The 61,032-nt window shown below is 64.6% G+C and overlaps 11 protein-coding genes across 20 annotated transcripts in view; 5 read left to right on the plus strand and 6 right to left on the minus strand.

Moving 5' to 3' along the window:
* Positions 1-384: 384 nt before the first annotated feature.
* On the minus strand, positions 385-2,508 carry CIB1 (calcium and integrin binding 1). Its single transcript, XM_057422728.1, has 7 exons — positions 2,405-2,508; positions 2,286-2,320; positions 1,710-1,812; positions 1,253-1,406; positions 897-1,015; positions 725-813; positions 385-489 (listed from the first exon to the last, which is right to left on the minus strand). Exons 1-7 carry the CDS (start codon positions 2,453-2,455, stop codon positions 468-470), a joined length of 573 nt encoding a protein of 190 aa, XP_057278711.1. The 5' UTR covers positions 2,456-2,508; the 3' UTR covers positions 385-467.
* Positions 2,509-2,548: 40 nt separating this feature from the next.
* Positions 2,549-3,631, plus strand: GDPGP1 (GDP-D-glucose phosphorylase 1). The gene has a single exon (XM_057422733.1). The coding sequence runs from the start codon at positions 2,549-2,551 to the stop codon at positions 3,629-3,631; it is 1,083 nt and encodes a 360-aa protein (XP_057278716.1).
* Positions 3,632-5,370: 1,739 nt separating this feature from the next.
* Positions 5,371-12,120, plus strand: TTLL13 (tubulin tyrosine ligase like 13). Of its 3 annotated transcripts, none has more exons than XM_057422707.1 (10): positions 5,371-5,659; positions 6,162-6,292; positions 7,523-7,679; positions 7,886-8,068; positions 8,992-9,077; positions 9,198-9,423; positions 9,830-10,019; positions 10,629-10,899; positions 11,321-11,504; positions 11,797-12,120. In XM_057422707.1, exons 1-10 carry the CDS (start codon positions 5,645-5,647, stop codon positions 12,106-12,108), a joined length of 1,755 nt encoding a protein of 584 aa, XP_057278690.1. In that variant the 5' UTR covers positions 5,371-5,644; the 3' UTR covers positions 12,109-12,120. The 3 variants fall into 3 exon arrangements, with proteins under 3 accessions (XP_057278690.1, XP_057278688.1, XP_057278689.1); XM_057422705.1 differs by having other exon boundaries at positions 9,830-10,014; positions 10,711-10,899; XM_057422706.1 differs by lacking the exon at positions 11,797-12,120 and adding an exon at positions 11,622-11,723 and having other exon boundaries at positions 9,830-10,014; positions 10,711-10,899.
* Positions 12,121-14,701: 2,581 nt separating this feature from the next.
* Positions 14,702-16,777, plus strand: HDDC3 (HD domain containing 3). Its single transcript, XM_057422726.1, has 5 exons — positions 14,702-14,994; positions 15,068-15,488; positions 15,959-16,014; positions 16,089-16,329; positions 16,581-16,777. The coding sequence occupies exons 2-5, from the start codon at positions 15,377-15,379 to the stop codon at positions 16,760-16,762; spliced, it is 591 nt and encodes a 196-aa protein (XP_057278709.1). The 5' UTR covers positions 14,702-14,994; positions 15,068-15,376; the 3' UTR covers positions 16,763-16,777.
* Positions 16,778-16,855: 78 nt separating this feature from the next.
* On the plus strand, positions 16,856-23,374 carry VPS33B (VPS33B late endosome and lysosome associated; the record flags this gene model as incomplete). The annotated part of the gene is made up of 23 exons (XM_057422734.1): positions 16,856-16,961; positions 17,058-17,138; positions 17,218-17,279; positions 17,445-17,494; positions 17,648-17,715; positions 17,937-17,982; positions 18,294-18,388; positions 18,730-18,834; positions 19,169-19,265; positions 19,408-19,485; positions 19,741-19,814; positions 20,144-20,230; positions 20,308-20,398; positions 20,580-20,654; positions 21,304-21,368; positions 21,477-21,531; positions 21,609-21,655; positions 21,858-21,990; positions 22,170-22,243; positions 22,742-22,843; positions 22,920-22,995; positions 23,063-23,179; positions 23,310-23,374. Coding segments are annotated over exons 1-23 (1,839 nt in total), but the record flags the coding sequence as incomplete, so codon positions are not given.
* A 59-nt stretch (positions 23,375-23,433) lies between these two features.
* PRC1 (protein regulator of cytokinesis 1) lies at positions 23,434-29,123 on the plus strand. Its single transcript, XM_057422700.1, has 14 exons — positions 23,434-23,444; positions 23,670-23,802; positions 23,998-24,120; positions 24,465-24,698; positions 24,778-24,948; positions 25,106-25,255; positions 25,507-25,654; positions 25,777-25,913; positions 26,163-26,258; positions 26,406-26,552; positions 26,952-27,062; positions 27,323-27,433; positions 27,823-28,008; positions 28,966-29,123. The coding sequence occupies exons 1-14, from the start codon at positions 23,434-23,436 to the stop codon at positions 29,041-29,043; spliced, it is 1,836 nt and encodes a 611-aa protein (XP_057278683.1). The 3' UTR covers positions 29,044-29,123.
* An 835-nt stretch (positions 29,124-29,958) lies between these two features.
* On the minus strand, positions 29,959-36,627 carry RCCD1 (RCC1 domain containing 1). Its single transcript, XM_057422717.1, has 7 exons — positions 36,461-36,627; positions 35,687-36,023; positions 31,539-31,660; positions 31,339-31,443; positions 31,119-31,271; positions 31,016-31,045; positions 29,959-30,317 (listed from the first exon to the last, which is right to left on the minus strand). Exons 1-7 carry the CDS (start codon positions 36,615-36,617, stop codon positions 30,010-30,012), a joined length of 1,212 nt encoding a protein of 403 aa, XP_057278700.1. The 5' UTR covers positions 36,618-36,627; the 3' UTR covers positions 29,959-30,009.
* A 267-nt stretch (positions 36,628-36,894) lies between these two features.
* On the minus strand, positions 36,895-42,335 carry UNC45A (unc-45 myosin chaperone A). 2 transcript variants are annotated; one of them, XM_057422698.1, is made up of 18 exons: positions 42,144-42,331; positions 41,858-42,033; positions 41,674-41,766; positions 41,343-41,510; positions 40,920-41,088; positions 40,583-40,753; positions 40,315-40,486; positions 39,808-40,108; positions 39,611-39,705; positions 39,406-39,547; positions 39,088-39,228; positions 38,794-38,921; positions 38,541-38,607; positions 38,299-38,412; positions 37,798-37,913; positions 37,576-37,693; positions 37,348-37,503; positions 36,895-37,196 (listed from the first exon to the last, which is right to left on the minus strand). In XM_057422698.1, exons 2-18 carry the CDS (start codon positions 41,867-41,869, stop codon positions 36,936-36,938), a joined length of 2,424 nt encoding a protein of 807 aa, XP_057278681.1. In that variant the 5' UTR covers positions 41,870-42,033; positions 42,144-42,331; the 3' UTR covers positions 36,895-36,935. The 2 variants fall into 2 exon arrangements, 1 of the variants encoding a protein (XP_057278681.1); XR_008973969.1 differs by having other exon boundaries at positions 37,066-37,196; positions 37,348-37,502; positions 37,579-37,693; positions 42,144-42,335.
* A 1,930-nt stretch (positions 42,336-44,265) lies between these two features.
* LOC130606418 (protein shisa-like-1) lies at positions 44,266-46,642 on the minus strand. The gene is made up of 3 exons (XM_057422735.1): positions 45,454-46,642; positions 44,670-44,883; positions 44,266-44,482 (listed from the first exon to the last, which is right to left on the minus strand). Exons 1-3 carry the CDS (start codon positions 45,518-45,520, stop codon positions 44,266-44,268), a joined length of 498 nt encoding a protein of 165 aa, XP_057278718.1. The 5' UTR covers positions 45,521-46,642.
* An 81-nt stretch (positions 46,643-46,723) lies between these two features.
* MAN2A2 (mannosidase alpha class 2A member 2) lies at positions 46,724-54,659 on the minus strand. 6 transcript variants are annotated; one of them, XM_057422670.1, is made up of 23 exons: positions 54,397-54,657; positions 54,182-54,271; positions 54,017-54,064; positions 53,749-53,893; positions 53,468-53,639; positions 52,937-53,064; positions 52,685-52,858; positions 52,189-52,375; positions 51,940-52,117; positions 51,644-51,846; positions 51,157-51,339; positions 50,554-50,668; positions 50,326-50,393; positions 50,021-50,186; positions 49,521-49,757; positions 49,312-49,434; positions 49,061-49,175; positions 48,833-48,966; positions 48,584-48,725; positions 48,281-48,414; positions 47,531-47,725; positions 47,347-47,460; positions 46,724-46,966 (listed from the first exon to the last, which is right to left on the minus strand). In XM_057422670.1, the coding sequence occupies exons 1-23, from the start codon at positions 54,526-54,528 to the stop codon at positions 46,814-46,816; spliced, it is 3,336 nt and encodes a 1,111-aa protein (XP_057278653.1). In that variant the 5' UTR covers positions 54,529-54,657; the 3' UTR covers positions 46,724-46,813. The 6 variants fall into 6 exon arrangements, with proteins under 6 accessions (XP_057278653.1, XP_057278652.1, XP_057278650.1 ...); XM_057422669.1 differs by having other exon boundaries at positions 47,347-47,457; positions 54,017-54,271; XM_057422667.1 differs by having other exon boundaries at positions 54,017-54,271.
* Positions 54,660-57,087: 2,428 nt separating this feature from the next.
* The window catches only part of FES (FES proto-oncogene, tyrosine kinase), a 5,621-nt gene continuing 1,676 nt past the window's right edge, over positions 57,088-61,032 (minus strand). Inside the window, exons 5-19 of one of the 2 annotated variants that reach the window (XM_057422675.1) lie at positions 60,800-60,983; positions 60,504-60,641; positions 60,291-60,410; positions 60,087-60,209; positions 59,835-60,021; positions 59,669-59,746; positions 59,255-59,464; positions 58,847-58,969; positions 58,711-58,764; positions 58,460-58,578; positions 58,209-58,303; positions 57,990-58,113; positions 57,729-57,886; positions 57,446-57,568; positions 57,088-57,313 (exon numbers count right to left, since the gene is read on the minus strand). In XM_057422675.1, the coding sequence (XP_057278658.1) occupies positions 57,171-57,313; positions 57,446-57,568; positions 57,729-57,886; positions 57,990-58,113; positions 58,209-58,303; positions 58,460-58,578; positions 58,711-58,764; positions 58,847-58,969; positions 59,255-59,464; positions 59,669-59,746; positions 59,835-60,021; positions 60,087-60,209; positions 60,291-60,410; positions 60,504-60,641; positions 60,800-60,983 (1,979 nt within the window). In that variant the 3' untranslated portion in view covers positions 57,088-57,170. The remainder of the gene's footprint in view (positions 57,314-57,445; positions 57,569-57,728; positions 57,887-57,989; positions 58,114-58,208; positions 58,304-58,459; positions 58,579-58,710; positions 58,765-58,846; positions 58,970-59,254; positions 59,465-59,668; positions 59,747-59,834; positions 60,022-60,086; positions 60,210-60,290; positions 60,411-60,503; positions 60,642-60,799; positions 60,984-61,032) is intronic. The other variant, XM_057422676.1, reaches the window with a different exon arrangement.

Raw genomic sequence — 61,032 nt, forward strand, 5'->3', positions numbered from 1 at the left:
GGTGCCTTGTGCTCTGCTGCCAGGACAGCACATCCCCAGCGCCCCTTGGGTCACTGCTCAGAGCAGTGGTTATTGCTTGGAGAAACGACTCCGTGTGTGGGTTATTGCTCGAATGGCTCCATGTCCCTGGGCAGGGCTTGGTGAGGGGAGGCAGCTCCCTGCTTGCTGCTGAAGGCACGAATTGGTACTGGGGGCAGAGAGGGGACCCCAGCCAGGAGCACCCCACCAGAGCTGCCCTTGGTTTGCGTAAGGAGTTAAAAAGCTACCCTGGGAGGGCAGAGGGGCTGCCGGGAAGGCAGCAGCTTCCAGAGCCACCTCTGAAAGGGAGCAGAAGGGTGTCCTGCCTAAGGCACTGTGCGGTGCTGCTGGTGAGCCAGGTGGGTGCTGCTGCTGGAAGAGGAAACATCAGAGAGCACGAGGAGCTGCAGGAGCAGGAGGAGCAGTTCTGCTGGAGAGCCACAGGGTGCTCACAGGACGATCTTGAAGGAGCTGCAAGAGACACGACAGGTTCTGCACCTCCTCCCTGGGGCACACGCAAGCGGTTTGTGAGCACCCAGTGCTGTGAGGCACAGCATTACCCTGCATGGGATGAGGCTCTGCTGTTATGGGAGACCTCTACAGGGTGGCCTTGTCCTGCAGCCACTGAGAGCTCTGCCCCAACGCCAGCACAGTGATGGGGGCAGGGGAATGCCCAGAACGAGCTGTGCTGCTGCAGCCACTGTACCTGGCGAAGTCCGGGGAGCGGGAGACGACGTGCTGGAACTCGGAGATGTTGATGGTGCCATCCTTATCAATGTCAGACTCCTCCAGGATCTGAAAGGAGAGGGAAAGGCAAGCAGTGAGCTCTGTGCGGCTGGGACCATGCAGTGACTCATGCCCTGCCTCACAGTCCTCACGTTTTGGATGAGCTGCTCCATCTCTGCGTTGCTCAGCCGGGACTCCTCGCCCTGTCCCGTCAGACAGTTCACCAGCTTCTCCAGGTCCTTTCTGTCCAGAGTCCCATCGTCATCAAAGTCTTTAGGGAGAGGGAAGTTATGTTTTGTCACGGCCACAGCAACCCCAGAGAGCCGTGAGGAAAGGGCCGGGCAGCCCGAGGACACAGGAGGCTCCACACTGCACCTCTCTTGGTGCACAGCATCGCACCAAACTAGCAGCTCCAACAGGAGTTTTTAAAGCCCTCTGGGATTCATCCCTGCGCCCCCCAGCATGAAGTGTGTGGACCCCAGGACCCAGCATCCATCCCCAGCCTCACCAAAGATGCGGAAGGCGTAGTGGGATTTGATGTCTGAGGTCGCAGAGTCGCTGAAGGCGCTCAGCATATCGAGGAAGTCTTCAAAGGACATGCTGTCATCCCCGTCATCCGAGGTGGAGAACACATGGCAGATCCGGTGCTGGAAAGGGTTTGCCTGCAACACGGGAATGGCTCAGAGCAGGGCCGAGCTGGTTCCAGCGTGGCAGACACCGGTACCTGTCCCAGTGTGCCTCCCCGGAGCAGCCCCGCGCCGCAGGGATCTGCAGGCTCCCCCATGGTGTGGCGGGATGAGGAAGCCGGGTGTTGGCACGGCAAGTGAACAGCTTCCCGGTGGCTGCTGGAGCAACACGTCCAGGGCAGCGCCCGGCACTGCGACGGGTAAACAGGGCCCTGCCCAAACCCGCCCAGCCCCAGGGCGCCGCAGCGCGTCCCGCTCGCTGCCTGCTCAGCACCGTACCCGCAGCTCCGGCAGCGTCAGGATGCGGCTCTTGGGAACGCGCGCGGAGCAGGCATTCTCCCTCTCCTCCTTTGGCAGCAGTTCACTGAACCTCTTGTAGGCACTTGAAGAGGCAAGAACAAGAGCGGCTCTGTGGCTGTAGGCAGCCCTCTGGGCACGGGCAGCGCGGGCAGCGGTTCCCAGCGCTGCACAGCGGCTGAGAGCCCGTTTCCCACAGCCCCTGCCAGCGGTGCAGAGCGGGATGTGCCGGAGCCGGCCAGGGTGATCCTGCAGCAGCCACGGCTCCAGCCCGGCTCCTGGCACCGCAGCGGCCGGCAGCGGGGCGAGGGGCCGGCCCTCGTGCCTGCCCACCCGGGACTTCAGGAGGGAAGAGCGAACTCCGGCCAGGCCCCGGCCAGCGCCCCCGCTCTGCGGGGTGGCACCAGCCAGACCTTTGCCCCACGAAGCCGGGCTGGGGAGGGAAGGCTCAGCCGGGGCCCGGCTCCCGCGGGGCGTCGAGGGGCCGCTCGTCGGGAGGGCACCCCAGGGCCGAGACAAGCCCCCCGGTCCCGCTCCCCGCCCGCGGCAGTTACTCACAGCAGGATCTCCTGCTTGCTCAGGAACGTCAGCTCCTGCGGGGAGAGCGGGGGTCAGCGCTGGGCCGGGGGGGCTCGGCCCCGGGGCTCCGTCCGCCCGGGCAGAGCCGGTGCCCGTACCTGGTACTCGCCCAGCGCCTCCCGCGGCAGCAGGCTGGCTGAGCCCCCCATGGCGGCCCGGGCCGCTTCCGCCAGGCCGCCGCTCCCACGGCATCAAGCCCCGCCCCAATGCACCCCAAAGCCCCGCCCCGCGCGCCGGCAGCGATGGCGGCGGAGGGCGAGGAGTCAGGCTCCGGTGAACCGGAGCTCGAGGAGTTCGTGTACGGGGAGGAGGACTTCGTGCAGCAGGCAGCCGGGTGGGAGCCCGAGCCCGAGCCCGAGCCCGACTCCGCGCTGTCCCGCTTCGACCGGGCACTGCTGGACAGCTGGACCGACAGGATGGAGCGCGGCTTCTTCCGGTACCGGCTGGGGCCGCTGCCCACCCGTGTCCTGCCCGGCCCCATGCGCCTCGTGGCCCAGCTCAACGTCCAGCGGAGCACCGAGCGCCGCCCGCCGCAGCTGGTGCACAGCCTCCGGCAGCCCTTCGACCCCTGCGCCTTCAACTTCACGCGGCTGCGGCGCGCCGAGGTGCTGCTCCGGCTGCGCGGGGCCGGCGCGGCCGCCCCCGACCCGCTGCTGGTGGCCATCAACGCCAGCCCGCTGGAGCGCGGCCACGTCCTGCTGCTGCCGGACCCGGCGCGGCGGCTGCCGCAGGCGCTCACGGCGCCCGCGCTGCGCGGGGCTCTGGAGGCCGCGTTCCTCAGCGCGCACCCGGGGTTCCGCGTGGGCTTCAACGGCCTCGGCGGCCGCGCCTCCGTAAACCACCTGCACCTCCACGGCTTCTACCTGCCCCGGCCGCTGCTGGTGGAGGCGGCGCCGGCCCAGCCGCTCTGCCGCGGCCTCAGCATCCTGCGCGCCGTCCCCGCGCCCGCCTTCCTCTGGTACGCGGCGGGCCCCGCGGCGCTGCCGGCGCTGTGCCAGGACGTGTGCCGGGCCGCGGAGCACCTGCTGGGCGCGGGCCTGGCCTACAACGTCTTCGCGACGCGGGGCGAGGCGCCGGAGGGCGGCGGGGCCGGGCGCGGGCTGCGGGTGCTGCTGTGGGCGCGGCGGCCCAGCTTCGGGAGCGCGGCGGGCGCGGGCCTGGAGGTGGCGCTGTGCGAGCTGGCGGGGTTCCTGCCGCTGCCGGCCGCGCCGCTCTTCCAGCGCATCACCGAGCGGGAGGCGCTGGGCGCCATCCGCGAGCACCTGCTCCCGGAGCCCGAGCTGCTGCGCCTCGGCGGGGACCTGGCGCGGCTCCTGCAGCGCTGAACCGGCACCGGCGGAGGACTGCGCGCAACGGCCGCGGGGGCGCTCTCTATGGTCCCGGGTGGGGGGAGCCGCCCGGCGGGAGCGGCGCTATCGCCATGGCAACGGGGCGGCCGCCGGCAGAGGGCGCGATGGAGACCGGCGGCGGGGGGCACAGCGCGGCCGCCGGCAGCCCCGGCCCCGAGCAGCGGAGGAGGCGGAGGAAGCGCAGGCGAGTGCGGGCCCGCTCCTTGCGCCCGCTCCTTGTCCTTGGGCCCGCTCCTTGCGCCCCCTCCTTGCGCCCGCTCCTTGTCCTTGGGCCCGCTCCTTGGGCCCGGCTGTGTCCGCCGTTACCGCGGGGCGGTTCTGCCCCGGACCCCCGCCCTCCCGAGCGCACCCCCCGGGGCCGCCTTCCGAACCGCAATAAACGCTCTTCCCCTGAAGCTGTCCCGGTAATCCCGACCCTGCCGCGCCCAGGGCGGCCCCGTGGTTGGGGCCCTCTTTGCCGCGCTGGCTCCGGGTCACGTTTCCCGTTATCCCGGTCTGTGTGTGTGTGATGTGTGAACGTCCCTCCCGCTGTGCCCGGGACGGGGCCGCGGGTCCTCACTGAGCTCTTTGTGGTCTCTCGATTGCAGTGCTCCATCCATCAACCTGACCACCTGCAGGTACGAGAGCGGTAAGTCCGAGGCGCCGCAGGATGTCCCGTGGGTGCCACCGACAGCGAGGGAGAAGGGCTGGTGCCGAGTCCCCTCCCCGTGCTCGCTTGGTTTTTACATCCATCGGTTGCAAGTGGCCTGGACCCGTGTGAGGTGTGGGGTGTTGCGCCCCCTGGACCGAGGTGCCCTGCTTTGGCATTAAATCTGCTAGAATTGGTGACAAGGAGTTGTGGAATCACAGAATCCCAGGTTGAAGGGACCTCGAGGTCCCCTCCTTTCCAGGCTGGACCAGGCACAGCATGACCTAGACTGGATGTCCCAGCACCCTGTCCCGACAAACCTTAACAGTGTCCAGTGCTGGGCAGTCACCACTTCCCTCGGGAGATTATTCCAGTGACAAGGGTTTAGTTAGGAGCAGTTGCAATGCAAGACTAACACCTGTGCACCTGTTAAACATAAAGGCAGTGATGACAGAACATGCAGGATTGGTTCCTGGAGCTTTTCCCTGTGCTGTCTGCTTCCAGTGATGTTCCAAGGAGCTGGTCCCCTCCTGCCGTGCTCCTCTTCATTGCCACAAGCACTCTCTTAACATCCATCAAATACCAGGAGCCTGTTATTAGCTAGTTTGCTAATGGCTGTTCTCGCTATGTGACCACATTGTTGAAGGTCACAGCATGAGGAACATGGGGTTTAGGCAGCGGGATGGGCGCTGCACGTTTCACCCAGGGCCGTGCTGGGGCAGTTTGGTGGTGGGAGGCAGATGGGACCCACGGCAGGAGGTGGTTGGCAAGAACCAGAACCATTTCACAACGGTTCCTGGCATGCAGTGACCTTCATCAACTCCCCAGCCCTGCGAGAGGCCCGGTTCAGAACTGGTGCTGACACAGACCTGCTGCAGGGCTTGTGTGTTCTGCTGCTGGGTTGCTTTTGATTTCAAAGAGCAGACTCGTACCTTCAGAAGGCTCGCGTCTGCCCGCGTGGTGTCAGGCCCAGGGTGGATTCAAGCCTGCTTCTAGTTCAGGAGGGACCCTGAGCATGTGGGCTTCGAAGGCTGATGGCTCCCAGCGCAGCCGCAGCCAGGGGCTGAGGTGGGTTTAGGCAGTAACACTTGTGTTCTGGCCACCTCCCGCTGGTCCCACTGGTGCCCTGCATCTCAGAGGGGAGCTGCAGCTGCAGAGCTTGGTTCCATGCTCCAGCCCTGGTTCCCGTGGGGATTTAACAGACCCTGGTACTTAGGTGCCCTGCTTGGCGCTTGTCACCTGCTTGCTTTGGCACAGTGCGGCGGGCAGCGCAGTGCTGCGGGCTGAGAGAGGTGGGAGAAAACGAGGAGTGGACGGTGTATTGGACGGACAACTCGGTCTCCTTGGAGCGTGTCAGGGAAATGAAACGCTTTCAGGTAACTGCCCCCGTGGAACGGCAGGAATTGCCCAGGAACCAGGGTGAGATGGGGCTCTTAACAGAACAGTGCCCACAACAGTACCTGGGCCCCCTTCTCCACAGCAGTTCTGGAGGTTCACAAGCCTTTACTGCCCTTGTGCCTCTGGTATACGGTGCCATCAGCAGCGCTCTCAGTTAGTGGTGTGAACTGGAAAGCTGCCAGCCCCTTTAATGTAGCATGAAATAAATGGTTATGATGACAAATGGCTCCTTCCTGAAGCTGTGATGTTCGAGGGCGGGACAGCTTCAGGGCTGAGATGGAGGGAGCAGATAAATCACACTGGTGAAGCTCAGATTAAGCAGCTGCCGTGTAACCTTCTCCCTCAGCAGCGGGTCAAGGCACCCGCAGGCCCAGCTCCTTGTGCTGCCGTTGCTTCCTCCACACAGCGGCTTTCCTCAGCCTCCAGGAGGGTCCCTGCTCTTCCTGTGCTGATCCTGGGTTTTGTCTGCGCCTCTTCCAGAAAATCAACCACTTCCCAGGCATGATCGAGATCTGCCGCAAGGACTTGCTGGCTCGGAACCTCAACCGCATGCTCAAGCTCTTCCCTAAGGAGTACAAGATATTCCCCCGCACTTGGTGCCTGCCAGCAGAGTGAGTGATGCACCATAGTGCGGCTGAGAGCAGGGGCATGGAACTGGGAGGTGGGAACCTCCCTCTTTACTGTGCAGCAGGGGCTGGGATGGCGCCTCACCGAGCTCTCACCTCTTGGTCCAGGCATTCATGATCTTCCCTGGCACTCAAGGGGATGTGGAGGCACGTTTCTCGTTTGGCACCTCTTTAATTCCTATTGGAATTAGCCCAGGAAGGGCACAGGACATGGCATGAGGCGCTTCCACCCCTCTGGCAGCGATGACCATCTTCACAGCCCCTGCAGCCCCACCACCCACTGCAGTAGTGGGGATAGGGGAGAGGGCTGATGCTGATACCGAATCACTGGGCTTTGGGGCAGAGGCTGGGCTTCTCTGGCCATGTAGAGGCAAGCAATGACAGAGCTGTAGCTGAAAGAGACCAGAGAGCACTCCAGTTCTGGTGGCTGTGAGGAGACGAGGCTCCCGTTCTTAGGTTTCATTCCGACCATTTCCTGCAGCCCTCGAGGCGGGGCTCCCATCACCTTTCTGCAGCTGAACTCTCCTCATGGGGAGAGTAATTTTGGTACTGGCCCTAAAGCACCTTTGCTGAAATATCAGCTTTGGAGAGCAGTGTTTGGCTGCGCTGTGCTAGTGGTGTGTGGTGCGCAGGAAGGCTCTTGCTGTGTCCTCTCAGTCTGCCCGTGTCTGGAGAAGACAAACCGAGTTCTCTCGTCTTTCCAGGCTGCGTTTCCTGGCCTCGGACTGCTCTCCGCACTGTCTGGGGGTTTGCCCTGTTTATCTCTCTCTTTCCCCCGTCGTGGTGCCCACCAGAGAGATGGTGCTTCTCCACCTACAGCAGAAGAGCCAATTCACCTATGGGCTCGACCCCTCAAAGCCCCGTGCTCCCGCTGGAGCTGCTTTGAAGATGAGCCACATAACAAGGGTGCGCCCAGCTCTGGTTAGGGCATTATGGCCCCCTCTGTGCCAGCGGAGCTAAAATCTTCCTGGCTCCTGCTTGCACAGAGGCCACCGCTTCCTCCGAGCCTCCCAGCAGAGGGGGAGATGCGCACAAGTAACCCGTGTCAGGTCACGTAGGGACCGACTCCTGCGGGCCAGGTATGGGTGCGCTATCCCTCTGCTGCCGGAGCTGGCTCTGTACCAGCCCACAGCACCGCAGTTTGAGCACCCAGCTGTCACCAGGGTTCAGAGGCTGGGGGCCGCGGGCTGTCACAGCCACCCCTTCCTTGCACAGCTACGGAGACTTCCGGGCCTACGGAGGCACGAGGAGAAAGCGAGCGTTCATCTGCAAGCCAGACAGCGGCTGCCAAGGGAAGGGGATCTTCGTCACCCGTAACCCCGAGGACATCCAGCACGGGGAGCACATGATCTGTCAGCAGTACATCTCCAAGGTAACGGCACCGTCTCGGAATGCAGCCTCCCAAGCTCTTCCCGCATCCCACATCCTCCCTGTGTCCCCTGCCCTCCCTTATCCCTGTTTCTGCCCGAGCAGAGGCACAGGGACAGCTGGCGCTGGCCCTCCTCCTGCTGCCGAGGAGCAGCCAGCTTGGCAGCACTGCTTCACCCCACGCCTGCTCCTGCTCCTTTCCCCTCGCAGCCTTTCCTCATTGATGGCTTTAAATTTGACATGCGCCTCTACGTGCTGGTCACGTCCTGTGACCCGCTGCGGGTCTTTGTCTACAAGGAGGGGCTGGTCCGGTTTGCCACCGTGAAGTACATCGATCCCAGCAGCGGGAAACCGGTAAAAAAGGGAGGTTTCCAAGGAACTCACACAGCGTCTGTAAGTGTTGGTACCCACTGTGTCCTAGGGGCATTGTGGAACGGGGGGGGCGTTCCATGGGATCCAGCTTGCTTCTTCCCTGTTCTCCCCACCCTGTACCTCCTCCTCCTCCTCACAGGAGGTACTTCAGGTGACTGAAGCAGATCTGCTCCAGGCCCCATGTCTGGGCTGTTTCCTGGCATTATCACAGAATCAAGGAGTTGTTTTGCTTGGAAGGAACCTTGGAAGGTCTCAAGTCCAAACCTCCTGCTCAAAACTGGGTCAACAATCATCCACCTCTGGTTTCTTGGGGGTTCACCCCACCAGGGGTTGGAAACCCACAAGGACAAAAGGTCCCATGGAGTCTGGGCAACACTCCTACTGCCTCTTGCCTTTATGGGCATCCTCGAGCCTGCACCATTCCTCATCTGCCTGGGCTCTGGGTGCAAAACAGGGGCCTGGGGATTATCTGGAACAGCCTAGGAGAGAGCGGAGGGGAACTGGCACAGCAAGGGGCAGGCTGCGGCCATGCCCGTCTCCACGCAGGGGTGTGTAACCTATAAAATCCCACCAGGAGGTGGCCTGTGGTGTTGGATTGCTATGCGTGGTCACAGGCTGCCTGCCCGCTTGCCCCAGAGCTGCACATGCCCACGCTCCCTCGCCCTGGTATCTGCACATCCTGGCAGCCTTTTGCTCTGGGGCAACAAAGAACCTGCAGGGATGTGCTGCAGCTTCTGCCCCGAGAGTCCCTGGTCACCAGTGGGGCCGTGGCTGCGATGGCGCCTGTGGGGCTGAGGGGGCAGAGGGGGCAGAGCTCTCTTGGCTCTGACTCCTGTCAGGGAGGGCATCACCACACGGAGCGGAGCTGGTGAAGTGGGGCTTGGTGAGTGCCTCCGGGCTGTTGCTACTGATGTGCTGTGGTTCTCTCGCGGTTCCTCTCCCAGGATGATATCTGCATGCACTTGACCAATTATGCTATCAACAAGCGTAACGAGAACTTCGTCCAGCATGACACCATGGGGAGTAAGAGGTATTGTCCTCCTGCCAGATCCTGCAGGAAAGCTGCATCTGGGGCACTGCTTTACCTCCGTCTGCCTTGGGGCAAACGTGGTACCACAGGTCAGCTCTTACCATCTCCTGTCCTCCACAGGAAACTGTCCACCCTGAAAGCCTGGATGACGGAAAACAGCTACAACACAACAAAGCTCTGGGAAGACGTTGAAGATATTATTATAAAGACTCTTATTTCAGCTCACCCTGTTTTGAAGCACAATTACCAAAGCTGCTTCCCAAAGCACACCTCTGGCTCTGCCTGCTTTGAGATACTGGGGTTTGATATTTTGCTGGACAGAAAGTTGAAGCCGTGGCTGCTGGAGGTGAGCAGGAGCCTCTGCTGAGGGAGCTGGGCTGGGGCGAGGGGGGGATGAATGGGATTAGTCTGATTAAAAAGGGCCACCTCATTCACAAAACCAAACAGGCTACGAAGGCCAGTAGCTAAGAAACTGCTGTAAGCTAAGTGGAATCTAAGAGCCCATTCCCTGGATACCCTCTCTCACAGCAGGGAGTTTCCTGGACTTCGGGACTCCTTGACCTGTAGCAGCGTCCTGAATTTACACCCATGTAGCACCCCGAATGTAGTCCCATGGGGGGTGGGATCTGAACAGCCGGCAGTGCAGATGGCAGCTCTGTCACTGTCACACGGAAGAACACCCATGGGAAGCGTGTGGGGAGGCTGGTTGGAGCCAGGAGCTGCCAGGTGAGATGAGCTGCTTGCTTTGGCAGGTGAACCATTCCCCCAGCTTCAGCACGGACTCTCGCCTGGACCGAGAGGTGAAGGATGCTCTTCTCTGTGACACCATAAACTTGATAAATGTGAATGCCTGTAACAAAAGGAAGGTGTTGGAGGAAGACAAGCAGCGGGTAAAGGAACGGCTCCTCCAGTCTCATCAGACTTCCCGTGCATCCAGGTATTGCTCTTCCCCATGGTGCTGCAGGGCCCTGGTGAGAAAAGATGGGCCATGGCAGAGCAGGATGAAACTAAGGCTGGCTGCCTCCAAGTTAAAGCTCCCAAAGCCCATGGCACTGTATAGACTCTCAGATCTCCCAAGCCCTCTGCACCCAGCAAGGAAGAGCCAGGGCTTCTCTCCAGGTGCTAGATCAGAGACACCGAGTGCTCTGGGCACTGTACAGGGTCATCCCCAGTGCTTGGCCCATCTTTCAGTGCCAATGGGCAGTGCTGGTATCCCCTGTGATGCTCGCAGCACAGATCACATCACTGCCTGAGGGACCAAGAGCACAGGGGGGCATGGGGCCCTTCCCCAGGCAGGGCTCCTTCCCCAGGGCTGAGGGTTTCCCCCCTGTTCTCTGTCTGTGTGCCCTTTCACGAGGCTGTGGTACAGGAACCCACTGCCCGGGCTCCTCCTGCCATGCAGAGCTCTTGTCACTGGGTTGGTGGGTGAAGAGACTGAGGGGCAGGGGGGAAGCCTGGGCAGCAGGGGAGAGGGCAGGAAGCGCTCCACCAGCACTCCCTGGGCAGAGGATGACAGGGAGCGGGCTCTGCTGGTCCCCTGCACCTCAAAAGGGCTCCCAAGCGGGCGAAGATGCTCGCGCGGGCCCGGGCCCGCAGGCAGCGAGTGCCCGGGCGGTGCCGTGTCCCTTGGCAGGCGTGAGGAGCTGCAGAGCAGCCAGGAGGCCTGGCTGTGCCAGGCGCAGCTGTACGAGGACGCGCACCTCGGCGGGTACCGGCGCATCTACCCGGCCCACGGCACCGAGCGCTACGAGCGCTTCTTCAAGCACAGCGGCTCCCTCTTCCGGGAAACAGCCTCATCCAAAGCACGGGAGGAGTGTGCCAGGTACGCCCTCACGGCTGGCACAGAGCCCGCCTGCTCCCCTTCCCATCCTAGGAGCAGCTCTGCTGCTTCACAGATGTGAGCCCGCTGGTGAGAGCTGGAGGCGAGGACCCTGCGTGGGCTGTGTCACCGCAGCAGAGACTTCCCTTGAGAGGCAAATGCAGTATTCCGTTGACTTCTGGGCTCTGGAGGCACCGTGTCGTGAGGGTCCTTCACCTTTCCGGGGGGCACAACCCAGTTCAAGGGCATTTCTTACAGAAGTGAGCATCTCCCGGCCCATTTCTTGGCACCTATGACAGCCTGTCCACTACAGAACTCCTGACTGCAGGAAAATGTCCCCGGATTGAAGGCTTCATAAGAACCTCGTGCTGTTGTGGCTCTTACTGAACCACTGAGATTACTGACTCTGACTCTTCTCTGGCAGGCAGCAACTGGAGGAAATTCGCCTGAAAAAGGAGAAGTTTGAAGCTGCCATCATGAAGAAGAAAGCGGAGAGGAAGGAAGAGCTGCACGGGGAGTCAGGAGGGGACAAACCCCGGACCAGCACTACCAGCACAGCTCCTTCAGCCCGCCTCACCTCCAGAAGCAGCAGGATATGGGATAGGAAGGTACTTTCCTCTTGTGGTGGTCTGTGGGGCTCCCAAAGGCAGTGATGTGGCGCTGGGAACAGTGTGGGTCCATGGGTGTCTCCCATGGAGCAGAAGCACAAGGTCCTCTTCATGCAGCACCAAGAGGTGACAGCTTGTGCTGGGAGGCAGCTGCTGCAGTGGCTCCCACTGGGATTTTCATCCCACCTCGCCCCAAGTCTGTAGCTCTCCTTAGGGCTCAGAGCACCTCATGCCTTTGTCTCTGCTGCGCATCGCTTCGTCTTTGCTGTAACTCAGTTCTTCCCTTCCCAAGGCACAGCACACGCAGGTCGACTCCATGCAACCCCAGGATATTGTGGCAAATGAGGAGAAGAAAAGAATAAATGCTCTGCTGCAACGTGAGAACCTTATCCGAAGCCTGGGCATCATAGACCAGCTCTCCCGCCTGCAACCTGCACCCCAGCCACCAGCTGACATGCAGAGGTCCCTCCCTGCTGACTGCAAGAGCCAGGTAACTGAAGAGCACCCAGACCCCTCCTGCGTGGCCAGCGCAGGAGACAGCCATTCCCAGGAGGATGGCGAGGATGGATCGCAGGCATTGAGCATCCCTGGCTCAGTCAGATGAGATCCAACACAGTGTATGGGTACACAGGGTTTTGTGCAGTTACTGACTTTGTCCCTTTCCAAATGGGTATGCTAGGGGTGTTCCCCTCACTGCTGAGAGTTCCTGGGTGCTCCTTCCCAGAAAACTCTTATGTTCCAAAGAACAGACCACAACAATACTGCCTTTTGGACACTGCTGTGCCTAGCACACAGCTAAGCGTGAGGGATGTGGAGCTGCTGGAGCGAATCCAGAGGAGGCCACATTGCTGCTGGAGCAGCTCTGCTCTGGAGCCAGGCTGAGAGAGCTGGGTTGGGGCAGCCTGGAGAAGGCTCCTGAAGGGGAGACCTGAGAGCAGCTCCAGTGCCTGAAGGGGCTGCAGGAAACCTGGAGAGGGGCTTGGGACAAGGGATGTAGGGACAGGCCAAGGGGAATGGCTTTAACCTGCCAGAGGGGAGACCGAGGTGAGCTCTTAGGCAGAAGCTCTTCCCTGTGAGGGTGCTGAGGCGCTGGCACAGGGTGCCCAGAGAAGCCGTGGCTGCCCCATCCCTGGCAGTGCTCAAGGCCAGGTTGGACACAGGGGCTTGGAGCAAGCTGTTCTAGTGGAAGGGGTCCCTGCCCGTGACAGGGGTTGGAACTGGATGAGCTTTAAGGTTCCTCCCAACTCAAACCAGGCTGGGATTCTAAAGGAGATCTGCATGGCTGTCTCATAGTGAGTCTTGGCTATCACACCATTCCCAAACCAGGCTGCCAGTCTGAAACCTGAGCAGGAGAAAGCCCCAAACCCACAGGTTGTCTGTGGGCTCCATCAGGCTCCAGGGGCTGTTCTGGGCACTGATTGTGAGTGTCACCTGCTGAGTTGGGAAGGCCTGGTTCTGGACCTGCAACTAATGGAAAACCTTGCACAGTCCATTACCCCTTCCAGCAGCGCCATCTGCTTCCAGCAAGGCCACCCCCTCCTCCTGGCTGGAAGGGTGGCTCTCGGGAGCACCAGAGCTGCAGGAATTACTCAGAACCTAGAAGTCTTCCAGTTTCTTCCAGGAGATTGGGAATAATTCATTTACCTTACAAAAGAAGCCTAAAATGGGATTTGATCTGTACAAACTGGGGCAGCTGCATTTCCTATACCAGATGGAGCAGAACAGAACCTGAAACCCAGATGCTGCTGGGTATTTTTTAGCAGAGAAGGGTTATCTGGGGGTGGGCCAGATCCTTCATCCCAAATCTTCCCAGCCTGCTCCTGCTCCAGCTCGGCCCAGTCAAGGGCCGGGAGCCTCGGCGCTGCTGCAGGTAGGATTTGAGTCTGGGATGGTGACGGTGACGTGCCCGGGGCAGCACCCGGAGCACTGCTTTGGTGAGTGCCTGTGGGTGACCAGAGCAGACGTTTCCTTCCCGTCTCTCCGGAGTAAGGGTGGCTGCTTTCATTCCTTCCAGCCGCAGTGCCACCGGGATGCACTCGGAGGCTTCACGACGCCCGTCCCCTTCTCTCTCCTGAGACACCCACTCCGGTCTTTGGGACAGCAGCACACGTACAACCCCAGGGCTGAGGTGCAGCTGCTGCCCAGCCTGGGCTCGGGCTCTGCACCCGTGCTCTTGATTCGAGGCAAGAGGATCCCGTACACAGCACGGCAGAGCCTCCGGTCACCAAACAGGGGCTGGCTGCAGGGCTGGGCAGCATCAGCGACAGCCATCACCCGGCCCGGCACCGAGCCCGAGGGGCAGCAGGAGCGAGGCCAGCAGCTCCCTGCTGCTGGAAGCAAGGCTGAAGGCTGTGAGTACACATTACCTTCCTCCAGCTCTGCGTGTCTGCACCGCGGAGGCTCCAGAGAGTGCGCTGGAGCCAAGGGCAGGTGCTGTGGATGCTCCTCTGCTTGCCAGGGTGGGAGGAGCGGGTGGGCTCAGACCCTGCAAGGGGACACTAAACTCTTCTCTGGGAACTGGTGACCACCCGAGTCCCTGCCTGCAGCTGGCACCATCCCACTTAGAGGGGCAGGGAAGCAAGTGGTGGTTTCTCAGGACCAGCAGTTTATGTGTTGGGATGGGGGAGCATGAGAAGATCCCACCTTCCCCCAGCCCTGCACAGCTCTCCCCAGCGGCTGGGCTGCTGTGCACCAGGGCCAAGCACCATGAGGCGTGCAGGGGGCTGCTGACCCCCAGAGCCACCTGCCTGCACCCCAGCTCTGCCTGTGCTCTTCCAGGTGAAGCTGGCAGGCCGTCCCTCAGCGCTGGCGGCTGGCACCCGGGTTCGCCGGCCAGCACCGGCCGGGACACACGCAACGGCATCCTCGGCCGTGCTGCCACCCCGGAGCTGCCCATCTCCCCAGCCTCGCCCCGCGCCGGACCCTCGCCCGTTCGCAGAGTGAAACGCACAGGTAACGGGGCAGAGTGGACCCGCGCTCGGCTTCCGCGCCGCGGGGTTACCGCGGCTGCCGGACGGCGATGGCTGCCTCCCCTCCTCGGCTGGAGCCTGGGCCCCGGGTCGGGTCCCGCCGCACGGCCCGGGCAGCACCGACACCCCCTTGGCTTGCACCATGCGCGCACCCCTCAGGGGCTGCCCGGTGCCCGTGATCGCCGGCGCGGCCGTTCCGGGCATCCCGCCGGCCCCCGCTCCGCCCCCGGCGCAGCCCCGCCCGGTTCCCGTGCCATGGCGGCGCTCCTGCGGCGCGGGTTGAGAGCGGCCGCGCTGCTCACCGGGACCCCGCGGCGGGCGGCGGCGGCGTGGCGGGGGGCACCGGAGCCGCCGGACCCTGCGATGGAGGAGGCCGAGAGCTGCGGGGAGGCGGCACCGGGGCTGCGGGGCCGGGGCTCTCACGTCTCTCCTCTCAGGCCGCGGCGGCGGCGGCGGGAGCTGGGCAAGGAGCGCGGAGCCCCCGAGCGCACGCTGACCTGGTCGGCCATGGAGCAGATGCGGTGAGCGGAGGGGCCGGGCCCGGTGACCTTTCCCCGGTGACCGCCGCCCCGCTGACCGTGCTCATGCCCGCAGGTTCCTGCGGCGGGAGCTGCCCGAGGAGTGGCCGCTGGAGCGTCTGGCCCGGGGCTTCGGTGTCAGCCCCGACGTGGTGCGGCGGGTGCTGCGGAGCCGGGCCTGCCCCCCGCCGCACCGCCGCCTGCGGCAGGACCGGAAGGCGCTGAACGCCGCACCCAGATCGGCACCGGGCCCGGAAACCGGCCGCGAGGTGCGCGCTCCCGACGGCACGCTGCTGTACCGGGTGCCCTGGGGCGGGCCGGGGCCCGGCGAGCTGTGAGCGGCCGCGGGGGCACCGCCTCCCCCCGCGCCCGCTCCGCCTTGGCCATGGACTCCGACGCTGCGCGGCTGCTGGACGCGGCGGAATTCGCGGCCCAGAAGCACCGGGAGCAGCGGCGGAAGGACCCCGAGGGCACCCCTTTCATCAACCACCCCATCGGTGCGGAGGCCGTCCGGCACCCCCCTGCACGGGGCGCTCCCTCCGGCCCGACTCGGGCCCAGCAAAGCACCGGGGCCCGCTCCCGGCTGGGGCAGAACCCAAGTGGCCGAGCACGGGGTGGTTTTGGGGGTCTGCCCACGCTCTGCCACTGCCTTGTCCCCTTGCTCCCCGGTTCTCCCTTGTCCCTGTGACCCGTCCCTCCGGCCTCCACATCCCCCCCCCGCGTTGTCCCCACAGCCCCCCTTGTCCTCACAGCCCCCTCTTCCATCCCTGCTTTGCCCCTACAGCTCCCCACTTGTTCCTACCGGTTCCCCCCCCCCCGTCCCTGGTTTCTCCCTCTGAGCCCCGGCCCCGCAGCCCCCCGCCTGCCCAGCCCAGGACTTTCCTGCTCACCCGCAGCCCACCCCCCTAACCCTAACCCTAACCCGTTCGCTGCCCCACACTCCCCGTCACCCTGCTCTGTCCCGCAGGCGTCGCTCGGATCCTGGCCTGCGAGGCCGGTGTGACCGACATAGAGCTGCTGCAGGTGATGCCCGGTTTCCCCTCCCGCGTTCCCCGCCGCGGGGTCGGCTCCATCCCGACCCGCCCGCCCCCCTGCAGGCCGCTCTGCTCCACGACACGGTGGAGGACACGGACACCACGTTCGCGGAGCTGGAGGCGCGGTTCGGCGGCGCCGTGACGGGCCTGGTGCGGGAGGTGACGGACGACAAGGAGCTGCCGCGGGCCGAGCGCAAGCGGCTGCAGGTGGAGCGGGCCCCGGGCCGCAGCCCCCGCGCCAAGCTGCTGCAGCTGGCCGACAAGCTGCACAACCTGCGGGACATCGCCCGCTGCCCGCCGGCAGGTACGGGAGCACCGGGCCCGCTGCGGCGGGGGCTGCTCCGCTCCCTGCCAAGGGCCGGGCGGGTTCCCGGTGCAACCGGGCGGCTCCGAGCCCAGCGGGTGTGTGTGTGTGGGTGTGTGTGAGAGAGAGAGAGATGGTGCCGGGGGAAGCGGGGGGGAAACCGGGCCGGGCGGCGCTCAGCGCCCGGTGCCCCCCGTGCAGGCTCCGGCTCCCGGCGGGGCTCGTGACGCCGCTCGCGCGTGCCCCCGCAGGGTGGTCACCGGAGCGCGTGCAGGAGTACTTCCGGTGGGCGGCGCAGGTGGTGTCCGGCCTGCGAGGGACGAGCCCCGCGCTGGAGGCGGCGCTGGAGCGGCTCTGGGCGGAGCGCGCGGCGGGGGCGGGACCGGAACCGGGACCGGGGGCCGAGGGCGGTGCGGGGAGCGACAGCCAATAAACGTGCACAGAGCCGATGTCCCGCCTCCTGCGTAGCCATGGCACAGCGCACTTCCGGAGCGGGGGTTCCGGCGGGGCCGCGGGTTGCCGTTCCGGTCCCCGTCATGGCCTCCGCTGGCCGCCGAGACGCGCCCGAGGCGCCCGACTTCGGCATCCTGAAGCGGCTGGCGCGGGACCAGCTCATTTACCTGTTGGAGCAGGTCCGGGCCCGGGGGGGCGGCGGGGTCGGTGCGGTACCGGCGGGGGGCTCGGCGCTGGGAGCAGCCGGTGTGAGCCGCCTGCCCGCCTGCCCGCAGCTCCCCGGGAAGAAGGACCTGTTCATCGAGGCCGACCTGATGAGCCCCCTGGACCGCGTCGCCAACGTCTCCATCCTCAAGGTACCGCGGGGCCCGCGGGCAGATGCCCGTTGCCCGCGCTGCCCCCGGTGCCCGCTCACAGCCCGGCCTCTCCCTGCAGCAGCACGAGGTGGACAAGCTGTACAAGGTGGAGAGCCGGCCTGCCGCCGGCGCCAGCGACCAGTGAGTCCCTCACCATGGCAGTGGGGCACAGGGGCTGGCAGGGCAGGAGGGGGGGCAGGCGCCTCATCGTGCTCTGGATCTGTCCCTGCTGGACCAGGTGGTCCCTGGGCAGAGCTGCTGAGGGTCCAGGGCACAAGGGGCCTCTCACTGCCTCTGCTATGGCAGGTTCTGCTTCCTCGTCCGGCCGCGGATCAGAACGATGCGGTACATCGCTGGTGAGTGCAGCGCCCAGGACACTTGTCCTGCGCCTGGGGTTTTAGTTCCTGCCCCAGGCACTTGGGGTGCTAAGGCCCTCACTGGGCAGGAGGAGCTGTGCCAGGGCAGGGGCCAAGCGGCCTTCACAGCCTCTGCACGTTTCTCACATGCAGATATTGTCAATGCCGACAAGATGTCAGGGAGGAGCAGGAAGTACAAAATCATCTTCAGCCCCCAAAAGGTCAGTGTGACCGTGCTCAGCTGCCCGTGACCCCATTCACTCTGTCTGCCGGCCTTTATGCCTTCCCCCCCTTCTATACACACCAAACGTCCTTCATTTGTAACCCAGAAACGTTCAATTAAACCAAGCAGCACGATACTTCCATCACCAGGATCCCTCCGCCACCAGGGCTCTGCATGCTTGGAGCACGGCTGGGCCCTGAGGGTCTCGTTCTCTTCCAGTTTTATGCTTGTGAGATGGTGCTGGAGGAAGAAGGAGTCTTTGGTGGTGAGTGACGCTGCGGTGGCTGCCCCTTCCCCTCCCTGCGGTAGCTCTGACCTGCAGAATTCCCGTTGAATCCCAGTGCGGGATCCCTGTGCTGGAATGGGAGCGTGGGCAGGAGCTGTGGTTCCCTCTGGCCTGGCTGCCTGCAGGCATGTGCCCACCGTGGCATCAGCACCAATGGGAGAAGAGAGGGTCCTGCCATAAATCTGGCAAAGCTCCTTCTCTGCTTCCCAGAACTCTGACAGGGCTCTCACTCGGGGCTGTCACCCAGGGCTGTGATGGATAACCATCGCCTTCCCCTGTCCCAAACCCAGATGTCACCTGTGACGAGTGGTCCTTCTACCTGCTCCCCCTGGACGAGGACATCATCAGCATGGAGCTACCCGAGTTCTTCCGTGACTACTTCTTGGTCAGTGCGGCGATGCTGCCAGGACGCAGCTCCCCCCTTGCTGTCTGTTGGGCTGGGGACAGGGCAGCTCTGTTCAGAAAGCTGATGAGTGACATCCCGCTCGGTCCCAGGGTGGCTTTTGCCAGAGGTGGCTGCGCCGATGGGCTGTGATGCCCCTGTACACATACCCTGTGCTGGCTCCTTGTCTGCTCCCTGTGAGCAGCTTTGGGGCATCCCAGCACATTTCTCCTGGAAGCCCAAGCCCGGGGCATGCTCTGTCCCCAGCCCTCTCCCAGCCGAGTCCCCCGATGCTTCTCTGGTTCCTCCCCACCAGCCTGCCCAGAGCTCTCGTGGTCCTGCAGGAGGGAGATCACCGCTGGATCAACTCCATCGCTCGAGCCCTGCAGTTGCTGAACTCCCTGTACGGCCCATTCGGCAGGGTCTATGGGATCGGCAGATGTGCCAAGGTACAGCCACACGTCAGGAAGCCTCCGGGCCCTTTAAGGGCACAGCTTAAACCCCATCAGCTGTGTGGCCTCTTCCCAGGCTGTGCTGGGACCTGCCCCGTTGGGAGGGGAACCCAGCTCTCCTTTGTGCCCTGGCCAGCACCAAGGTTGGGCAGGGGGAGTCCCAGCAGCATCTGCTGCTCTTTGGGGTGCTGCAGAGCCCCCTGTGCCTGCTGCAGCTGGGGGCCCTGTGGGACGCCACGTCCTGGGTGGCCCATGTGAGGGCCTGGGGCTGCGGCAGGCTGATGGGAGCCTGCGCCTGCTCCTGGGTGCTGCCACGCTCTGCCCCTTGCAGATGAGCTACGAGCTGTGGCGGGACCTGGAGGGGGAGAGCGAGGGCGATGGCCAGGGCAGGAAGCCTGAGATTGGCAACGTCTTCCTCATGGACAGAGGTGGGCTGGAGCACGGCAGGCAGCAGGCCATGGGGAGCAGCATGGGCTGGCAACGTGCCCGGAGGGGCAGGAGAAGCTGTGGGATGGATGTGGGGTGCAGGAGGTGCTGTGGGGTGCAGCTGGGCACTGGCTCTCATTGCAGACACTGACTACGTGACGGCGCTATGCTCCCAGGTGGTGTATGAGGGGCTGGTGGACGACACATTCCGCATCAAGTGTGGTAGGTGGCCGGGAGGGCGATGGGGCTCTGCAGCCACGTACGTAGTGGAGTCCCCGGTGTTCATGCTGGTACCACACACCTGACACTGAGTTGCGGCCAAGGCTGTTCCCTGCAGGCAGATCTGGTGCTGCTGGAGGCTGTCCATAGCCTGACCAAGCTGCGGGCAGGCAGCTGCTCTCTGCTGCATGCTGCAACAGGGCCAGCATGCATGGCCATGTCTGTTGCTGGCGCAAAGCAGCTCTTCATTCTCTGCAGGGAGCGTGGATTTTGGACCAGACGTCACCTCTTCTGACAAGAGCATTAAGGTGCTGCTCAATGCCCAGGACAAGGTGAGCATTTGGCCTTTATGTGCCTCAAGGGAAGCGGGTTCCCCCTGCTCAGCCTGACCTGGGAGCAGCTGGGTGCTGCTGGGCCTTGGAGCCCAGCATGGGATGGCTCAGGGTAAAGAGGCCAGAGAAGCATGCTCTGCAGGCCCCGCTGGGCTCCTCTCGCCAGCAGAGTCCCTGCGGGCCGGGCAGTCGGTGCTGCAGACATTGGCCGTCCCGGTGGGGACTCCACGTTGTCTCGCTGCTGCACCCACCGGCTCTGGGCACGGGCGGCTGCGGGTGCCTGGAGCACAGGACACGTGCCCAGCACCCGCTGTGTGTGTTCTCTGCAGGTCTTCAGCCAGATTCGCAACGAGCACTTCTCCAGCGTGTTCGGGTTCCTGAGCCAGAAGTCCCGTAACCTGCAGGCACAGTACGATGTGAGCATCACCCGGGTGTGGGCACCCGCTGGGTCCTTCCACACCGCGTCACCACCACCGCGCTCTGCCTCCCGCAGCGGCGCCGCGGCATGGACATCAAGCAGATGAAGAACTTCGTGTCCCAAGAACTGAAGGGACTGAAGCAAGAGCATCGCCTGCTGAGCCTGCGTAGGAGCTGGGGCTGGGCACTGGGGAGAGTGGGGGCCCGAAGGGCTCTGTGAGTCCCCAGAAGGGCAGAGGGTCTGCGCTGTGGGCAGGGGAGTGGAGGCCATTGGTGCAGGTGTCTGTAGTGGGGGGACGAGCTCTGTGCAGAGCCTGTTACTCCAAATGCCCATCTCTGGCTCTGCAGATATTGGTGCCTGTGAGTCCATCATGAAGAAGAAAACCAAGCAGGACTTCCAGGAGATGATCAAGGCTGAACACTGTGAGTGCTGTTCTCTGTTCCACATCTGTTGCTAAGCTCATCCCAGTCCTTGCTCCACAGCTTCTGCTCTGACCCATGACCTCACTTGTCTGGGTCCTGGGCAGCCTCACACCTGTGTGGTCAAAGACAGGGAATCCCAGACTGATTCAGGTTGGAAGGGACCTTAAAGCTCCTCCAGCTCCAACCCCTGCTACAGGCAGGGACCCCTTCCACTGGAGCAGCTTGCTCCAAGCCCCTGTGTCCAACCTGGCCTTGAGCACTGCCAGGGATGGGGCAGCCACAGCTTCTCTGGGCACCCTGTGCCAGCGCCTCAGCACCCTCACAGGGAAGAGCTTCTGCCTAAGAGCTCAGCTCAGTCTCCCCTCTGGCAGGTTAAAGCCATTCCCCTTGGCCTGTCCCTACAGGCCCTTGTCCAAAGCCCCTCTCCAGGTTTCTTGTAGTCCCTTTAGCACTTCCAGATCATTTTATTGGGGTGGGTCTTCAGATCCTAAATAGGGTCAAAGCCACATCCTCAAAGGGCTGGTGAATGGTGGGCTAGGGGCACAGCATCACGAGCCTGCCCTGTTCCCTGAGGCTCGGGGAGGGAGGCTGAGCTCACAGTGCAGCCCTGGGCATGGGTGAAGTGATGGTGCCTCTGGCCCTGCTGCAGCTCTCTTGGAGGGCTTCGACATCCGTGAGAGCACCAGCTTCATAGAGGAACACATTGACCGGCAGGTAAGACCGGGTGGGACGGGGGACAGGCTGCCCTGGCCTCTCCGTCCTGCTGCAGGGACACCGGGGAGCTGGCAGCAGCCTGCCACCGCCTGCTCTGCTCCCACATAGGTGTCCCCCATCGAGAGCCTGCGCCTCATGTGCCTCCTGTCCATCACGGAGAACGGTGAGGCACCCGCCTGCACGGGGCAGGCACTGCAGCACCGCAGCCGTGGCACAGAGCTCACCCTGCTGCTTCCACAGGTCTCATCCCCAAAGACTATCGCTCCCTCAAAACCCAGTACCTGCAGGTGAGCAGTAGCTGGTGGCTCAGTGTACAACAGGCTTGTGTTGGACGGGGCTTCTCTTCCCTACTGCTGCTCAGGCACCTCTGCAGGACAGCCCCTGGCTCTGCCTGCCCCTGCCCTTTGCTGGGCTGCTCTAAACAGCCTGTCCTCCCACGGAGGTGGCACCGGTGCTGATCCGGTTCTGATCTGGCTGCCCCTTCCCCAGAGCTACGGCCCTGAGCACTTGCTGACCTTCCACAACCTGAAGCGCATCGGGCTGCTGACAGAGCAGGTGGCTGGGGAGACTCTGACTGCAGTGGAGAGCCGGGTCAGCAAGCTGGTGACCGACCGGGCCGCCGGTGAGAGCGGCTGCAGCCACATGGCAGTCATGGGTGCTGTGACACAGAGTGTGGCCCCGGTGCTGGCTCTGCCCATGGGGGCAGCAGGGCTGCCTGCACCACTGTCTGCCCTGCTGCCAGTGGCTCTGGGTGTCTCTGCCCACAGGTTCTGAGCTGTTTCTCTTTGCCTTGTTTTCCAGGAAAGATCACGGATGCGTTTAATTCTTTGGCCAGGAAGAGCAACTTTCGAGCCATAAGCAAGAAGCTGGGGTTGGTACGTGCTCATGCGGCTCCTGCTCTGCCCACGTGCCCACTGGTGCCAGAGGAGCTCTGGTCTGTCTGTGCCCGTGACTGTGGGCTCAGCACCCAAGGAGCCATGCAGCGCATGGGGCCAGAGCTGCAGCCACCCCAGGCAGGGGGGGGTCTCCCCTGGACAGGGGCTCACTGCGGTTTCCTGGTCTGTCCTGACTGGGCCCCGCTGGTGCAGTGGAGGGCTGGGCACTGCCAACACTACAGCCCTGCTCCAGCACGTGCAGCTGCCTGGCTCGGGGGTGGCAGCTCTGTAGCCTCTGTCCTGGGATGGCGGTGAGGTGACATTTCATCCCTGCCCTCAACACCCAGGCCCTCTGTTTGCTGGTGCTGAGGCAGTGGGGCAGGAGGTGGGGGCAAGGCTCACTCAAAGCCTCTGTCCCTCCCTGCCTGCACCTCGAAGGGGCCGGTGGAGCCCCAAGCGGGCTTGGTCCTGTGCCCCAAGCACCGCATATCTCTGCAGATCCCGCGGCTGGACGGCGAGTACGACCTCAAGCTGCCGCGGGACATGGCGTACGTCTTCAGCGGCGCCTACGTGCCCCTGAGCTGCAAGATCATTGAGCAGGTGAGCGCCACACGTGTGTCCCGAGCCCGGCCTGCGCCCGGGGGTTTCCTGCTGCTCACCCCGGCCCCTGCTGCAGGTGCTGGAGCGCCGGGGCTGGCAGGGCCTGGAGGAGGTGGTGCGGCTGCTCAACGGGCACGAGTTCTCCGTGTCAGGTAGCGCCGGCACGGGGCGGGGGGGGGAGGCCGGGGCTGCGGGTCCCACAGGCTGTGCCCCGTGCAGACAGCGCGGCCGAGGACAGCGCGGCGGCGGAGGCGCAGCGCGTGGTGCTCGCCGTGTTCCTGGGGGGCTGCACCTTCTCCGAGATGGCGGCGCTGCGCTTCCTCGGCAAGGAGCGAGGTAGGGGCCGCCGGGGGTGGGGCGGGGGCTCCCTGCTGCAGCTGGGCAGCGCTGGAGCCCCCGGGGACGGACGGGGGTCGGTCCGTGGCTCCCGGGCCCTCGCTGGGGCTCAGCGCGGCCTCTCCCGCAGGGTGCAAGTTCATCTTCCTGACCACGGCCATCACCAGCAGGCGCTGGCGGCAGCCAATCAGCGCTTCCGGAAGGCAAGTTTGTATCAGCGGAGCGAACGGTGCGCGCAGAGCGGGTCGGCAGCCATGAGGAAGAGGTGCGGGGCGGCGGCGGGGGGGGCACCGGCACCGGGACCGGGACCATCGGGGGGGGGGGGGGGGACACACTGGGACCGCGGGGGGTTGGCGGCGGGGGCGTGGCCCGAGACCGGCCCCGGCCAGTGGCGGCGGCGGCGGTGGTCGGGGCGGAGGGAGGGGGTGCCGAGGGGGCTGTGTCGTCGCGGCCCCGGCGGTCGCTCATGTCGCTGTGCCGGTGCCCGCAGTGAGGTGGTGGAGGCCGAGGCCGTGTCGTACTTGAACCGAGCCATAGCGGAGCTGCGGAATATCTGGGACGAGATCGGCATCTCCGAGGAGCAGCGCCTGGAGCGCATCTGCACCGTCAATGTGCACATCAAGGTGAGGGCTGGAGCCCAACCGGGAGCGAGCACACGGGGACATGGCCAAGGCTGTGTCCTGGCCGCGCGCTGCCGGGGCTCCCCCGGGGCCGTCCCTCGGCTCGGCCCCAGCCGTGGGCCCGCTCTACAGCCCCGGTTCCCTGCCCCTTCCCTTCTCCATCCCCGTGGCCCGCCTCTAACCGCGGCCGTGCTGCAGAACTTGCTGGACATGATGGTGGCGGAGGAGGAGGGCCTGAAGAAGCGTCTCTTGAAGAGCATCGCCCTCTGCCGGAATGAGCTTGACACTCTCTGCAAGGAGCTCCAGCTGGACCCCGTTGAGGTGAGGTGCTGCCTCCCTCTCCCGGTATCCTGCTGGCGGCAGTCTGTTGCTGTCTGGCCTCTGCCTGGCGTCCTAGGGAGGCCGGAGCTCATTCAGAACTCTTTTTCCTGATGCTTGCTAGGGCTGGAGGCTCTGTGGCTCCTCGCAGGGAGATGGATGTGAGGAGGGCAGGGGCCTTGTAGCATCTCATTTTGTGTGTTGCTGCTGTGTTTGTGCCTTACTGGGGAGCCCCTTACTCAGCACAAGGGCTTGTGTCTTCATTTAAGGAGTCTTAAGTTTTGTTTAAGAACTTTAAGGAGAGCTGCAAGTCAGATCTGCAAGAGCTGATGTCTGTGCTCTTGCAGGCAGAGGAAGAAAGTACCATCCTGCAGATGGAGAAGAATCTGCGTGCCCGCGTGGAAGTGATGTTAAAGCAGAAAAGGGACAGAAAGCAGGAGCTCAAAACCCTGCAAGAACAGGATCAAGACCTCTGCAGCATCCTCTGCACAGCCCCATTCAGCATCGACAGCAATGCTGTGCCCAGCCTGGAGGACCTGGATTGCTACAGGCGCCACGTGGCCTCCCTGACCACCGAAAAGGTAATGGGGATGGGGCGAGGGCCTTGCCAGGGGGCACACAAGGCGCTCACTGGTTCCTGACACTGTTCCTCATCTCCAGGAGAAACGGCGAGAGGAGTTTGTCAGCAGGAAGCGCCAAATCATCCTCCTCATGGAGGAGCTGGACCACACTCCAGACACGAGCTTTGAGCGGGAGGTGGTGTGTGAGGACGAGGATGCTTTCTGTCTGTCTGAGGACAACATTGCTGCCCTCCAGCACCTGCTGCAGCAGGTACTTGGCTCGCTGAGGCAGTGCTGCTCACAGTGGGGGCTGTCAATGGGCATCACTCAGTGATCAGCCTGAGTGCCAGGGGAGCTTTCTGAGGCCAGTGAGCCAGCATCCGCTCGTGTCCATGGGGCCACGCTGAGCTGGAGCTGTCCCCTTGCAGCTGGAAGCCCAACGGTCCCTGAACGAAGCCGTGTGTGCGGAGCTGCGCTCCAGGATCCTCATGCTCTGGGAGCGGTTGCAGATCCCTGAGGAGGAGAGAGTGGCCTCGGCAGTGCACATGGCTGGGTCCAGGGCCAAAACCATAAAAGCTGTAAGGACCATCCTGTACCTCGGTGTGGGAGGGTGGGGGGCAGCAGCTCTGTGTCTCACACTCCTGAGTGGAGATTTTTCCCACAGTTGGGTGCAAAGCAAATAGGACAAGTCCTGCCCTTGTTGTGGGAGCTGGGATTTGCTGTTGGCAACTGCCTTGGCTTAGAAAGTGGTTTATGCAGAAGATAAATCCTGTTCTGTTCCTTTTTTTATGCTGCCTTCTCTAAGGCTGTGCTCTGCTCTTGTTGGCAGCTGCAGCTGGAAGCGGACCAGCTGGAGGAGATGAAGCTGCAGAACATGAAGTCTGTGGTTCAGGCGATCCGGGCAGAGCTGGCTGTCTACTGGGACAAATGCTTCTACAATCAGGAGCAGAGGGAACGCTTCAGCGCTTATTACGACGGTGGGTGCTGGTTCTCCCTGTTTGCTGACTCCCCTGTGGACTGTGTGCTGCCCCGAGGGCTGCACTCTGCTCGCAGCTGGGATCCCGGCTGCTTCCTGAACATGCTGTTGTATTCTCTGCAGAAGACTATACAGAGACCCTGCTTGAGCTCCATGATGCTGAGGTGCAGAAGATGAAGAACTACTATGAAGCACACAAAGATCTGTTTGGAGCTGTCCAGAAATGGGAGGAGAACTGGAAGCTGTTCCTGGAGCTGGAGGTATTGTCCGGGCAGGAGTGTGCTCTGCCAGGCTCGGGGCTAGGTCAGCACCAGTGCGCACGTCTGCTTCTATGTGCAAAGTGCTGTTGGGAATAACCAAGGAGGCACTGAGAACCCCGGTGTGTTGGTGAGGGGAGGGGATGGGGCACTGTTGGAGCACTGTGGTTGGTGCTAGGGACTCTGCAGCAGGGATTGTTCCTCTGGGGCTGGTGTGTGTTGGGCTCTCTCCTGACCTCTCGCCTGTACCAGAGGAAAGCATCTGATCCCAGTCGCTTTGCCAACCGTGGGGGAAACCTGCTGAAAGAAGAGAAGCAGCGAGCAAAGCTGCAGAAGACACTTTCCAAGGTAGGTTCAGCCCTGGAGAAGAAGCTATAGCTAGGCCTGCATAGCACTGAGACAAGCGCAGCACACGGGGCCAGCAGTGTGTCCCTGGGCACAGGGATTCCCCATTCTGGGGGCAGTCTCTCTACACTGCCCTTGTGTCCTCATCAGCTGCAGGAGGAGCTGCAGAGCAGGGTCCAGGCCTGGGAGCAGGAGCAGGAGGAGCCCTTCCTGATGAGGGGGCAGCAGTTCATGGAGTACATGATGGAGCAGCAGCAGCTGTACCACCTGGAGAAAGAGAAGGAGAAACAGGAGCGGGTGAGTGCGGGGCTGCACGTGAGCCTCTGCTGCACTGCATGCCAGCAGCTCATTGATGGTGCATTGCACACCAATGGTTCAGCAGGTGTCTTGGTGGCCCTGCCATGCCGGGCTGGGAGCTGCCCCAGCAGCTGCTCTCTCTTCTCACTCTGCCTGGAAGCAGCTTTGTGTGCAGCCACCTTTCTGTGACAGCAGGACTGGTGTCCATTGCTGTCAGTGTTTGTGTGTGTGTTGAGCCCCTTTGTTGGTCCCAGCTGTGCCAGAGCAGCCCCTTGGCTCTGGGTACCTGTAAACCTGTTGACACAGCTGCTGCATGGCTGTGCCATGGGCTGACTGGTCCAGGCTGGCAGAAGCTGCGCTGCTGCTCGGCTGGGCTGTCAGCGCTGGTGTCTCACACAGCAACTGAAGAAGAGCCGGCAGATGGAGGCAGAGATGATGTACGGCAGCACCCCACAGACACCCATCAAGCGGCGGGTGCTGGGCCCCCACACCCCCAGCAAAATGCGGAAGGTAAAGCTGTGTGTGCAGCAGCGTGGCTATGCTGGGCCTTGCGGGTCACCACAGCCCTGCCTGGACTGGGGCTGCCCTTGGCCCTGGGCAGAGATGTGGTGGGGTTTGGGAAGCTGGGGGCAGGCCCCGGCCGTGGGCACCTGTTCCCCTGGGGCCAAGGGGCCTGTTGTGCTCTGGAGGCTCTGCACAGCCAGCGCTTGCACCCAGGCTTCCCCAGCACGGTGCAGGCGTGTGTGACACGGGCTCTGCTTTCCCTGCAGCTCAATGGCAATTCCACCTCCAGCGTGACACCCAACAGCACCGTGCGCTCGGTTTTCGGGGCAGCCATCCACCGCTCGCCAAAGTCTAAGCTGCCGCCCTCCGGAGGGAAGGTAAGGAGCTGCCCGGGAGGAGAGGGGTGAGCTCTGCTGTCTCCTTGGGCTTCACTGCTCCTCTGCCGCGCTCCTGCAACAGCCCCTCTGTGTCTGTGTGCTGCTGGGCCGGGCTGCTGCCACCCTGGCAGGGTGTTCCTGGGGTGTGAGGGAGGAGGAGGAGGGTGGTGACAGCACCCAGGAGCTCTTCCTCCAGCCCCCATTTCTGCTGTTGCTCAGTGCTGAGCCTGCCGCCTGGGGGGGACCCTCAACATGCACGAGTGCTGCTGCATGTCCCCGGGCTCAGCCCAGTGCCCTGCAGGGCTCCTGCAGCGTGGAGCTGCTGCGGTGCTGCCAGCGCCCGCTGCTCCCTCACTCCTGTGGCCCCTCTCGTGTGGGTTCTCCTGCAGGTCGGCTCTGCTCGGACCCCCGGCCGTGCCGCCGCCAGGCCGCCCCGTCCCGGGCACAGGGAGCGGAACAAGGAGAACGTGTCACAGCTGAACGGAACCGCCCTGAGCGGTGGGTGCACCCCCAGAGCCCCCACCCAGCGTAACCAGAGCATTAATTCTGTTCCCAGCACCTATTCTGACTTTGCGGTAATTCACCTCTTCTCCCCCCGACTCCCTTCACTGGGCAGCACAAGGGGGGGGTGCTCCCCCCTCCCAGAGCACCCCACGGGGCAGCAGCTCTTTGGCTCCACAGCGAGAACTCAAAATTGAGGTTTGGTGGCCAAGGCCAAGCCCTGCCCATGTCCCAGGAGGGCCCTGAGCAGGCACTGGGGAGCAGCCACAGCCACATGAGAGGTGCAGCCCAGGCCCCCTGGAACAGCCCTGCCGCTGGGGCTGTCTCGAGCAGAGTCCTTCCCCTGTCCCTATGGTCACGGTCCCCCAGTGCAGGGTGCTCTGGGGCTGCTGGTGCTCCCTGTCCTCCCTGGGGGGTGCAGCAGCCGTGCTCTGCTGCTGTCCTAGCCCAGGCAGCAGGAGAGAGAGGAGGGGAGCTCTCCTGGTCCCCCCAAGCAAGGGAAGCTTTTTCCTGCTGCCTGCATGGTCTCATCTGTCACACGCTTGCATTGGGGCTCTGCTCGCTGTCCCCTGCAGAGGGACCCTGGCATCTCTCTTCCCTTTCCCTTGGTCCCTGCAGTGTGCTGAGAGCTGCCTCAGCTGTGGGGAGGGTGCTTCCTGCTCCTGGATGGGGCTCTGCTATCTCTGGCCGGCTGGAGGTCTCTTACCCCACCCTTCAGCATGGGCTGAGCCCAAGCTTTAGCTCTGACCCCAAATGGCCACGAGCCTGGTGGCAGCTAAGCTGGGGTATGCTGAGATACTCACCCTGCTGCCGGGCTGATCCAGGCTCAGGCGCAGGGCATGGGGCTGGTTGGGTTTGGTTTGGTTTGTGATGGAGGCAGGTTCCTGCCAGCTCTGCCTGTGCTCCGGCCACCGGGCAGGACTGTCCCTGTCCTCCTGCTTTGCTGAGGCACAAGTGGTGCTGCTGGGCTCTGACAGCTCTGACAGCTCTGACCTGGGACCTGACCTGGCTCCTGCTTCTTGTTTCCACAGCGCGAACTTTCAAAGGCCTCCAGATCTGAGAGCGGCTCCCACGTCCTCAACTCCACCACCACCACTGCCTTCTGCTGATGCCTGGCCTGCCACTCCTCCCCGCTGCAGTGAGTCTGCTCGGGCAGAGCCCAGCTCCCCGTGCCCACAGCATCCTGTGCCGCGGGGCTGGGTCCTGGGGGTCCTGAGGGGGCACTTTTAAAAACTTGCTTTTATTTGGGGAAACGCTTGCAAACGTTCATCATTAAAGGCTTCGTAAGGGGTCACGTTGAGGGGGGTGGCTGGGGTGAGCAGGTGTGTGGGCTCTGCCCTGCTGAGCATGCTCTGGGACAGACGGGCCCTCGGTGCCGTTCCTCCTGGGCTTTTCCCCTTTGTCACTGCTGTAGCTATTGTCCATCAGCAGAGCCTTCCTCGCCATCCCAGCAGGCTTGTGGGAGTGCCCCCAGGCGCTGGGCCTCACCTCTCCCCGGGGGGAGAAGCAGTGGTGGGGGTCCAGGGGGAGCGGTAGGGCCCTTTATGGACCTGGCCTTCCCCTGGAGCTCCTGTAGCCCTAGGACCTGTACCCTGCTGGTGCCTGAGCACTGCTGGAGCAGAGGGGAGCTGCGGTGGGACAGGGACGAGGCTTTGGTCCCTGTGCACAGGAGGGGGCAGCTTGGCCAACCCCCAGGGTGAGCTCTGCACTGCCTCCCCTGGGCTGGGGACAGCACGGACCTGGGCCCAGCACAGCCGTGGGGCCTGGTTGCACCTTTGCTAAGGAAGCTCTGTGCAGATGTGCCTGTCCCTGATCATGACTAATTTGCACCTTGTTATCACTACAGTCCCCCACTCACTGTTATTTATTCTCCAGGTTCTGTCTCCTTGCTCTGTAACTGTATATACTGTTCATTGGAATAATAAATGTGTGTGTGTATGTGTGTGTGTGGCTGGGGGGGAGCGGTGGGCTCAGGGTTAAGCTGGAGCCATCCTTTGGACACAGCACAAACACCACCACAGCCATTCTATAAAAGCAGATGTAATAAATACCTCCAGCCCAGCCTGGGCTTGGCTTCAGCCCCTGTGCACCTGCAGCCCCGCTTCAGGCTCCGAGTTCAGCTCCTGGGGGACTGAGTCCGTGCAGGTCCGGTCCTGGGAGGCTGATGGCAGAGTGGGGCCAGGGCTGGTTCCAGCAGCAGTGGGGTCCTCACCGCAGGCAGCCGGGGTGCTGGGGGGGGCCGGGGGCTCCCGCACGCAGACATAGGTGGTCCAGGGCCCGCACACCACTGCCTCCGCCCGCAGCCCCTCGGTCACCAGGTGCTCGATGCGCCGGGGCCGGTCGGAGCTGGCCTCGTCCCCGTGTCCCAGCTGCCCGTATTTACCTGCAGACGGCAGTGGGGCCATGTGTGGCCCTGGGGCCTCTGCCCCTGAGGGTGCTTGGGGGAGGGAATGTGAGAGCATCCGGTACAAGTGGCTCTGGGAGGGAGCACAAGTGCTCTGCTCTGAAACCTCGTGGCAATGAAATCCCAGACTGGTTGGAAGGGACCTCAAAGCTCCTCCAGCTCCAGCCCCTGCCACGGGCAGGGACCCCTTCCACTGGAGCAGCTTGCTCCAAGCCCCTGTGTCCGACCTGGCCTCAAACACTGCCAGGGATGGGGCAGCCACAGCTTCTCCAGGCACCCTGTGCCAGCGCCTCAGCACCCTCCCAGGGAAGAGCTTCTGCCTAAGAGCTCATCTCAGTCTCCCCTCGGGCAGGTTCAAGCCATTCCCTTGGCCTGTCCCTACATCCCTTGTCCCAAGCCCCTCTCCAGGTTTCCTGCAGCCCCTTCAGGCACTGGAGCTGCTCTCAGGTCTCCCCTTCAGGAGCCTTCTCCAGGCTGCCCCAGCCCAGCTCTCTCAGCCTGGCTCCAGAGCAGAGCTGCTCCAGCCCTCGCAGCAGCTCCGTGGCCTCCTCTGGCCTTGCTCCAACAGCTCCACGTCCTCCTTATGCCCATTTAAGAACCAAGAGCAGTCAATGGTAGGGAAGCACAAAACAAAAGCTGGTCCGGGGGGGTTTTACCGTCCCAGAGGCATCGCTTACCCCAGCCCCAGGTGTAGAGCTCGCCGCCTCCTGCAGCCAGGACAGTGACCGTCACCCGGTGCCCGCAGCACGGGACCCGCAGCCCCCCTGCCCCGGCACTCACGTGTGACAGCGGCCGTGTGCCGGGACCCGCAGCTGACCTCGCTGACCTCGGCCTCCTGCGGCAGGTCCAGCAGCGCCGGCAGTGCCTGGATGGAGATGAACGTGGCGGGCTCGGCCGCCGGCTGCTCCTGGCACGGGCTCAGCGCCGCAGCCCCTGCAAGTGCCGACCTTCAGCTGGCGCCGCAGCCCGCACCCAGCAGCACCCTCGGCAGCACCCTCACCTGCTCCCGCGTCCTCGCCCTGTGCCCGCTCCTCAGCCAACGCCTTGCAGGGCAGAGCCAACTGCCCCGACTCGTTCCAGCCCCACATGTAGAGGTCTCCTGCCTCTGCGGGGAGGGGGGAGCAGTCAGGCTCAGCCCTGAGCGCCCCTCTGCTGCTCAGGGGCTCCCACACCGGGGCCCTGCAGGCCGCAGCCCCTCACCGCTGACGCTGGCCGAATGCCACCCGCCCGCTGCCACGGCCCCCATGGGCACCCCGGCCAGCGCCTCCACCAGCCGCGGCTGCGCCTCCGACTCCAGCGTCCCGTGCCCGAGCTGCCCGTGCCTGCGGGAACACACGGACACAGACAGGACCCACCCCCCCCACAGCCCTCAGCTCCCGGCCCCACCGTGAGCCCACGGTCCTGAACCCTGCTGCCGCCAGCCCCGGTCCCCTGGGGCCCCCATCGTGGCCATATCCCAATGGGGCTGGTGGGGGCTCACGGCCCCTGCTTGCAGCACCGTGCCTGAGACAGGTCTGCACTGCTGTACCGCTGCTGCGGCCAACGGCACTGCTCTGAACTGGTAAATGTGCTCACGAGGAGGTCTCTCCATCACTGAGCTCATCCGGGCTGTGCTGAGCCAGTGACCGGCAGCGCGGTGTCCCCATAGTGCAAGCTGCACGCCGGGACTGGGATGGGACACTGTGCCTGCAGCTCCTGGCACCGGGCAGGCTGGTGCTGCCCAGCACAAGGATCAGCATCCTGAGAGCCCAGTTACAGACTGGGCTGGTGGTGAGCAAGGGGGACAGAACACACCAGGGGCTTCAGTTGTCAGAGCTGCTCCCAGAGCAGAAAGAGCTGGATGCGGCTGTGAAAGTAAAATAAACAGCTCAGCCCCATTCAGCACACGAATGTGGCCCTGGGGAGCGTCAGTGGCAGGACAGGATGCCAAAACCCTGCTGATGCCATGATGCTGGAAAGGCTTCTCCCTTTGCTTCATGGGAATGGCAAAGATGCACCGGGCTGGACCTCCTGGCATGGCTGAGACCCACAGCCAGCAGGCAGCAAAGGGCTGGCAGCAGAGGGGAAGGGGTTCCAGGCGCTCCCTGACTGAAAAGGGAAAGGGACTATGAAGGCTTGAGCAGGGCTAGCCAACGGCTGTTACCAAGGGGCTGTTACCCAGAGGGGCTGTTACTGAGGAGCTGTTACTGAGGAGCTGTTACCCAGAGGTGCTGTTACCCAGAGGGGCTGTTACTGAGGGGCTGTTACTGAGGAGCTGTTACCCAGAGGTGCTGTTACCCAGAGGGGCTGTTACTGAGGGGCTGTTACCCAGAGGTGCTGTTACCCAGAGGGGGTGCTGTTACCCAGAGGGGCTGTTACTGAGGGGCTGTTACTGAGGAGCTGTTACCCAGAGGGGCTGTTACTGAGGGGCTGTTACCCAGAGGTGCTGTTACCCAGAGGGGCTGTTACTGAGGGGCTGTTACTGAGGAGCTGTTACCCAGAGGGGCTGTTACTGAGGGGCTGTTACTGAGGAGCTGTTACCCAGAGGGGCTGTTACTGAGGGGCTGTTACCCAGAGGTGCTGTTACCCAGAGGGGCTGTTACTGAGGGGCTGTTACTGAGGAGCTGTTACCCAGAGGTGCTGTTACCCAGAGGGGCTGTTACCCAGAGGTGCTGTTACCCAGAGGGGCTGTTACTGAGGGGCTGTTACTGAGGAGCTGTTACCCAGAGGGGCTGTTACCCAGAGGGGCTGTTACCCAGAGGTGCTGTTACCCAGAGGGGCTGTTACTGAGGGGCTGTTACTGAGGAGCTGTTACCCAGAGGGGCTGTTACTGAGGGGCTGTTACCCAGAGGTGCTGTTACCCAGAGGGGCTGTTACTGAGGGGCTGTTACTGAGGGGCTGTTACCCAGAGGTGCTGTTACCCAGAGGGGCTGTTACTGAGGGGCTGTTACTGAGGAGCTGTTACCCAGAGGTGCTGTTACCCAGAGGGGCTGTTACTGAGGGGCTGTTACACGGCATCGGGACATGTGAGAGGATTCTCAGCCTTGCCAAATAAGCAAAGCTTAACCACGGCATTCAGCTTTTCAAAACAATCCTAGAACACCCGCTCACAAGTGTGGAATCCTTTCCTCTGAAGGGAAAGCAGGAAGGAGACAACGCAGTGTCCGCAACTGCAACAGCCGCTGCTTTAAACTGAGCATGATGTTTGCCATGAGGAGCTGCAGGCCAAGCCCCAGTCACCAAAAGCAAACGCTCCCGAGCCAGTGGGGAACACCACGGGAGGGTGACGGGCAGCTCTGCTGCCTGCGACCGCCTGCTGGGGGTTAGGGGGGATGTGTGGGTTCTGTGTATTCCACAAGTAGCAAAGAAAGCATGTTCCACCCTGTGAATGTGAACAGCTAACAGATCCTGTCACCCACTGTGACACAGCGTTCCTGCCCACAGCACGGGCAGGAAGCAGCACCGTGCTGGCAAATGCACACCCACAGCTCGGCCTCGGAGCAACGGCAGCAGCAGGAATCGCTGGATAGAGGGGCAGGATGGGCTGGAGCCATGCCCTCCTCTGCTGGGAAAACAGTGGACATGGGGCCACATGTGCAGACACAGCCCCCAAACTGTTCACCGCATCCAAGTGCAACTGGGGGCAAGTGGAACGGGTTGGACGCTTTTCCCAAGGGGTTTACTCCCCTCCTGTGGGGCTGTAGCAGAGGAACCCTGCACTGAAGTGTTGACAAACAGCACCAACCTCCATTGCAGAAACAAACAGTTGGGGTTTTTGTGGAGCAGGAAGAGAGGGATCATAGAACCACACAACCCCAGCCTGCTTTGGGTTGGAAGGGACCTTAAAGCTCCTCCAGCTCCAACCCCTGCCATGGGCAGGGACCCCTTCCACTGGAGCAGCTTGCTCCAAGCCCCTGTGTCCAACCTGGCCTCGAGCACTGCCAGGGATGGGGCAGCCACAGCTTCTCTGGGCACCCTGTGCCAGCGCCTCAGCACCCTCACAGGGAAGAGCTTCTGCCTAAGAGCTCATCTCAGTCTCCCCTCGGGCTGGTTAAAGCCATTCCCCTTGGCCTGTCCCTACAGGCCCTTGTCCCAGGCCCCTCTCCAGGTTTCTTGTAGCCCCTTTAGGAGCTGAGCCCTGCGCTGTGAAGGATGAGGTGAGGCACAGATGCAGTTCCTGGCCATCCTTTGCCCCTGGGAAGGAGATGTTTGTGCTGAGCTGATGGACCAACAACCTCAGCTGGGCACCCAGTGAAGGTGAAGCAACCCCACAGCACCCAGAGAACCTGAGACTAGAAGAGAGGCAGGCCCAGGAAAGTGCATTATAGAATAAAAACCTGGGGGCTGCAAGTGAGCTGCAAACTGCACATCACTGTGTGACAGGCTGATGGGGCAGACCCCAAACCTCCAGCTGTGTTACACTCGGTACCACACCCCATAAGGAGAATACCTGCCACCACCCTGCATGTACAGTGCCGGGCAGTGCAGGAGCAGCGCTGCAAGACCAGGTAGAAGGGTTATGTGCCCGGCAGCAAAACCGGGACAAACAACGAACAGCAAGCACCTGGGACAACACACCAGTCCCTCCATCATGCTACTGGCCTAAAGACATGGTGTGAGAGAGCCGAAATGGGGGGACAGGCTTGAGCCCCAGTATTGGGACACAGCTGCACCCCCATCTTCATCCCTGAGGCACCCACGCCCCATCCCTAGCACCGAGGACAGACCTGCAAACTCACCCTCAGTGCAGGAGGGAGGGAAGTGCTGTAACTCAACAGTAGTTGTATGTAACTGAAATGACTTCAAAGTTATTAATCCTAGCTCAGTAATTATGTGTAGCACCAGGGACAGCAATAGGACCACAAAGCCACGAGTGATGTTCGCTCCTCAGTTACACTACTGGTCGTGTCAGCACTTTACTGGATTATTTTAGCCCCTTGATGAGTCCACACTACAGAAACCTGAACCCGTTTGTTTTGTGCCTACAGCTACTGGCGGCTCAGACCCTGAGGTGAGTGACCCCAACACCAACATCCTCTCACCTACACCCCCACAGTCCTTCCTGTAAGCCCCCCATCATCCCTGTTGCACCTCCCCATCATGGGGTAATGCACTCAGCATCCATCCCCACATGCATCCCTGCCCCAGCTTTCCCCCAGCCCCTACGTCCTTAACCTCAGACCCACGTACCACGTACCTTTTGCCTGTGCTGCCTCCCTTCTCCTGCACCCCCATATCCCCCTTGCACTCTCGTATTCCACCTGCACCTCCGTATCCCTCCCTGCATCCCCATAGCCCCCCCGCACCCCCCCATCCCTCGCACGGTTCCCACAGGGTGGAAGCCGCCCCCCGCACCCTCCCGCGCTCACCTGCCGCCGCCCCACGCGTGGAGCTCCCCGCTGGCACCCAGCACCAGGACGTGCTCGCTGCCGAGCGCCAGCCGCCGGGCGCGCAGCCCCGCGGGCAGGGCGCTGTAGAACGGCGGCCGCGGCGTCGCGAAGCCCCCGGGCAGCAGCGGCAGCGGGTGCCAGGGGGGGCCCCGCGGCAGGGCCCGGCTCCAGGAGGGCGCCCGGAGCCCCGCACCCCTCCGCCAGGCCCGCGCCGCCGTCGCGCCCCGCAGCACCAGGTGGGTCTCGGAGGGCAGCGCCTCGCACCAGCCCCGCAGCCGCCGCCGCCGCCCCGCGCTCCGCACCTCCAGCCCCGCGCCTGCGGGACCGGGACGTCAGGGGGAACCGGGGCCGGGGAACGGGGTCAGCCCGGGGGAGTGGGAGCAGAACCTCGGGGGACCGGAGCGGGGGGACCGGAGAGGGGGGCATCCCGGGGTATCAGCGGTACTGGGGAGAAGGGAGCATCCCATAGGGCAGGAGGGCATCCCGGGGCTCGGGGGGGTAGAGCAGCATCCTCGGGGTACCGGGGCTGGGAGTGAGGACAGGGACATCCCGGACGGACTGGCGCCGCAGGGGGACGGGGGATCCGTCCCGTGCATCCGGCACCGCGGAGGCAACGGGGAACGGGAAACCCCGGGGAGCCGGCGCCATGGGAGGTGGAGGGTCCCTCCCGGGGGCCCGGGATCAGGACAGACCGAGGGGACCGGCACGGGGAGGAAGCGGGCGGGCCGGGGGCAGCACCGGGCGGGCGCTCACCGGTCTCCACGACCACGTAGCTCCAGGCGGGCCACACGCGGCGGATCCCCCCCGGGCCCGGCTCCAGCCGCCGCGGGCCAAGGCCCGGGCTCGGCTCCCCCGCAGCCTCCTCCGTGCTGAAACCGAAGACGAGCCACGAGCAGCGCGGAGCCGCCATTGCAGGAGTCGGGGGGGAGGCGGAGGTACCGGGGGGCGGTACCGGGAGGCGGCACCGGGGGCGGCGCGGCGGCGGAGGGAGGGACAGAGGCCGGGCCGTGGTCCAAGAGCAGCTTTAGTGCGGTGTCACCGGGCGGACCTGCCGCCGTGCCGGGCTCAGCCGCGCGGGGGCCCGCGCCTGGCCGGTCCTCCCGGTTAAGGCAGACGGTGGCAAAGGCGGCGGTGATCCCCATCGTCCTCCCCTCGCCCCGGGGCACCGGCCAGGTGCGGGACGCCCCGGAGCAGCGCGTGCGGCAGCGAGTGCGGGCAGCCCCGGGCATCAGGACTGCTCCGGGTTGGGCTTGATGAGGCCGTAAGCCACGGCCTGAGCCAGGCTCTCCTTGGCCGCCTGCGCCACGCGCGGCTTCTCCTTGTCCTTGGCCAGCACCGAGAGGATCTCCAGCACCTCGCTGGCCATGAGCTGCTCAGCCACCTCCCGCCCAGCCGCCACCATGTTCATCACCACCACGGCCCCGCGGTGCTGCAGCTCCACGCTGGTGCTCAGCAGCAGCGCCTGCAGGATCTCCAGCCAGTGCACTGTCTGCAGGGCGGCAGGAGCCCTCAGCACTGCCCCCCGCACCCCGCCAGTGCTCGGTCAGGCTCGGGGCAGGACAGGCTGTCCTGGCTCCCAGGGGAGGAAACATGGGTCACCGGTGCTCCCCGGGTCCCCCAGCCCACCGCGGGGCACTCACCACCTGGGGGATCCGCTTGCAGATGGGGGGGTGCAGGGCCGTCAGCATGGCCAGCGTTCCCGAGGCCGCCCGACGCAGCTTCTCGTCCTCCTCCCCGCTGTACAGCACCATCAGCTTCAGCCGGTCACTGTCCTCAGCCAGGAACAGCTCCTGCACCTGCGGAGGAGGAGGAGGGTGGGTGGGATGTGGGAGACCAGGAGCCCAGCGGACACCCGGCCCGGCCCTCACCTCCCTGCTCATGGCCATGTTGCACATGCATTCCGTTGCAGCCAGCCGGATCAGCTCGTGCTCCTCAAACATGTACCCCTCGATCATGGGCACAGCCTTCTCCTTCAGGATCTTCTGCCTGCAGCAGGGCAATCGTGAGCGCTCCCGGCCCAGGGCAGCACACTGCCGGGATGGACAGGCCCCCGCCACCCCCTAGGCTCAGCCCAGCTCCACTGCCCCTACCGCAGCCTCTCGCTGATGCCAGCCAGGTTGGTCAATGCCATCAGCCCCTCGAAGTTCTCCAGGCCTGTGCGCTGAAGGTGCAGAAGACTCACCAGGGGCCGGACCACCTCATAGATCTGTGGAGAGCAGCGCAGGGCTCAAACCCTGAGCAAGGGACCGGGGCTGTGCCCGTGGAACTAGGGGTACCAGGGGGAGCCTTGAGCCCAGCCTGAGGGCACAGCTGCTCCCATGGTCAGGCCTAGGCCATCAGGACTTTGTGGGCAACACCAGGGTCTTCCACCTCCTGCTCCCCAGGGAAGGATAAAGCCATTCCAGCAGTTACGACAGTGCAGATCCCACCTTGGATCAACAGCCCTGGAGCTGCTGAGCCCTTTCCCAGTGGGCTGAGCCAAAAGCCCAGGCCCACTGCTGCTCCCACATGAGCCCCTGCTGTGGCCCTGCTCCCACCGCCTGCCCACACAGGGCCCCTGCCCAGCAGCCCCAGCCCCAGCCCACGCTCACCCGCTCTCCAGGGAAGGCCATCTCTGGGTTGGAGGTGATGGTGATCTTCGCCAGGGCCTGCGCTGCCTTGGTCTGCCCCACCTCGGTGCCCTCCAGGGACAGCGGGATGAGAGCCTGCAGGCAGAGGCAGAGCAGCAGTGCTGCAGCTGGTTCATCACGGCCCCAGCACGGTGCCCCCCGCTGCAGAGCCAGCCCTGCCCAGAGCCCACCACAGGCTGCAGCACAGCAGGGCTGACCCTCACCTTGCCTCCTCCCTGCGCAACCACACCGCCCCGGTCCTCCGCCTCCTCCACCAGCGCCAGGAACACTCTGGGGGCAGAGCGGGAGCAGCTGGAGCACCCAGACACCCGCAGCGGGCACAGGCTGCACCAGACCACAGACGTCCCCTTTCTTCTCCCAGGAGCTTGCATTGCCCACAGGCACAGGAGGCTGCAGCAGGACACCAGCAGCCTCTGGACCCAGCTCCCTCTCTGCCACCCCCCAGCTCGCCCATACCTGGAGATCAGCTCCCGGCAGGAGTTGGTGAGCGCCGGGTTCTCACTCTTCACCATGCAGGCCAGAGCCGACACCACCCCAGCCGTCAGCAGCTTCCGCACCCGGCGCTTCACAAAGTCGGGCTTGTCCTGGCCCAGAGGCAGGGTCAGCGCTCAGCTCGCTGCCACTCACCTGCTGCCATCCTCTGCGAGGTCCCCAGCCTCACCCCTGAAGGCCTCAGGGACACCCTGTCCCCCTCAGGATGCCGGGATCTGCCCCACTGCGTGCTCCCGAGACGCGCCGTGCCCTGCCCACCTTGGGGTGCTGCTCTGGGATGTGCTGCTTGGCATACTTGGCCAGCTCCAGCATCTGGGGGTCTGGCTCCTCATGGTCGTAGCTGTTGGTGCAGTTCACCAGGGTGGAGGCGACAGCGTAGAGCACGCTCCTGTCCTCCGACTGCAGGGGTAACAGGGCGCCCATCACACCCACCATGGAGAGGACAGGACAGGACAGGCCTCGAGCCCACCCAGCACCACACGCCGCTTCCACACTCCCCAGCCCCCGAGCGTGAGCCCCACCACCCCGGAGCACGTTTCCGCAGCGCAGGGAGCCCTCCGCAGCGCCGGCACGCACCTTGGCCAGCTGGAACATGGCCTGCATCGCCGCCTTGTCCTCCACAAACTCCTCCTTGACGTCGGCGTCGAAGGTGAGGTAGGCCAGGCCCTCCACAGCCCAGCGCCGTGTGCCCACGTCCATTGCCTCGTTGCAGAGCCACCTGCAAGGGGCCGTGAGCGCGGCTGCGGCCCCCCCGCCCCCCACTCCCTGCCCCCCTACTCACTTGCGGCACTGCTTGGCCAGCTTCAGCGTGGAGCCCTCGGCAAACTGCTTCATGCTGAAGTCGGTGCCTCCGGCAGAGCCCAGCTTGCAGAGCCCCTGCAGCCAGGAGCAGCGCCCGTGAGCCCCGCGGCACCGGGGGCACAGCGCTGCGGACCCAGGCCCTGCAGCCGCAGCCAGCAGCAGCCACGGGGTGCTCACCACCAGCGCCCGGATGCGGATGCTGTCCCTCTCGCTGTGCTTGTAGATTTCCTTGAGCAGGCTGACGCCGTTGGCGGTGATGAAGGAAGCGCGCTTGGCCTTGTCGGCAGCGTGGATCAGCGCCTCCACCGCTACCAGCTGGTGGGCCTCGCGCACCGAGGCGCAGAGGGACAGGATGCCGTCCATGATCCCCTCCAGCTCCAGCACCCTGTTCCCAGCGTCCGAGGGGCCCTGCAGCAGGCACGACACTGTCTGGATGGCCCGCAGCTTCCCCACCAGCTCCTGCCCCTCGAACCAGCTCCTGTGCAGCGAGAACACCGGGGGGGGGGGTAAGGCTGATGCATCCCACTGCCTCCGGCCACACACAGCCCCAGCTGCTGAACCCAGCACAGCCGGTCACTGGTGGAACTTACAACCTGCTTTTACCACTGAGAGCAAAAACGTTTGGTGTAGGGGTGCTGCTGCATGCGACCAAGCCCCATTTGCCCCGGGGACGCCCAGGCTCACCTCACGTAGTCCTTGCACAAGTGGTGGAAGTTTTCCCTCTCAGCATCACATTTCAGGTCATCGTAAAGTTTGCTCAGCAGCACCGAGGCGCTCATCCGAGTGTTCTCCGTCACGGGCAGGCTGCCCGGGCTGCCACACACTGTGCTTCCCACCTCCAGGATCTTCTTCAGGCCTAGGAGAAGGCGAGGACACACACCTCAGCGCTGGCAGGCACCCCGAGGCAAAGGGGTGCGAAGCCTGGCGGGACGCTGCGGGCTCCTCTGCTCACCCTGGTCGATCACCCACAGGCTCATGCTGTTGTTGGTCTCCTTTGGTGACTTCCTGGGCACGACCTTGATGAGCAGGTTGAGGGCATTGTCCCGGCCGTGCGCAGAGGCCCCTTCCAGAGCTAGCAGCTCCAGGAGGTGCTTGATCAGCAGTTTCAGGTCCTTGGAGGAATCTTCCAGAAGAGACAGTGCCCAGCAGTGAGCACCCCCAGCACAGCCCTCACCCTACCATGGCAGGGCTGGCAGGAGATGCTGCCATGACCAAGGGCTCCCGAATTCCAGCTCAACCTCACATTAACCCTGGGCCAGAGCCCTGGCTCTGCAGCAGGCAGCACTCACCCAGCACCACCGCGTCCTCCTTGCCACGGAAGTCCTTCTGCAGCCCCTCCTTCAGGGAGTCGAACATCACGTGCAGAAGGTTGCAGGCAGCCAGGGAAACCTGCTCGTGCTCCACACCCAGCACCGCCGAGAGGCGAGGGGCCCCCAGCTCCGCCAGGATGGCTGTGGTCTGCAAGTACCAGCACAGGTGTCAGCTGGAGACCTGGGGGAAGCCATGGTGCTTCCCAGCACCTCACTGGGACAGTTCCAAGTTACAACAAGGCTCTCACAACCTCAGGCCTGGCAGGTGACAGCCCAGAGCTCCTGTGCTCGGCAGGGCTGGAGGCAGAGGCCAGTGACACTCCCCTGCCTGTCACACTCCGCAGCCTCCCCGGCACCCATTTCCCCTGTCACACACGAGAGCTGAGCTATGGTAGGACCTACCCGGGAGCGGTGCCCGGAGCACAGCCCCACCAGCGTGCGCAGGGCCGCCAGCATCAGGTCAGCCTTGGCCGTGTCGAGCAGCTGCGTCAGCAGCCGCACACCATCACTTTGGAAGATCTTCTCTGCTCCGGCCTCCTCTCGCGCCAGCACGATCAGGTTCTGCGCAGCCTGGGAAGAGAGAGTCGTGTCTGAAGGCAGCCACCCAACAGAGCATTCCCCAGGGAGCACGCTGTGATGGTGGGAAGCCCATCCTCAACCCAGCAGCATTCAGCCAACCCCTTCCTCCCCCCCCTCGCCTTTCAGCCAAGCCTCCGCTCCCCAGAGCTCAAACCTTTTGCTTCTTGTCCGCATCATTTTCTTCAAAATCCAGCAAGATCTGGAACATCTGCTCTACCTTTGAGTCCGTGCAGGACATGGTTTTCATCTGAGACAGAGCAGAAAGAGCAGTTCAGCCCTCACCGTCTCCCTCAGCCCACCCATCCATGGGGCAGCCCCCACGCTGCCTCCCCGCTCACCTTCTCATGCATGCTGCTGCCCAGGGCGCGCAGGGCCTCCTGGAAGGCCTTGTTCTTGGGCTCCAGGCTCAGGCACCGCTGCAGGTCACTGACAGCCTGGTCCAGGCGGCCCAGCTTCTGCAGCGCCTGGCTGCGGCGGAACAGCGCCTTCACGTCCCGGCCGTCCGCTTCGATGGCTGCAGGGAGAGGGGGGTCCTTCGCAAAGGCCCCGGGCTGCTCCTGCTCCCCAGTGCCCACGCAGGCAGTGCACAGGGGCCGGTCGCCTGCTAGCCACCACCGACAGTACCTTTAGACGCGTCAGCCTCCGCCTTGGCGTAGTCCTCCTGCAGAGACAGAGAATCAGCGAGAGGAAAATGCCCGATGCGCTGCCCGTGAGCCCTCGCTCAGTCTGGCCTGGTGTGGGCAGGGGCAGCACCCACGGCTTTACAGAGGAGAGCTGGGAAAGGATTGTGAATTTGGAAGATGGGAACAGAGTCCAGGGGACAGTGAGCCAGCCCAGCAGGACATCATATCCTTCCCCAGACACAACCCTCATGGGGTTCCCAAGTAGCCCTATGGCCCCCGATGGTTCTCAAGTGCTCCTGGTCCACTAGAGCCCCTGAAGTTCCTTGTGCTTCCCTCCTGCCTCAGAGACAGTCCCACAGTGGGAGATCAGAGATGCTGTGACTGTGGGCAGAGCAGCCCGGAGCACACACCCAGCACAGGCATGGACAGGAGCACCCCGTCCTGGCCCCGAGAGCCCACCCGGGATGCGGGGCAGCCCGGGACAGCAGGGAGGGCCGGGAGGAAAGGTGAGCAGAGAGCACGCCAGGCAGTGCCCTGCCCGGACACCCGGGCACCCAGCCTGGGACCGCCAGGGCCTTCCTCCGGCGGGAGGAGGCGCCGACGAGGGCGGAGGGGCCGGGCAGCCCCGACAGGCTGGGGCGGCCGGGCAGGTCCCCGCAGCGCCCGGTGCCGCGCCCGCCGCGCTCTCACCAGCTTCAGGTAGCAGGCGGCGCGGTTGCGGTGCAGCACGGCCCGCTCCGGCCCGGCCTCGCACAGGCTCAGCGCCTCGGTGTAGGCGGCGAGGGCAGCGGCGTGGTCCCCCGCCTGGAACTGCGCGTTGCCCCGCTCCCGCAGCTGCCCCGCCGTCACCTGCCGACGGGCACCGGCTGGGACGGGCGCGCCGGGGCACGGGCGCGGCACCGGCTCCGCAAGGGCGGCAGCCCCGGGACACGGCCCCGCTACCACCGCCTGTCCCCGGACGGGCCCTGGGCGCCGGCCGCCATCGCACCGGGCACCGGCAGCCGGGCCCTCCGGCGCTGCTCCCTTCCAACCCCCCCCGGTACAGCCGCCCCCCACAGCAGCCAGCCGCAGTCCCGTTCCGCCCGGTCCTGCCCCCGTGCTATCTGTCTTGTTCCCTCCCGTCCCGTCTCGTTCCCGTTCCATCCCACCTGTCCCGTCCCGTCTCGTTCCCCTCTCCTCCCGTTCCCGTTCCATCCCATCCTGTCCCCTCCCCTCCCGTCTCGTTCCCGTTCCATCCCATCCCATCCTGTCCCCTCCCGTCCCCGCTCCGTCTTGTTCCCATCCCCTTCCGTTCCCGTCCCGGTTCCCGTCCCGCGCTCCCACCGCCACCGCCTCCATCGCGCCCGTGACGTCTCTGCCGATCGCCCGGGGAACGCGGACGCCACCTCCCGTGTCACGGGACGGGGATGGGGCGGGGGGGGGGCGGGAGGAGGATGTAGCGCCCCCCCGCGGCCCGGCGGTGCCGGTACCGACCACGTGCGACCTCGTGGGGGGTGTGTGTGTGGGGGGGGGTGTGGGGGGGGGGGGGGGGGGTGGGGTGGTGTGTGGGGGGTGTGTGTGTGTGTGTGTGTGTTGGGGGGGTGTATGTGTGTGTTGGGGGGTGGGTGGGTGGGTGTGGGGGTGTGTGTGTGTGTGTGTGTGTGTGTGTGTGTGTGTGGTGTGTGTGTGTGTGTGTGTGTGTGTGTGTGTGTGTGTGTGTGTGTGTGTATGTGTGTGTGTGTGTGTGTGTGTGTCTGTGTGTGTGTGTGTGTGTGTGTGTGTGTGTGTGTGGGTGTGTATGTGTGTGTATGTGTGTGTGTGTGTGGGGTGGGTGGGTGGGTGTGGGGGTGTATGTGTGTGTTGAGTGTGTGTGTGTGAGGGGGTGTGGGTGTTGGGGTGTGGGTGTGTGTGTTGGGGGGGGTGTGTGTGTGTTGAGGTGTGTGTGTGTGTGTGTGTGTGTGTGTGTGTTGGGGGGTGTGTGTGTGTGTTGGGGGGTGTGTGTGTGTGTTGGGGGGTGTGTGTGTGTGTTGGGGGTGTGTGTGTGTGTTTGTGTGTGTGTGGTGGGGGGGAGGGGGGCGTGTGTCCCTCACCCCCCCCCCCCCCGCACCCCAGAAGCCCTCCCCCCGCAACCCCTCCCACCCCCCTCAGCAGCCCCGCCCGGGAGCCCCGCTGCCGCGGGGCTGCGGGGTGCGGGACCGGAGCCGGTGCCCCCCCGGGAGGCTGCTGGGCAGGCGGCGGCCAAGGGGCCGGAGGCGGCCGAGGCGGCAGTGCCGGGTGCGGTAGAAATGGACGAGGTCGATGGCCATGAGGAGGAGGATGAGGAGCCCGTAGAGCCCCACGAAGGGCAGCGCCAGGGGGTTTCTGCAGGAGGGGGCACCTCAGGACAGGGCAGGCATGGCCCCACCAGCACAGCGGCACCCCGTGGTGGGAGGGCACGGCTGGGGCCGGCTCTGGGTTCCAGGCTGGCGGGGCAGACCCATGTGCCAGCCACCATGGGGAGCCCAGGGCCCACGCTGCCCCCGGCCCCGGTCCACACAGCCCTGCTCACCGGAGGAGGTCGGGGGTGGCCAGGCTGGAGAGGTTCACCCCGGTGAGGGCCTCCAGGGCTCCCTGGGAGCAGCAGGACTTGAGCGTGCGCGGGCCGGGGCGGCAGCAGTAGCGGTGCCCGGCAGGGTCTGTCAGCCGCGGGCAGTAGAAGCCGGGGTGGTAGCGGCCGTCGGGGCCCGCGTAGCCCTCGCAGAGGTGCAGGTTCTGCACCGAGCCTGCAGTGAGGAGCCACGGCTCAGGTCCCGCTGCGGGTGCGGCAAAGGCTCCCCCCTGCCCTGAGGGGGTCGGGGTGCCGGCAGCCGGCACCGTGCTGGTGGCAGCTCCAGCGATGTGACCCTTCCAGAGCTGGGTTGGGCTGGGCTGGGAGCGCCCCGGCCCCATGGGAGCCCCCGGCTCAGCCCTGGGCTGGGCTCAGGTCGCAGCTGAGAACGGTCTCACCAGGCACTGCCTCGTGTGTGCCGTGCTCTCTGGTGCTCGCCCTGACCCTGGCAGGGGCAAACGTGGGTGAGGGGGGTGATGGCGGCAGATGGGAGGGGAAAGGCCCAGGTCAGCTCCGGTCTCCCCGTGCTGATCCCCTCCTGTCCCCACCACCCCACAGCGTGGGGTCAGCTCTTCTCGCCCCACAGTTGTGCTGTGCAGGGGCCAACCCCACCACCAACCCCCCCAGTGCGGATTCCTGCACCCCGGCACAGACCCAGGCTCCAGCACGGGCTGGCGAGAGCAGCCCTCAAGGGGCACGGCCCCAGCAGGGATGGGGAGGAGGCGTTCAGGGAGCGGGGCTGTACCTGTCCCGCAGAGGCCGGGGCACAGCGCCATGGCAAGGAGCAGCCGGAGCAGGAGCCCACCCAGCATCTTCCCGGCTGACCCTGAGCAGCAGCAGGTCTGGCTCCGGGGAAGGCAGAAACCACAGCCCCTCCTCTCCCGCCTCCATCACGGCCCATCAAGAGCCACTTGGAGCCATTAGAGCCTCCTGCACTCGATGCCCGTTCCACAGGGACCAGGGCGGGAGGCGGGAGCATCACTAATGAGCTTCTCGGGGGCCAAGAGCAGACAGGAGGCACCTTCCACATCGGGCACTGGGGCCATGGGTGCCGGCTGGGCACCTCAGCCTGGCTGGGGATCCCGGTGCTGCAGGCGAGAGCGGCAGGTGAGGCTGGACCATGGCAGGCTGTGCTGCAGCCCCTCCACAGCCCAGCCCCGGCAGACCCTGTGCCGCAGTCTGGCCCCCCGCCAGCCGTGCCATTAGCCAGGCTCCGGCACAGCCCCGGCAGCACACTGTGCCAGGGTAGGGCTGTGCTCCCCTGCTCCCCAGCACAAGCTATGCACCAGGCCCGGGTCTTGCCCCATGCCTGGCTGGCCAAGGATGCAAGGGGCTGAGCTGCCGGGGTCCATCTGCACTGGTCCATGCTCTCTGCTCATCCTCAGGGCTGTGCCCATGGGCTATGGTTTGTGGGCTATGCTGGAGGCTGTGCGGGAAACCAAGACAGAGCTTATCCAGCACCACGTCCTCGCCCGACTCTCCCTGGGCTCCCCTCAGCAGTAATGAGCCCCAGAGGGGCCCGAGGAGTGCAGCAGCCCCTGTGTCCCCACAGCAACCGGGAGGATGCTCCTGGTGACGTGGCTTCCCGCAGCCCCTGGGACACTGCAGACCAGTGGCCAGGCTCTTCGGGCACCAGAGCATCTCCCGACAGCGCACTGTGCCCACCCTCCCCTGCAACCAGCTAGAGAACCACGAACCAGACACAGACCAGAGCCCTTGGAAACAGCCTCATGTTTCCCACAAGCTCCAGTGAGCTCCATCTCCAGTCCACAGCACCTCCGTGGCCAGCAGCTCTGGCCCCACCGCGCTGCCCCGGGAGCTGGGGGAGCCCGGCACGGACGGGCCCTGCCCCAGGGCCCCGCGGTTGCAGCCGTGTGGGGGCAGCAGGGCAGCCGTGCCCATCGTGCCGGTACTGCAGAGCCCGTGGCCTCGATGCGCAGCCCGTCACCTCTGACACCCGCCTGAGAGCACAGGGCGGAGAAATGAGAGGGCAGCAGCGTCTGCAACCCGGCACCTCCTGCCCAGCGCCCGCCCGGGGCTGCCGGCCCGGCCCCTGCGAGCCGTGCCGGTGCTGCCGCGCTGCTCCCCTCCTGCTCCGGGAGGCGCTACCCCAGGCGGATGCGGAAAGTGGCGATTTCCATGGGGTCCAGGTGGATGTTGGTGCTGTTGGAGGCCGTGCCCAGGGGGTACATCAACGTCAGCGAGGTGGGCTGCAGGGAGCCCACCTCCAGCCCCTGGAACAGGCTGCCCAGCGCCAGCTACGGAGAGGAGGGAGAAGGGCGGGTGGGTTGCGGCGCCCGGCAGTGAAGCACCATGCACGTGTGACAGCAGTCGGTTTGTGCCCCCCTCCCCCCCACCCAGGGCACCACAATGACCCACCCCGGGCTCTGCCCTTCCTTACAGGATGGACTGCATTGGGATGCAGGGCTCATGGAAGGTTCCAGACCCAACATCCTCCAGCTGTGCCTGTGCAAGGGCCAGAGCAGGGCTGCACTGGCACTCTTGAGCAGCCACTGTGCGACAATGGTGCTGAGGGACCTGGGCCCCCTCCTGCATGAGCAGAGGATGCAGCAGGCCAGCCTGGGACCCCAGCCTGGCTCTGACCCAGCAGCATGTGGAGGCATCAGCCTGGTCCTACCTTGCCCTGGCTGGTGGTACAGTTAAACCCCAGGTTCTTGGCCTCCAGGCTGCAGTCAAAGCCTTTGCGGTGCAGGATCAGGGCTGCCTCTGCCGAGGGCAGCGATTCATCCTGCTGGGGAGCCAGGGATGAGGCGTGATGCTGGGGACAGTGGGTACAAGCCCCGCCCCGGAGCACAGCTCACCTCTGCCTGCAGCATTCGCAGGTTAAGGATGTGGAAGTCGCAGGGGAGGGTGGTGGAAAGGGGCGTGAAGGAGCGCAGGGGTGGTGGGGCCGGCTTCTCCTGGGCCACGGGCATGACCAGGGCCTCGGCATTCAGGTGCACGGACGTGATGTGGCTGAGCAGCGAGGGGAAGCTGATCGGGCGCCCGTCCTGTGCCTGCCAGAGAGCACAGGGCTCAGCGCCAGCCAGGGGAGCTGCGGGGCCAGGCACAGCCTCGACACAGCCCCTGCAGCAGCAGTGGCCAGCAGCGGGCACCCAGAGCTGCTCCCACCTGGGCACGAGCACCCTCCCCAGCAGCAGTGGCCAGGCCACAGACCTGGCTAGGGTTGTGCTAGCAGCTACTGCACGAGACAAGGAGAGACAGCGGGGCCAGGCCGGCCGTTACCTCTGGGCTGCCAGTCCTGGCGCCGGGGAAGCCCAAGGCTTTAAACATGGAGGCCAGCGTGGAAAAGAAGCTGGAGCTCTGAGTGGGTGATGTGGCGCATGCACAAGGAGCAGTGAGGGGATGGGACAAGAACACCCTGATTATGAGGGCACTGCGGCTCCACAGGGACCCCGCTGCATGGTCCCAACCTCCCCGTGTCCCTCCATGCAGTGCCAGTATGATGGCTGGGAGGGCCATGGAGCAGCAGGGGATGAGACCCTGCTCCATCCCAGAGCAGGGCTGGGCGCAGCACACCCAGCCCCGCTCTGCAGCCGCAGCCCATGCACCTGGCTGGCAGCGGTGCGGCGCTCCAGGAGGATGCGGAACCGGTTGCATGTCCGCTTGTTGTCCTTCAGCCCCTGGCCCAGGCCCCGGTTGTCATCCTGTATGAGGCGCCGGTCCAGGATGACCTCGAGCTGGCCTGCAGGGAGCGGGTCCCAGCATGGGCTTTAGCAGGAACCGGCCATGGCCCGGCTGGGGCGCCCCGGAGGCAGCAGGGCCAGGGCTGCCTGTGCCCAGCCCGCAGCAGCCTCCTCCCCAGCACCCTCTGCCAGGGCAGCCCCCAAGGCACAGCCCCATGGCCGCCTCACCACTGCCGAGGCTGGAGACGCCCAGGGCCTGGGCTGTGTGCAGCGTCAGGCGGCTCTGCCTGTCCTGGATGTAGGCCATGGTGGGCATGGGGTAGAAGTTGGCCTGGAGCGGCAGCTTCCGCTGGTACCTGCGGGGCTGGATCTGCCGCAGGGCAGAGCTCAGTGCCTGGAGGTGGCTCTGGCCATGCCCGGTGCCAGGGCACTGTCCCCCTGTGGGCAGTGGCCTTCCCTCGCCGGGCCGCCCCATACCTGGAAGCCATTGAGGTCCGTGAAGAAGGTGTCTTCACTGTCGATGTCAGTGCTGAAGCGCAGGGCCAGCTCCATGTTGATCTGGTCACGGATGTCCACCAGACAAGATACGTCCAGGGACAGCCCCTCCACCCCTGGGGACAGGCAATGAGGGGCTGAGCCCCACAGGCAGCATTGCCCAGCACCCTTGGGCCACCAGCCTCCCTACACGGCCTCACACTGTCTCACCTGGGACGTTGTAAAGCCGCACCACAGTCTGGACATGCTGGTAGTAGCTGGCGACCTCAGAGAAGAGGGGTCCCTCCGTCACCCGCACCACTGGGAGGTCATTGGGGGCATAGGGCTGGGGGGAAAGAGCTGCGCTGAGGCTGCTGCCTGCAGGACTCCCATGTGGCTGCTGCCTGCAGGACTCCCATGTGGCTGCTGCCTGCAGGACTCCCATGTGGTTGCCAAACGGCTCACAGAGGTGCCCTCTGTACCTTGGCCTCGCCGTCAGGCAGGAAGAGGTAGGCTCCGCTTTTGTCCTTGGAGGCCCTGGTGCCATAGACGAGGAACTCGCTGCTCACCCTCTGCTCCCGCTCCTCCCCAGCTCGGCGGATGCTCTGCGGGGTGTGAGCCGGCACAGGGTGAGCGCTCTGCGCACGGGGCAGTGCTGTGCCCCTTGGCCCCGGCACGGCCCTGCACTCGCCTGCAGCAGGCCCGAGCGTCCGGAGAAGCAGGCCCGCAGGTGCTGGTTCTCCAGGCAGACGTCCTCGGCGCCGGCCGGGAGCACGTGCACGGGCACCGGCTCCTGCCTGCGCATGGGCAGGTTGAGGCCGGGCAGGTAGAGGCGCACGGAGGACTGGAGCGCGGCGTGGCCCTCGAAGGACTTGTGCAGCTGCAGCACTCGCAGCCCCAGTGCGGGCAGGCGGGCCAGGACAGACACCTGCGGGGGCACGGGGCCGTGAGCCGGCGCCATGGGACACGCGGGCTGTGGGCTGGGCAAAGACCTGGCCCGCACCTGGGGAGCCTCTGCTGGGGGGGTTGGCATGGGGGGACTGAGGGCTCGTGAGCAGCGGAGCTCGTGCTGTGGTGCAGGGACACGTGGTGCCACAGAGCTATGGGGTCACCGTGCAGGATGGGGGGCTGGCACACACGGGCTATGCAGGATGAGGGTGGGGGTGAGCAGGGCTCTGGGGCACCCCATACCTGGTAGATGTCGGGCACTGTGTCAGTGTCGGAGCCCCAGTGTGCGCTGAGCTGGGCAGGCAGGGGCTGCCCCTCCTCGGAGAGCACCCGCACGTGCGGGGAGTTCACCAGCACCCGCACCACGCTCAGGCGCTCCTGCTCCAGCGGGTTGAACACCACCAGGAACCTGTGGAGCGGCACACAGGGATGGCCACCCCAGCCCCACAGCATCCCAGGTGCCCCACACCACCCACCCACTCTTCACAACATCCCAGGCACCCATTCAGTGCCTCCCCACAGCCTGCAGAGCAAGGCGCAGACCCTACCGGGGTGAGACGTCCACTTTGACCACTGTTCTCTCAGGGAGGGAGTCCTGGCTGGGGCGCGTGTCATCCTGGGGAGAGGAGCGGTCAGCGCTGGGGTGCACTCACCCTGCCCCTGGGTCCCCACTGGGTGGGCAGGCAGGGCTGTGCTCCCCAGGGGCACAGGGATCACTTCCCCAGCATGGTCCCGTGAGCTGGGGCACAGGAGCTAGGGGCCAGGGGGCTGCTCACCATGCTGAGGAAGGGAGCAGCAGGGTCGTGGTGGTAGGTGTCCTTGTCCCCCAGCACAAGGTAATGTGCAGCGTTGATGATGATGTGCTTGAGGTTCGTGAGGGAGTGGAGCAGCCTGGGACACAGGCAGTGAGCCACACAGACCGTCCTCCCATCTCCCAGCATCCCCACAACACAAACGCAGACTGGCTTGGGTTGGAAGGAACCTTAAAGCCCACCCAGCTCCAACCCCTGACATGAGCAGGGACCCCTTCCACTGGAGCAGCTTGCTCCAAGCCCCTGTGTCCAACCTGCCCTTGAGCACTGCCAGGGATGGGGCAGCCACAGCTTCTCTGGGCACCCTGTGCCAGCGCCTCAGCACCCTCACAGGGAAGAGCTTCTGCCTAAGAGCTCAGCTCAGTCTCCCCTCCGGCAGGTTCGAGCCATTCCCCTTGGCCTGCCCCTAAAGGCCCTTGGCCAAACCCCTCTCCAGGTTTCCTGTACCCCCTTTAGCCACCTCCGGCAGGAGAGGAGCTCATACCCCACACCCTGCTCCCAGCCCTGTGCACACCAACCCCCACCTGAGACAGGCCCCTCCGGCTGCGCCCCGTCCCCCTCACGCACCGGACTCCGTAGTCAACAGCCACAGCCTCCTTGGCGGTACCGGTGATGGCATCGTGGTGCTGGAAGAGGGCCAGGTTGCGGCGGGCATTGCTCAGCAGCGCATAGTCAGAGAGTGGATACGTGCCGTCAGCACCAGCGCGGCGGGCATGGGCGAGCGCCAGGCTGAACAGGATCTCTGCGCCCCTGCGCAGGGACAGAGGCTCTGAGCGTCCCTGCCCTGGCCCCCTGAGAGGAGGAGCGGCCAGTCCAGCCTGTGTGCTCCATGCAGGGGGCCTTGGCCCCAGGAGGACAAGCCAGGGTGGTACACGTTGCCCTGGGGCAGGATGAACGTTTGGCACTCCCTTGACCATGCCTGAGCCACCCCCAGCACGTTGGTGGCTCTGGTGCAGACCAGGGGCTCCCAGGGCTCCCAGTGCTGCCTGGCCAACCCTTGCCCACACCCCCTGCACCCAGCCCCTGCCCCGGAGCCCTGCCTGCTCCCCCTCACCGGAGATGGGCCTCCAGCACCCGGTCCAGGCTCTTGTAGAAAGGCCGGGAGGTGTAGTAGCCCGTCCAGTAGTGATCCTCCCGGTCCGCATAAGAGAAGAAATCCCCACTCAGCACCGGGAACCCCGGCGGCTTCATCCCCGGCACGATGCCCACCTTCTTGTACAGGGCATCAAAGTAGTCAGAGAGAGTCCCAAACTGCGCCTGCAGGACAGCACATGCAGCCCTCAGCACGACAGGGAACCACCACGGCTCCTGCAGCTGGGGGCTCCCACCACCCCTCCCAGCACTGCGAACCTGGACGTGCAGGTTGGGCTGGGAGTTGAGGAAGTCAAAGATGCGCTGGTAGTTGAGGAACTGGGCATCCCACTCCTGCGGCTTGTCGTAGCGGAAGTCATCTCCCAGGGGCACCAGCAGCACCTTGCTGCGGTACAGCTTGGACTTCTTGCGGTACTGGTCCAGCAAGAGCTGGGCTCTGCCATGGGGGCCAGGTTGTGAAGCTGGCTCGTGGGCTCAGAGCCACTTCCCCTGCCCTGCAGCACTCACCGCTCTGCCACGTTGGCCTCGGTGATGGCTCGGGGAGGCACCTTCCACGGGCAGTTGATCCGGCCACCCGGCAAGCGCTTGAAGTCAAACTGGCAGCAGATCTTGGGGTCTGGCCCACAGGTGTGGGGTACGTCGTAGCTGTAGAAGGGCATCATGTGGCAGAAGATGTCAGTGCTGGAGTCTGTATCTGCAGGACCAAGGACAGATGAGCAACAGCAACGGCTCTCCCTTTGTCTCCCAGACACAGCTGCTGTGGTGGTACAGACACGGCACACAGGCTCACTGCTCGGAGCCCAGAGAGCACAGCAGCCTGCACGGGCGCAGTCTGGGAGTCACCCTGGGGTTGTTCCGCAGGGCAAAACCGCTGCAGAGCAGAGACATCGCCTCCCGGTGCTCAGCTCTCCATCCGCATGGGAAAACAGTTGGAAACTGTTCCCTGCTGCCACCCACCCCAGCAGGGCCCCCCCTCTACCATCACTCCCCAGCAGCCCCTCACCCCACGTCTGTCTCCACATGAACTCCAGGTTCTGGGTGGCAGCAAAGTGCTTCTTGATGGCGTAGTGCACACGCTGGATGAGCATGCCCGTCAGGTTGGAGCGCTTCAGCAGGTAGGGCATGGTGGAGCTGTGCCCAAAGGGGTCCACGGCCCAGCCTGACCGCGGCGTCACACCTGGGGGCACAGAGACCCTTCAGCCCCACACCGGCCGGCCCTCTGCCCCTCCAGCCCAGCACCCTGCCCTGCTCTCACCAATGTTCTTCTCCAGCCACTGGTGCCCCTCGATGAGCTGGTCGATCATGGCAAAGTAGTGGGAATTGGCCTCATCAGGCATCACCCAGCCACCCGTCACCATCTCCAGCTGCCCGTTGCCAACCAGCCTGCAAGGGGGACACACAATGTGGCATCAGCTCCAGGCTGAGCCCTGCGGTGAGCTTGGGGCCCTCCTGCAGCCCCACTACCACTGGCTGCTGTGCCCCACTGTCCCCACACACACAGACAGACAGGCAGACAGACATTCTTCCACAGCAATACACTGACCAAGGCCCGAGCCAGAGCTCATCCCCACACAAACCAACATCCTCTGCTGTACCCCACAGGCCCTGTCCCCTCTGTCCTCCATCTCCAGCCCTCCTGGAACAGGGGGCTGACAAGGGGGCTCTCTCCCACTGCACAACCCTGCTCTCCAGGTCTCTCCAGCTGGCACTGCTCAGGTTCTGCAGCAGTGCTCGCATGCTCAGGGTTACAGCACCCTGCCTCTGGGCAGAGGCCGTGCAGCCCTACCTCCGCACCACAGCCCGCTTCTGGGCACTGATGTTATCCCACCACTTGGAAAAGAAAGAGATCTCGGACCAGATGAAGCGCCGGCGTGGGTCCTCCTGCATCTTCAGCACCATGCTGTTGAGGATGTGCTGCGTCTGGTCGTAGTAGTACTTGTCGAAGGTCTTGATCCAGCCTGCCAGCACAGGTTGGGGGTCACTGCGCGGGGCCCAGCCCTTCCCCACCAGCAGTGTGTGGCAACGCTGGCCCTTCCCCAGCCCTGCCCACCTTCACCGGCTGCTCACCAGGGTCGTTGTGGGAGTGCGGCACCACAAACACCTGCAGGGGCTCAGCATCCCACTCGTTGGGCTCGTAGGTGATGTCAAAGCCCTGCTTCCACACACCGCCATCCTGGTTGTCAAAGGGCAGCAGGGAGTACACAGCCAGCATCTGCCAGGGGGGAGACAGGGCTCAGGGCGGACACTGGATTGAGAGACACCCAACTGCGTAGGGCCAGGAGCCCCTGGACCCCGTGGTGTGGACACCCTCGTGCTAGCAGAGATGGGCCCTCACCTGCAGGTCTGGGCTCTGGCCCTTGCTCCCCAGGGCAAACTGGCAGTCCTGTGGGGAGACGGAGAGGAAGCTCGGGCGGCTCTCGGGAGGCAGCACCCAGGAGCCATTGGATGTGTGGTGGGGTAGCGCCGGCTGCCCCTCCGCATGGGCTGTCAGCTCTAGCACCGAGTCTTTGATGTGGCTGATGATCTCGTGGTTCTCCTCCAGCAGCTGCTCCAGCTGCTCAATGCGGTTCTGCAGCACCGAGATCTGGCTCTGGAGACACAGACACCGCGGTGAGAGCCTCGGGTGCCCTCTGCCAGGTGCGTCCCGGCCCCCGTGTCACTGACAGCAGCAGGGAAGGAGCCCTGGCCCCCGCCAGCCCCGGCCCCACCGCTCACCCTGGGGAAGTTGCCTCCGCTCTGGTGGCGAGCGGGGTCGTGCTGCACCCGGTCCAGCATCAGGTAGAGGGAGAAGACGGCCACGCAGAAGATGGCAGCTCCGCACACCGTCACCTGCTTCTTCAGCTTCATCCCGAGGGCCGCAGGGACGGACCTGCAGCGGGGCAGACGGGACGGTGCCTCTGCCAGCGCGGCCGGAGGCAGGACGGGGCTCCGGGGACAGGGGCCGGGACAGACCGGGCCGGGACGCTGCCTGCTGCTCCGCGGACCCGGCTGAGCCCTGCCGCGGCGATGGTGCCCGTGCCCGTGCCCTGCACAACCTGGCCCCCGCCGACACCTTCCCCCTCGCCCCCCCCCCCCCCCCCCCCCCCCCCCGCGCCCTACTTCGCTTAATCCGGACCCGGTATTTACAGCCCGGGCTGGGGCCGCCGCGGGGCTGGGGCCGGGGCACGGGACGGGGCCAAGGACGGGGCCGGCGCAGGCCGCGGCGCCGCTGAGCCGAGCCGAGCCGGGCTGGGCTGGGCAGCCCGGGGCCTCCGCGCCAGCGCCGGCACGAGGGGGCTGCGCGGCCGCTCCGCTCTTACCCTGGGAGGCTCCGCGGCCGGCCCCGGGTCCTCACATCGCCCGCCCCGGGCCCGCAGCCGCCGCGGCCGGGATGGGCCAGGCCCCGCCCGCAGCTCCGCCCGCCCGGCCCCGGGCCCGGCCCCGGCCCCGGCCCCGAGGGAGGCGGCTCCGCCGGCAGCGCAGCGGGGAGGGCCCCTAGCGCCTGGGGCAGCGCTGCCTGCGCCGTGCTGCCGAGCACTGACCCCGCCGGGACCGTCAGCACCCCACAGCCCCGAGGTTGTACCCGGACACCGCCGAGGTCCCGGGGATTCACCCGGTCATCATCCGGTAGCACCGGGATTCACCCGGTCATCATCCGGTAGCACCGGGATTCACCCGGTCATCATCCGGTAGCACCGGGATTCACCCGATCATCATCCCGTAGCACCGGGATTCACCCGATCATCACCCGGTAGCACCGGGATTCACCCGATCATCATCCGGTAGCACCGGGATTCAGCCGGTCATCATCCCGTAGCACCGGGATTCAACCGGTCATCATCCCGTAGCACCGGGATTCACCCGGTCATCATCCCATAGCACCGGGATTCACCCGGTCATCATCCAGTAGCACCGGGATTCACCCGATCATCATCCGGTAGCACCGGGATTCACCCGATCATCATCACCCGATCATCATCCCATAGCACCGGGATTCACCCGGTCATCATCCCATAGCACTGGGATTCACCCGGTCATCATCCCATAGCACCGGGAGGCGCCCGGTCATCATCCCATAGCACCGGGATTCACCCGATCATCATCCCATAGCACCGGGATTCACCCAGTCATCATCCCATAGCACCGGGATTCACCCAGTCATCATCCCATAGCACCGGGATTCACCTGATCATCATCCCATAGCACTGGGATTCACCCGGTCATCATCCCATAGCACCGGGAGGCGCCCGGTCATCATCCCATAGCACCGGGATTCACCCGATCATCATCCCATAGCACCGGGATTCACCCAGTCATCATCCCATAGCACCGGGATTCACCCAGTCATCATCCCATAGCACCGGGATTCACCCGATCATCATCCCATAGCACCGGGATTCACCCGATCATCATCCCATAGCACCGGGATTCACCCGGTCATCATCCCATAGCACCGGGATTCACCCGGTCATCATCCGGTAGCACCGGGATTCACCCGGTCATCATCCCGTAGCACCGGGATTCACCCGATCATCATCCCGTAGCACCGGGATTCACCTGGTCATCATCCCATAGCACCGGGAGGCGCCCGGTCATCATCCCATAGCACCGGGAGGCGCCCAGCCATCATCCCATAGCACCGGGATTCACCCGGTCATCATCCCGTAGCACCAGGATTCACCCGGTCATCATCCCATAGCACCGGGAGGCGCCCGGCCATCATCCCATAGCACCGGGATTCACCCGGTCATCATCCCATAGCACCGGGATTCACCTGGTCATCATCCCATAGCACCGGGATTCACCCGGTCATCATCCCATAGCACCGGGATTCACCCGGCCATCATCCCATAGCACCGGGATTCACCCGGTCATCATCCCATAGCACCGGGATTCACCCGGTCATCATCCCATAGCACCGGGATTCACCCGGCCATCATCCCATAGCACCGGGATTCACCCGGTCATCATCCCATAGCACCGGGATTCACCCGGTCATCATCCCATAGCACCGGGATTCACCCGGTCATCATCCCATAGCACCGGGATTCACCCGGCCATCATCCCATAGCACCGGGAGGCGCCCGGCCATCATGCCATAGCACCGGGATTCACCTGGTCATCATCCCATAGCACCGGGAGGCGCCTGGCCATCACCCCACAGCCCCACTGCCACCCGGCTGCCGATGCAGCCATCCCCATGTGCCCTGTCCCGGTGCACCGTCCCGGCTGTACCGCGGGTGCTTGGCCCCTCTGGCTCCCGCGGTCCGTGCTCCCTCGTAGCCGCACGGACACGGTGCTGCGGAGCCCGTTTGTTTATTGCAGCGGATGGAGGCCGGCAGGAGCTGGGGGTGCCGTGTCCCGGGAGCGCAAACGGGAGCACATGGGAGGGGTCACAGCCGTGTCCAGGTGCAGCGCCCTCTTCCCAGGCAGAGATGGACGCTGCTGCCGGGATGGATCTGGGCACACGGAGCTGTCTGGAGCGGGCCGGTGGGGCCCGGGGCTCCCCATCACCGGTGCCTCTTGCGGATGGCGATGAGGTCCTGGTGGATGGTGCCGAAGCTGGGCCGCTTGCGAGGGTCGTACTCCCAGCAGCGCTGCATCAGGCGGTACACCTCCTCAGGGCACTGCGGGGGGGGGTCCAGCCGCACGCCTGCGGGGGCAGCGATGAGGAAGTAGCAGCCACCAGCCCCATAGGCACAGCTCCACAGCAGATCCACTGATCCACCGTGCTGAACATGGCCCCTCATTGCCCTTGACAGCTAGACCGTGGCACGTCCCTTACCCTGCTCCACAGCCTCACGTGTCTGCTGGTTGTTGAGGTTGGTGTAGGGTACAGCACCAAGGCTGAAGGCTTCCCACAGCAGGATCCCGAAGCTCCAGACATCACTCTCTGAGCTGTATCTCCCTGGGGACATGAGGCAGGCTGGATGCTGGTGGCTGGGGACTGGGGTGCCCAGGTCTTCCTCCCCAGGACTGGGCATGTGGGAGCAGGACAGCATGCCCAGGACTCCCGGCTCCCAGCTGTGCCATAGGGCTGCCAGGCCATGGCTGGCTCCATCCCATACCATAATTGAGCGCTTCAGGGGCAGTCCACTTGACGGGGATCTGCTTCATCCCCCCTGTGGAGGCGTAGATGCCATCCTCCTCCTCCCGTGACATCCCAAAGTCACTGATCTTCAGGGTGTTCTTCTCTGTCACCAGGCAGTTGCGAGCAGCCAGGTCCCTGGGACAGTCCAGAGCCATCAGCCATGCACCTACTGTGCACCCAGGGGTCCCCGGGCACAGGACAGGGTCAGTGATGCCTCCTGGTGTGCGCCCAAGCCCACCTGTGGATGCAGTGCTTGCTCTCCAGGTACTCCATGCCGGCGGCAGCGTTCTCCGTCATCTTGATCAGCTCCTTCACACGCAGGTGGGGCCCCTCGCTGCGCAGGAAGCTCAGGAAGTCCCCCCCTGCACCCGGGACACGGAGCTGGTGTGGGCTGCCCCGGCACACGCGGGCACCGGCTGCCCCAGCAGCGTGGCGGCTGCAGAGCGGGGCTGCTCACCCTGCACCAGCTCCATGACAATGTAAATGGGCTGCTTCTGGGTGCAGACACCGATGAGCCGGACGATGTTCGGGTGGTTGTACTGCTTGAGGATCCTGCGGGACCAGGGAAGCACACTGTGGGAGGAGGCCGGCTGCCCCAGGCATAGCCCTTGGCACAAAGATGCTGCAGTGCCAGCATGGCTTGAACAGCCCCAGGTCCCAAGGATGGACAAACAGATGGGCTGGGACAAGCGTGATGGCTGCACAGACCTTGCTTCCTGCAGGAACTTGGCCTTGAGTTCGGATGGGAGGGTTTCCCGGCAGGATTTCACGGCAACGGGGGTGTTGTCAGCACGCAGGCGGCCGCTGAACACCTCCCCAAAGTTCCCCTGAGAGACACGGGTGCAGCAGCCCAGCTCGCCAGTGGCCAGAGGCAACCCCTGTCCTCCCACAGACCCAGTGGGGACAGCCCTGTCCTCCTGCAGACCCCACGCAGGCAGGGCTGCAGCACCCTGACTCACCCGGCCGATGCACTCCCCCAGCAGCACATCCTCGTGGTTGAGCACCCATTTGTCCTGCAGCGAGCAGACACCAAAGGTGGTAGCTGTCCCCCAGCCTGGCCCAGCCTCACATCCTCTGCCCACTGCCCACTGTCACCTTGGGGATAGCCCTGGCCAGGACGATGCCGCTCTTGCGGGTGACAGGCTGCTGGCTCTGCAGGAGGTGGTCGATGAGCAGCGGGATGGTGGGGAACCCGTCCCCCTCCAGCTGGTACATGTTCTGTGGGGAGGGGAGGCTGACCAGCTGTGCTTGCACACATGGGCCTGCTCACAAGGACTGGGGTGCAGGGGCTGCAGTGCGTGCGGGCATGTGGCACATGCAGACGTGCATGCCCACGGGCAGGGCACACACAAGTGGGAGTTCACATGCACGATGCAGGGCTCACGCCCCACAAGGAAGGCACAACTCATCTTCTGCACGCGTGTCCCATGCACTCCCACCAGGGTCCCCCCTCCGCCTGCCCACGGCTACCCCGGCCGCACCACCCCTCCTGCAGTCACTCACATCAGCAGCCTGGATGATGAAGTGCCGGACCTGCCCGTCCCACAGCGCGCTGAGCACGTACTCCTGCTTGCCCTGGCTCTCCCGCACCAGGAAGTCCCCGCTGCAGCTCAGCAGCTCCTGCACCTCCGAGCGCGGGATGGCCCCGTGGTACCAGACCTGCTGGCACAGCGGCTTCTGCAGCTCCGGGATCAGGGGCACGAGGGGCGGCAGCTGGGTGGAGGATGGAGACAGGGTGAGCCCAGCCGTGCCCTGGAGGTAGGGCCAGCAGCAGTGCCTGGGAGCGGTGCCCAGGGCAGGGCACAGCAGGCGGGGGGGGCATGGAAAGGAGGGGGCTGTGGAGAGAACAGGGGGTGCCAGGGGGCAGGAGGCTCAGAAAGGGAGCTGGGGGCAGGATGGAGGTGCCCAGGGACTCACCGAGTACTTGGGGCTGAAGATGCCCGAGATGTGGTTCCTGAGGGTGTCCAGTGCAGTGCTCCCGCTGCGCTCCTGCTCCTGTGGGACACGAGCTGTGAGCTCTGCTTGGCTGCGGGTGCCCTGAGCCCAGTGAGCCCCATCCCAGGGCCAGCGGGGCAGGACTCACCACGGAGGAGACCGAGTGCCGATCGTCCTGCAGCAGCAGCACAGGCAGTGGCTTCCCGGTCCCCAGCTCCGCCAGCTTGGTGGCCAGCAGGTCTCGCTGCGCCTGCAGCTTGGCCTGCGTGCAGAGGCAGCCCTCGAGCTGCTGCTGCACCTCCTGCAGCCCCTGCCGCTTGCCCAGCAAGTGCACCCTGGGGACAGGATGGGGCGGTCAGACCCTGCTGCATCCCCTTGTCCCCCACCCACCGCAGCTCACCGCTCCCCAGGGCTCAGGCCCTGCTCCTCGCCCCGGATCTCCGCCTGCAACTCCTGCACCCGCTGCTCCTTGCTGCTCACGGCCTCCGTGGCAGATGCCAGCTCCTCCTCAACCGATGTCAGACTGCAGGAGACACAGGTGCCTGTGGCACTGAGCTGCGGTGCTGGTGGCAGTGGCCCCTGCCCGCAGCCCGGCCCCACTCACGAGTGCTGGACGCTCTCGATGGTCAGTTCATTCAGCTGCAGCTCAGCTGGTGCCAGGCTCTCAGTCTCCTCCAGCAAGCTCTCATCAAATGACACCACTGGTGGCACCTCGGAGCTGTACCTGCAGGCAGCCAGCGAGTCTCTGCTTCCCACCTGCCCCATGCCAGGCACCAGTGCCCACGCCTGGCAGAGGCTGCAGCAGCACCAGCTGTACCTGTGGCTCTGGATGAAGCTGCTGTACTCGGTGGCAGGGTTGATGGCCTGGATGGCACCAGCGATTTCCTGGTGCACAGCCAACACATCCTCCTGCACCAGGCTGCTGATGCTGCAGTAATCCTTGAGGATCTCCTTCCTGGAGGGACATGGGTGCTGGGGGCTGCTGGGTGCCACCACCCTGCTGCCAGCGCTGTCACCCTGTCCCACATCCCGCTGGTGCTCAGGGACCATGGGGGATGCCCAGGGTTGAGTAACGGGGTGCAGGGCAAGCAGCTGGGCAAGCAGAGCTCTTACAGGACGAGGACCATCTCCTGCTGCAGGCTGTAGAGGGACTGGTGGAGGGTGGGCAGTGCCCGCTGGTAGTGGTGGTGGTGGTGGAGTGCGGCTGCCCGCACGGCCAGCACGTACTGGTTGTGCAGGGCATAGAGCTTCCAGAGGCTGCGCACGTACTTCTCCTTTGCCCTCTCCCGCTCCTTGTCTGGGGGGAGAGGCCATGGAAAACACCCGCCGTGGCGCACCAGCGGTCC

The sequence above is a fragment of the Pezoporus wallicus genome, unplaced genomic scaffold (assembly GCF_028554395.1).
Source record: "Pezoporus wallicus isolate ANWC-B61680 ecotype Strahan unplaced genomic scaffold, APGP_CSIRO_Pwel_v1 contig_13178, whole genome shotgun sequence".
Classification (NCBI taxonomy): domain Eukaryota; kingdom Metazoa; phylum Chordata; class Aves; order Psittaciformes; family Psittacidae; genus Pezoporus; species Pezoporus wallicus.

Bases quoted from the DNA above. Each gene is read 5' to 3' on its own strand.
- CIB1 (XM_057422728.1), bottom strand. From the start codon at position 2,455: ATGGGGGGCTCAGCCAGCCTGCTGCCGCGGGAGGCGCTGGGCGAGTAC. The intron at 1,407-1,709 runs GTACGGTGCTGA...CCCGTGTTGCAG, and splicing joins TGACGCTGCCGGAGCTGCGG to GCAAACCCTTTCCAGCACCG. The intron at 490-724 runs GTACAGTGGCTG...TGTCTCTTGCAG, and splicing joins CGCTCCCCGGACTTCGCCAG to CTCCTTCAAGATCGTCCTGT.
- GDPGP1 (XM_057422733.1), top strand. From the start codon at position 2,549: ATGGCGGCGGAGGGCGAGGAGTCAGGCTCCGGTGAACCGGAGCTCGAG.
- TTLL13 (XM_057422707.1), top strand. The intron at 7,680-7,885 runs GTAACGGCACCG...TTCCCCTCGCAG, and splicing joins GTCAGCAGTACATCTCCAAG to CCTTTCCTCATTGATGGCTT. The intron at 9,078-9,197 runs GTATTGTCCTCC...TGTCCTCCACAG, and splicing joins GACACCATGGGGAGTAAGAG to GAAACTGTCCACCCTGAAAG.
- HDDC3 (XM_057422726.1), top strand. From the start codon at position 15,377: ATGGACTCCGACGCTGCGCGGCTGCTGGACGCGGCGGAATTCGCGGCC. The intron at 16,015-16,088 runs GTGATGCCCGGT...GCCCCCCTGCAG, and splicing joins CCGACATAGAGCTGCTGCAG to GCCGCTCTGCTCCACGACAC. The intron at 16,330-16,580 runs GTACGGGAGCAC...GTGCCCCCGCAG, and splicing joins CGCCCGCTGCCCGCCGGCAG to GGTGGTCACCGGAGCGCGTG.
- PRC1 (XM_057422700.1), top strand. The intron at 25,655-25,776 runs GTGGGTGCTGGT...TATTCTCTGCAG, and splicing joins CTTCAGCGCTTATTACGACG to AAGACTATACAGAGACCCTG. The intron at 25,914-26,162 runs GTATTGTCCGGG...CGCCTGTACCAG, and splicing joins AGCTGTTCCTGGAGCTGGAG to AGGAAAGCATCTGATCCCAG.
- RCCD1 (XM_057422717.1), bottom strand. From the start codon at position 36,617: ATGGCGGCTCCGCGCTGCTCGTGGCTCGTCTTCGGTTTCAGCACGGAG. The intron at 31,444-31,538 runs GTGAGGGGCTGC...CCCTCCCCGCAG, and splicing joins GCATTCGGCCAGCGTCAGCG to AGGCAGGAGACCTCTACATG. The intron at 31,272-31,338 runs GTGAGGGTGCTG...CGGCACTTGCAG, and splicing joins GGGCGAGGACGCGGGAGCAG to GGGCTGCGGCGCTGAGCCCG.
- UNC45A (XM_057422698.1), bottom strand. The intron at 39,229-39,405 runs GTGCGTGCCGGC...TTACCCCTGCAG, and splicing joins CCATGTTCCAGCTGGCCAAG to TCGGAGGACAGGAGCGTGCT. The intron at 37,694-37,797 runs GTAGGGGCAGTG...GCCCTGCTGCAG, and splicing joins GGCATCAGCGAGAGGCTGCG to GCAGAAGATCCTGAAGGAGA.
- LOC130606418 (XM_057422735.1), bottom strand. From the start codon at position 45,520: ATGCTGGGTGGGCTCCTGCTCCGGCTGCTCCTTGCCATGGCGCTGTGC. The intron at 44,884-45,453 runs GTACAGCCCCGC...TCCTCACTGCAG, and splicing joins CCCCGGCCTCTGCGGGACAG to GCTCGGTGCAGAACCTGCAC. The intron at 44,483-44,669 runs GTGAGCAGGGCT...CCCCTCCTGCAG, and splicing joins GCCACCCCCGACCTCCTCCG to AAACCCCCTGGCGCTGCCCT.
- MAN2A2 (XM_057422667.1), bottom strand. From the start codon at position 54,528: ATGAAGCTGAAGAAGCAGGTGACGGTGTGCGGAGCTGCCATCTTCTGC. The intron at 53,640-53,748 runs GTGAGCAGCCGG...CTGTGCTGGCAG, and splicing joins GCACTCCCACAACGACCCTG to GCTGGATCAAGACCTTCGAC. The intron at 46,967-47,346 runs GTAGGACCAGGC...TCCTCTCCGTAG, and splicing joins GTACCACCAGCCAGGGCAAG to CTGGCGCTGGGCAGCCTGTT.